The sequence below is a fragment of the Tympanuchus pallidicinctus genome, unplaced genomic scaffold (genome assembly GCF_026119805.1).
Source record: "Tympanuchus pallidicinctus isolate F22 unplaced genomic scaffold, pur_lepc_1.0 scaffold1, whole genome shotgun sequence".
Classification (NCBI taxonomy): domain Eukaryota; kingdom Metazoa; phylum Chordata; class Aves; order Galliformes; family Phasianidae; genus Tympanuchus; species Tympanuchus pallidicinctus.
The window spans coordinates 76,759,683-76,831,771 of record NW_026294618.1 but is presented as its reverse complement, the minus strand read 5'-3'; the positions used below and the strand labels follow the sequence as shown (position 1 = coordinate 76,831,771).

General features: G+C 36.9%; 1 long non-coding RNA gene across 1 annotated transcript; it reads right to left on the bottom strand.

Moving 5' to 3' along the window:
* Positions 1–12,383: 12,383 nt before the first annotated feature.
* Positions 12,384–19,834, bottom strand: LOC128088963 (uncharacterized). Its single transcript, XR_008210426.1, has 5 exons — positions 19,809–19,834; positions 17,682–17,732; positions 17,437–17,609; positions 15,702–15,811; positions 12,384–12,539 (listed from the first exon to the last, which is right to left on the bottom strand). It is a non-coding gene; the product is annotated as an uncharacterized LOC128088963 (long non-coding RNA).
* Positions 19,835–72,089: the final 52,255 nt, after the last annotated feature.

The following is a 72,089-nucleotide window of genomic DNA, read 5'->3' as shown; positions in this document are numbered from 1 at the left end:
AGGTTTTCTCCTTTACTGAAAATTTTTCACAAACAATTGTCATCTTGCAACTGTAGAGAAAGGGAAACTACTTCTACATGCGTTCTGTCTTTCATGGATGAGGTAATGTTTTTTATATGACCCAGGCTATGAGCAACCTGGTCTACTGGGAGGTGTCCCTGCTTAAAGCAGGGCTTTTGGAATCAGGTGATCTTCAAGGTTCCTTCCAACCAAAACCGTTTGAGATTCTATGATCTCTGTTACACCCAGACACTGCAGGAGATATTATAATTTGTTGCAAATTGATTTTTAATCTGCAATCATACCTTGAGGATGAGAATGACAAATTAGTATACATAACAATGCACCAGCTTGATTTGAGCCAGTATAGTGACAGTGTTAATGGTAATGTATATTGAAGACATCAATGGAAACACTCTATGTTTAGTTGTGTTCAGAAATGAAATATTGAGGAACCTGTTGACCTTCTGTTAAAGGGACATTGTGTCCAAGAATGGTGAATTAAAATGTCTTTAAGCCTTCTTGATACAACCTATCAAAAGCAAACCCAAGCTTGCTTTTCTATAAACAGTCATCCTGTTTTATGATGATTCTTCCATGTACTGTCAGAACAAATGTCAGAAGCATAAATTCTATTGTTGTCAGGAGTGTATATCTGGAGAAATCCAAATATCTACTGTGGATATTTGTTGGAAATAGTGGAAAAGCACAAAGCAAAATTAAGAGATTATTCACAATTTGGATAGTGGAAGAAATAATAAACTCTTGTCATAAACTACGTGTACAATCCTCCCTTAAGCCCTGTTTCAGAGTTTGTGTTTTTTATTGTGATTTTTAAATGTGTATGACCTACAGTCAGCAGATTCATTCTACCCTCAATAATCTAGGTGCAAGGACAGCCATTCCCATCTACCGAGAAAATAATTGTTTGTGGGAGACTTTCCAAGAACTATCAGTTGTTGAAAGCTTTTTGTTCTATTCAGTGTTATCAATTCTGTTCAAATCAGCATTTCTGATGGTTTTTCTCATCCACCTTACATGTCCTCCCCAAACTTTTTTTTTCCTGCAGCATTTAATGGTGGAAAATTGTTCCAAAGATCTTGCTAGACTCTGTGGACTCTATATGCATCTTATATCACAGGCGTTAGGCAATTTTTATTAGGAGGAAGACTGTAGATTTGGATATTTGAAAAAGTGTTACACTGTTAACTCTATGAAGCAAATTGTGGTTTTGCAGTTTGGAAACAAGTTCACAAGGAGTCACAACAATATGGACCCACTATGGATGCTTCTTCCTTTTAAATTTTTGGCCTTTTTAAATTTTTGGTAAATAACCTAAATCCTATTGTGATTTTTATTGCCATAAATATCCTATACTAAACTGCTGCCCTGTAAGTCACAGACTGTTGTTATTTCAGTGTAGTTCTGAACTTTGTTCTATCAGAAATTCACAAACAACAATAAGTAGACTTTTAAGCCTGAGTTCACAGAATCACAAAATAGTAGGGTTTGGAAGGGACCTCTAGAGATCATTGAGTCCAACCCCCCTGCCAAAGCAGGTTCCCTACAGCAGGTCGCACAGGTAGGCATCCAGGCAGGTCTTGAACATCTCCAGAGAAGGAGACTCCACCACCTCCCTGGGCAGCCTGTTCCAGTGCTCCGTCACCTCACTGTAAAGAAGTTCTTGCACACATTTGTGCGTAACTTCCTGTGCTGCAGTTTCCAGCCACTTCCCCTTGTCCTGTCTCCACTCACCACTGAAAAGAGTCTGGCCTCGCCATTCTGCCCCCCAAACCTTAGATATTTATAGACCTGGATCAGGTCCCCTCTCAGTCTCCTTTTCTCAAGGCTGAACAGACCCAGTTCACTCAGCCTTTCTTCATAGGAGAGATGCTCCAGGCCCTTCACCATCTTTGTGGCCCTCCGCTGGACTCTTTCCAAGAGATCCCTGTCTTTTTTGTACTGGGGAGCCCAGATCTGGACACAGTATACCAGATGAGGCCTTACCAGGGCAGAGTAGAGGGGGAGGATCACCTCCCTCGACCTGCTAGACGCACTCTTTTTAGTGCACCCCAGGATGCCATTGGCCCTCTTGGCCACAAGGGCACACTGCTGGCTCATGGCCAACCTGTCATCCACAAGGACACCCAGGTCCCTTTCCGCAGAGCTCCCCTCCACCAGGTCATCCCCCAACCTGTACTGGTGCATGCAATTATTCCTCCCCAGATGCAAGACTCTACACTTGCTTTTGTTAAACGTCATCCGTTTTTTTTCTGCCCAGCTCTCCAGCCTATGTCTTTGAGAGTTCTCTGGGTATCACTTCATTTTATTAAAGTTTTCAGAACAAGTACGCCCTTGTTTAAGTCAGCTAAAATCAGCAGCACTGCACCAGAGAGAACTTGGCTCAGTAGAATCAAGCAAAAGGTATTATTTAGTCCATATTGTATGTGGTACTGCAGAAAGCTTTTCAGTTTTTTCAACTATGTTTAAATCTTGCTTGGTAAACATCTTTGTCTTTTCATTCTGTCATAAATGTAGGCTTTTTTTTTTTTCTTGTGCTGATCAATTAAACTAAATTCCACCTATTGCTTAAACTATCCATAACATGAATAGTTAGAAATGCTAACAGCCCAAGATATTTACTTGGCATTTTATATCTCAGAATCAACCAAGGAATATATGATACAAGATTTAAGAAGATTGCTTACTCCTAGTTTTATTTGATCTCAAAAAAAGTCCAAAGCTTCAATTGATTGATAAATCAGAAGGTTTTCTATTGGTAATTAATATTTGTGCCTTTGTTCAGATTTTCCCAGGTATTTTCCATTTACCAAGTTTTGGTTTGCCTTGTGGAATAATCTGAGTGCAGAACTGCAGTTACCACAGAACAAGACTTCCCAAATCTGTGTAGTGCAGATATCAGGTCCTGATCACAAATTGTTTTAAGCTCTGGATTTGCTCTGAGTCCTCATGACCACTCAGTAATTCAATCAGGTTATTTACAGAGGCAGGGAAATCCTCATACCCAATTTTTAATGACCTTAAATCTTTCCATGTAAAGCATCGCTTAAAGAACAGTTTCCTACGATCTCTTGTATCTCACACGATCAGCAGGTGAAGTAAGAAGAATGTATCTGATGTATACCATCAAAATCATGAAAACACAAAGCTCCCTCTGTCATGATGCAGTGCTATAAAAGAGGCATTGTTTGAGCTCAGGGCTGGAAATGTTCATCTTCACAATATGAAATCTATTTTGCATTTGCCAGGTTGCCCTAACACCCTGGAGAAATATAGATTTACTCCTGCAAAGCAAGCCTTCTAATAATAGTATAACCAGCAGTGGATTTTCAGCTGTAACAAATCATCTTACCTTCTTCCATTTAAGTGAAGTTATGCACCTTTAGAGTACAGCAATGCACCTGCGTCACCATCCCTGACACCAGTCTGTCTCACCTGTTCCCTCATTTCTCCTGTGAGTTTCTGAACTGTCTCAATGGTCTTTCCCATAAGACCCCAATGTATCATGTTTCCACTGAAGATCCTTTGGTAGCATCCAGCCTTCCTGTCCAACCTCAGAAGCATTGCATCAGTACCTTTAATAGTCACAGAATACAGGCTGCCTACTCTCCAGCATGGGTGAGGATCAAACAGGTCATACACAAGCCTGGCTTATGGTGGGTGCTGCTGCAACCCAGAAGCAACCTATTGCTCCTGATGTAAGGCAGCAGGTATGAGTTTGTGAAATGCCTTTGAGAGTAAACTGTCTCTGCTGCTGGCAAACTGTTGGTGATTTTGTATCTAAGGTACAATGTTTTCAAAGGACACCTTTATGTAAGGTCAGTGCCTTAACATGTTTATCACAGGAATAGGATGGACCCTTGGATTCAGAAATGTTCCAACCTGGGACTTGGTTTTAATCAATGAAGGAAGCCTGCTATAAATTATAGAATGAATTGGTTTGGAAGGAACTTCAAAGATCATCTAGCTCCAACCCCTTTGCTGTGGGCAGGGCTGTCAGCCTCTAGGTCAAACTGAGTAGGAAATCTTCAAACCTGGCCTCCTTGAGTACCTCAAAAGATGGGATATCCGCAGCTCTTCTGGGCATGCTGTTCCAGTGCATCTCTGACAAAGACACAGGTAAAACATAAAGTTTGGGAAGCAGTTGCAGTATTTGGAATTGAATTCAACAAGAGTAAGAAATAACTACAAAAAAAGATGCTGCTTTTGCTTTCCAGAGCATGCTAATGTGTGTAATCTCAAAGACGGACAAGGAGATGAGGAAGGAAGAGAATATAGTAGACTGTCAAAGTGCGAATATTAATAATGTTCACTACATGAAGAGCAGGGGGAATGACAAACAATATTCGTTCATGATTTGGATTCTTTAAAAACACTGAATTTCTACAACCTGCTACTAATAATTCTTAAGTGATTCTTTAACGTTTCATTAGTAACACAACAGTGATTAACCTTTTACTGACCAGAAACTGGTATTTGAACAAAATGGGCTCTGGCTACGATCAGATATCTTTTCCCATAAGACAATAGCTGGGCCAAAATACAGATTTTTGGGGACTTTAAAATATTATCTAATCCTAATATTTTTGTAAAATCAGAACAAACTGATAGTAATAATTCTACATCTACTCTAAAAATAAAGTAACTACCAAATTCATTTGTGAAGAAAGGAGAAAATATTGGATATGATATATACAATAATGTCAGATAAGCAAAACAGTTAACAAATTGTGTTCCTCATAAGGTTTTCTTTGTTGTTCTCTTGTTAAATGTTTAAATGCTTGCGTCTATCTAAACATTCATGTTTCTCATTGTAGTACTCCCACAAAAAGTTATTCCTTCTGATGCTCCCTAAGGGCAGGTGTAGCAAAAATGCTAAGTCACAGACTGAAACAGTGATGATTGAGCACCTGGTGGGAAGGCAGGGCCAACCCACCCTTCCCAGACCTCATTTAAGGGCTGGCAGTGGAGGTGAGGGGTATCTTTCTGCAGATCCCTGCTTCCCAGAGGCCTTTCAAAGGTAAAGTGTTTTTGTTTTTTTTTTTCCTTTGTTTCTGTGCCCCTGGCTGCTGCACTTAGGCTTGTTCTCATTTGCTGCAGCCTGGGGTTGTGCCACCTTGCTACTATTGCTATACTTCCTATCACATTATGGCATTACATCAGGTTTATCTTAATTATTTATGTGAATTGTGTTTTGGTTGGTTTTGTAACTTTCAGAGGAAATGCACAAGCTTATTAGCTCAGGATGGGTTTCAAAATAATAAAATGTAAACTGTCTAAAATATAGAGATCTGGCCTGAATCAGTTATCCATATTCTCAAGCACAACAAGTTTCCCCACCAGTAGAAGTAGCCAAGATCCTAGAGATAGGTGAAATAATATTCCTTCTGGAAAAAGCTTTTCTCTCTCCATTGACTATAAAGTATGTCTAACTTAGTCAGGAAAATTAAAATGGTGAAGGTATATGAGATATATTGCACTTGAAAGATCAAAGAGAAATTGTGAGGCTCAATGACTGAAGCTTAATGTACTGTAGCTATTCCAATCCCAGAAGTTTGGTGTTTTGGGTTAAGAAAAAAATGCTTCTCTTAATATTCCTTCAAAATTAATATTAGGTAATGAAATCAGACACTTTGTGACTAAAAATGAAAGTGAGACGATGTAGTTTAAGAATAAAAGTATAATGAAATGCAGGTCAAATCTTTTATCAATTTGAATTTGGATAGTCTTTTATCACGTGCATCATTGATGCCCAAGTTTACATTGTGATATTCAACTTGTCTGCTTCCAGGCACTGTGGAATTCTGTTTAAGCTCCCATTGCATTCAATAAAAGAGAGGATTTCTGACAGCGATATTTTTGACTGGTTGGTAAGTGAATTCTGCTTCTTTCTCTCTCCAAAGACTTTATTTGCTTGTCTCATATCAGTTTTTATCTATTCTCCAACTGCAAAAGGAATTCTTTTTAAAACACCTATGTGGTCAAACTCAGTATTTAGTTGATATTCTAAGGCGCTAGTGAAAATGTTATCATTCTAGCACTGCAAGGTGTTCAAGCATTCATGTCACAAAGGGTCATAATTCTACCATCCAGTGTGCTGTCACTTATCATAAATATAAATTTATGATATTCTGGTCAGTGCTGTTTTTGTGTTAGTTGAAGATCAATAGGATTACACTGGACAATTTTCTGATCCATGCATATAAGCCAAGATCCTGATGTCGTCTTTGCCATTATATTCCTAAAGGTTGATGCAAACTCACAATTGCAACATGGTTGGGGATTGTTTTAGAGAAGCAGAAAAGAAAAAGTATCATTATTTCAGAAACTCCTAAAATTGTTTAGCTGTCATGAGATATTGAATTTTTTTTTCCCCACTCTTTGTCATATTCAGAGACCTATTGGTTTAATATATTTCTCTCTGTATATAGATTCTCTCCCTAGTAGGATGCAGCAATGTATTTGTATTAAATTTGGATAGTTAGTGGATGAAAATTTCCAGTAATTGCAGTGTTTAGATTTATTTGCTATGTTAACCAAAGCGTTTCACTTGATTGTATCTTGGCTTAGGAACCTAAAAAGTAAAAAAAAAAAAAAAAAAAAGTAAAAAAAAAAAAAAAAAAAAAAAAAAGCCCAAGCAGAAAGCAATGTTTCTTAGGTTTCATATGAATTATTTGTCAGAGTTATAATTATGTGCAAAAATTGAAGCTTAAGACAGTACTTACTTCAGCAATTTGTAATGCAGTGGAAAAGTTAATAATGGTACTAATGAAAGTCTACAATACTTACCTCACTGTTTGTGAAGCAACTTAAAAACACCAGGCAAAAAAGAAATAAGGAACTTCAGAATGCAAACAATAGATTTACATATGTAGAAGAAAACTACATTTTTCAACCCTTCCAAGTGTTTCTATCTGTTCATCTGTCTTCAGCTATACAGCATCAACTAACCCTTCTGAAATAGTTAGGAAGACTCTTAGAGAGTAGTTTTGGGAAACAAGGAGGAACAAACTCACCTAAAGACAGAAGTTAAATGAAGATTTTCAGAAGAACTATTTGCATACCTCAACTTAAGTAACATATGATTACCTTAAGTTTGAATTTGGAGTCTGGTTTAATGAATTGACTGCACAATAGCTAAGTATCTTTGAATACCCAGACTAATTTTTCCTACTTAAGCATAGGAAGACTGGATATATGAAAAATGTTGTTACATTATTGAGGCAGCTGGGTGACATAAGTAGATGCTTCCTGCCATGCTAACAGCCAGAGAGAATCAGATTTTTGAAGGATCATGGCCATCAAGGAAATTGTAATAAGTTCAATATTAAAACCACTTTAGGTTTACAATATTATTCTAAGTCTGCTCTGCAGTGCCTCAAGAATTCTAAAGACAAGAACTTTGAAGTACAGGGGTTATTTATTGAATGGATAGGATAGAAGCAGTTTGACTTTAAACTTTCTTTCTTTCACTCTGTGGCTGAATTAGCTGATTTTCATGGTCAAGCATCAGCGTCAACATCTCTATCTTAGGTGAAGCCACAGAAATAGTGAAATATAAACAATAACTGTTAATAAAATGAGGCCTCTACAGCTGACTTAAGAGTTGCTTTATTCACTTGATTCTCGTCAAAGTAGATAATGAGAGGGTTTGCTCCTTCTACAAGAAAGATACAAGACAAGAACAAACATCAAAGAGGAGGAACTCTGCAGAAATGTTCTGAAATAATGCATAAGATAACTGGTCAGGGAGCCACTGGTGGGATGTTGGGAATTATGTTTTATGGTGGGTCTTGTTTATGGCCAGTTAGACTAAAGGATATAGCAGGTGTTGCTGTAGGATCTGATGGGTGAACTATGCGATCTGTTCTACTATATGCAGTTACCTCAGGCAACTTAAACGAAGAATCTGTCATGGCCTTCTTTACTTCTGCTGTGCTCCCAACAGGAGAAAATTCTTAATTAAGCACTGGTAGCCACTACAAGAGAGCTCCTTGAGTTCAAGCTCTGTTTTGAGGATGATGTTTATTTTATAAATTCCTGACACCTACAGAAATGCTTATGACAATTAAGGGGTTTCATGATAAATTGTTTTTGAAAGAAAGTCAAAGCGAAAAAAGAAAACTGTGTTTTCTTGAAATATCATGGCTGCTAACTTTTTCTAGCTTTTCATTCTGACTGAAGTTCAGACTTCAAGTGTCGCCTTTGTGGATAAGCATACGCTATGCTTCATTTCACTTGAATTTCAGGCTGAGACCATAAAATAATATAAATCAAAACTCTTATCCTTGAGATGTTAGTTCACTTTATCAAAATGACATCATGTTTCCAGACCTAGTAATACAAGCTTCAGATTCTAGTATTTTTCTTCATGTTGACTTCATTTGTATTTTTTTTTTTTTTTTAATGTTGGAATCAAGGAAAATAAGACAGTAATTGACCTTGGTGACTGACCTTTGAGCCAGATATATCCAACTGCAGCAGAACTAATGTATTTCTTTGCCTCTTGACCTTTCTGAGAATGCCTTAATATGCATCATTCTGCCTGATGCACTTTCTATACCATCTATTTTCTATTTGGGCTTTTTAAATTCATTTGTTTGAGCTGGTTATTCCAGAAGCCCTACATTCTATTTTTTTTGTTTTGTTTTTCCATATCACCTACTCTATGACCACCTATGCACGCTCTCTGTGCAGATTTTGAAACAACTTTTGTTTCCATTAATTTCACCTCACTTCCTTCTGCTGCAACTAATTGTTTCTTCTAAACAGTGTGTTTCTATCACATTATCCTTTGGAGTTTCTATTAGAGATTAAGAGATTATTAGAGATGTCAGCAAAGTTTCTTGTTTTCCTTTGATTGCTTAATTTATATTCCATTTTGACTTTCAGTAGTGTTTCTAACCTAAACATAAAGTCTTTTCTGCTGCTACTGTACATTCCTTTTCCAGTTGCCTCCACGCTGTACAGCATATACACTCATTTCAATTTCTCTCCTTTTTGTTTTTGCATCATCACTGAACTTGCTCTTCCATCAGCATTTCACAAATTTAGTGGAAATACTTTAAGTATATCCCAATCTTAATGTATATTTATGTAAATGTGTGTACATCTTAGTATTAAAAAAGGAGAAGCCTTTAGACAGGAATAACTAAAAACATATTTAGATGTCAAAGCCCTTGCTTCTGTTTCTCCTAGTGTGTTTGTTGGGGAGTAGTATAAGAGACCAGTAAGACTTTCAAAATGGAACTTGTTGCCTGAAGCAGGAAACAACCCAGAGATCCCAACACCCATTACTGCCATGCATAATCTGGTCTAGAAGCACTGACACCTAGTGAAGCAGGTAGTATGAGAGGCCAACTGGTACTCAAAGTAGTCATCTGAGTAACCCTGGCTTATTTACTTTCACCATTACCCCCTCATTGTCTCGTGTTCCCTCATTACAGTTAAAGCTCACAACCCTTGGGATACGTTGTTTCATTGCTGCTTTTCTCCACAGTGCACAATGTACTGCAAGATCCAGACTGACACCTCCAGCATTTTACCCTGCTTGCCTCTGCCACCAGCTTTATTCTACCAGCTGCCCAGAACTGCAGGTGTTACTGCTGCTGAGATCTACTCCTGCCTAGAGCTGGACAGTTTTAAAGAAGGCACACAATAGTGGGGCATGCAGTGTGTTGCAGCATCACTCGGTTGGGTGACCCTTGCTGTACTGATAATCTGGATGTACAACTTCAGATCATTCTTTCTAGTTACAATCTCATTGAGCACAGAACAACAGGAAAAAGTCAGCAAGAGCAATGTGAGTTGTCACTCTTAAGCATCTCACAGCTACCTAGGAAAATCTTACACCGTCTTTCCAGAGAACACTGAACACAGAAAGCCTGTTAATGAAGTATTAATGCATGGGTATTACTGAGCTCCCTGTGACACACTCTGTAATACTCAAGGTGTCAGAGGTGATCTGGCTCCCTATTGCTTAACCAGTGCAACCAAGGAGAGAAGGCAGACTCTCACTGAAGATGCCCAACTCCTTCCCATAGCAGTATCTGCTTAAAACAAAAAAATTGTTAACCTTTAAATTCTCTAGAAAGTTTGTGAGTTTGTCAGGAGAAAAACAGGCTGGAAAATTATTACTGCTTCCTTACCACATTAGCTGCGTGCTAAGCTTCTGCATGCTCTGAAGGGGGATTAAAATAGAGTGAACATTGCTTGGTGGGTCTGTCCCAACACTGCTCCCACTGTTAATCTGGTGACAAGCACTATCTGTTTTCTATAAGCATCCAAGAAAAAATAAGCCCGACAAAAACCAAAAGCCATAAGGAGATGTGCCATTAACTTAAAGCGTCAGAAAATTCATAATTCAACCTGAACATACTCAAGAATCTGGGCTTAAAATATTGGTTGTGGTCCTTTTATTGTGCACTTTTTACTAAGGACTAATGCAAAGGATGTTACATAGTTAAGCTCATTTTACATGCTGGATACAAAAGATGCAGTGACATCTCACAGCTACATCACTACAGTTTCTCCTTTCTCTTTCAGGCCTTCACCAAGTGACTAGGAATACTCTAATTAACCTGTCTCCTACACTTACCACAAAACACTGTGCACTTTCCAGGTAACTTGGATCTCTCACAGCTATATCCAGTCCTTTGCATCCTGATGTCTTTGATGTCTTCCTCAGCACCTCTAACCATAACCAAGATGGAAGAATCCTGATCCCAGTATTATCATCTGCCTCCTCACCTTATGACTTCGGGCAAATTTCACATTTCTCAGTCTCCCATTACTTTTCTCCTAGTGTTTTTGGTTGATTTTACTCTACTCTCACCCAATAGTTTTCCTCAATAATATATACTTCCTATGGGGACTGATACAAATCACCTGCTGTGGTTCCAGCTTGTTATGACACTGGAGCTATTAGCACTGCTGGAGCATGTTCACATTGGTGTTCCTCACCAATCAACTTTTAAGTTTGCATGCACATGTGTTTCTCAGTAGTGTCTAATCAGGTATGTTAATAATTGTAACCTTCTTCATAGAGCAGTGTGTCTACCCCTCAGCATGAACCAAAACCAGAAAAATCAACAAGCAAAAGGGAGGGGAATAGGTGAGGGTGCTTCTCACACCAGTGGCAGTTTGCTTCTCAAGTTGAGCACCAGGGTCTGCAGCTGCAGGGCCATGCAGATCCTCAGCACTGTCATAAATGCATAGGAATGCAAGGAAGATCTGCTGACAAGGCTCTGGCACCACAGGTAACTCGAGTGAAAGATTGCAGAGCTGAAAACAGCTGACCTGTAGCATTACAGATGCTGAGGTCTGAAGGTATGTCAGGCACCATGTACCTTCCTTTGCTCTTTATCTTCTTTATATCACATATAATTTCATAGACCTCTGCACTACCACACTCCTCTCTATCTCTATTCAGTCAGAGAAGTCTAGTTACTCATTCATTGTGCAGTCTGTCCCGAATCGGCGATCATCCCTGTCATCCTCCTCTGTGCTACTTTCAATCCCACTACAATCTTCTGAGAGCATTGCACTGGAATTACATACAATTTTCAAGACACAGTGCATGAAAGTATTATAGAGTAGCTTGCTGTTGTTTTCTATTTTGTTTTTCTTCTCCTAAATAGTTCCTCACATTGTTTTTCCTTTTTCACTGCGAGTAATGCAGTGATCTTTTCAATTTTATAAACCCTGATTCTTGTTCATAGTGAGTCCAATCAATCCTCTAGTTGTGATATACTGTGAATCTTTACCTTTTCAAGGTTTTCTACATAAATTATACAAACTGCAACAGGATCACTGAAACAGAATACAGGCATTCTGAAAGTCACAAATCTGTACGCATGTAGACACACAAAAGGTCAAGCTGAAGAATGATCTTCCCCCCCCCAGATTATTTAAACATGGGATATTTCCACATGTCTTGGGAGATATATCAGTAATTTTGTAGTCAAAATTTCGCAAAGGACTTACTGTATTTTAGAATTACTTATATTCGTAGCTTTTTCTTAAGAAGTTTGGAAAGGTGCTGTTGCCATATTGTAAGCCAGCAGCCACCATGCAATTGACTTGGAGTCAATGACCAAAACCATTTTCAATGGAATATTCATTGTCAAGTCTTTTTGATGGGCTGCTGTGGAGCTAAGCAGAAGTACTAAGACAATGACACATTTTGTACAACACATGAATGCAAAGTCTGTTCATCACATCTGAGCAGTGTTGACTCAAGCTGCCATTGCTGATACAGCAGCTATAGATTTGTGGTAAATATTAACCCATTCCTGACAAGGGAGGGGAGGACCACAGCATTAGTAACATCAGCTGGGTGGTAAAGAATTTCACTTACCAAAAACCATTGAGGTCCTGCTCTAGAGGTCTGGCTCCCAGGCACTCCAGGAATTTGTATCTGCTTGTGATTGCAATGGAAAACACATCTGCATATAAATTCCCATTGTAGTAGAATGTTTTGTGCTTCTCATGCAACAGAGATGAAGTAGAATGGGTTACTGAGGAGAAAAGAAAATACTTTAATCTCTCAGAGACTTCGGGATGACCTCCATCACCTCCCCCTTTGCTTCGCTCACAAGCAGCCTCTTCAACACTAAAGTGCCCCTTTGCTTAGAGTGCAGTTTCTCATGACAGTGGGAACAGAACTCATGGACCTCAAAACCCTGTACCCTGACCCAGTGGGAAAATACCCTGTTTAACATTCCAACTGTTCACATATCTCAAGCAATGCTTTTCAACCAGCCAAAAAGATCACACACTAAAATATCATCACAGTCAATCATAACTCATCACTAACATTCACAGTCTTGATTGTTTTCAAAGGTAAGCAATTATCAGAGATTCAACTGATAGAGATAGAAACAGTAATATTATTAAAGAGAAATCCAAAAGAATCAGAGGGCAGTGTTATCACTGATAGAATTATACTAATATGTTCTCATTAACTTTCTTTTATATATATATATATATATATATATATATATATATATATATCTCATGTCTGTTCTTTCTGATTACTTTCTATTCTTAATCCTGAAAGATCTTCCTTCTTCACTCCAAAAAAATCTAGCTATCAAATACACATAGCCAAATTTGTATTGTGACACAAGGCTATTATAAATTTTTTAATTCACTGAAGTCTTGATTCAGTAAAATATTTTGAGCAGATACGTAAGCCCTAGTATGCCTCTTTTTATTTGACAAAATCCTTGAATATCTAGTTAAATATCAACCTATTGTCTTAAATTGACCTAAAATTTATTTACCCTTCTTCACAATGCAAAGCTGAGACAGGTAATTCACTTCTTATAACTGTAAAGTTCATCTCTAAATATATAAAATTGATGCAAGCAAGACATAAGCTTGAAGCCTTTTATTTGTTGAAAAACACAGGTCATAAATTTGTGAATTCAGGCAAATACAAAAAATACTTTTGTCAATATAAAAGTTTTGCTGCTTAAATAGGAATGTTTTGTTCAGAAACAAATCAGCCTGATATGTGGAAAAGCCTCCTAGCTAACAGAATAGACCATAAGATGCAATTAATATGGATGATCCATTTAAATTAACACAATTATTAATAAACTAAATCTTCAGAGATTTCTATATACAATTCAAATTATTGAAGAAAAAAAGAAAAGAACTCTGCTAGAAAAGCTACTATTCAATAGAATTATCTGATCAGACAGTCCTACAAGGTATTACAGAATCATAAATGAAATACTTGAATGAAGTTACAGATATAAGAAGTTTGATAGTTTTATAAAGTAGAGAATACTACAAAACCAAATGGTCTAGCAATTTGAAATTGTAGAAACTCACAACCAAGAAAAATCCATACTTCACTTAAATAACCAAGCCATACTGTGCTAAATTTTGTTACAGAAAGAACAGCTGTACTTCATAGAAACAATTTGGAATATTGATCTCTAGCAGGTAGATCACATCTTGCTCACGATTTAAAAAAAAAAAAAAAAAACTAACTAACAAACAGGGAGATGATACATTGCTTTCACAATTTGCAGAATCATTGACAAAGTAAATTTTTATGTATCATGTAAGGATGGTTACTAATCAAAGAAATACCTTTCATTCTGAGGGAACAGGAAAACATCACTAGATTCTCCCAGTTACATTCTCATAAATTGTTCATCTGCTGATTTTGTAAGTCATGTACAGGAACAGCTCATTTTTCTTACAATAAACTCTAAAGTGATGCAACTGTTTATAGCCTCCCAGTTACACATCAGTGTACCACTACACCAACACAAACCTTGAGTGTTTGCATGCATTCTCTTCAGTTTCAATTAGTTGGCCCTGATGTTCAAAAGTAAGGCTGAAATCTTAATTCATCCTCTTTTGAGTATTTACATGTCAATCTTAAAACTCACAGCAATGTATTTCTCAAAACATGAATAAATACATTTCCCAAAAACCCTGCCTCATTCCAGGTCTTAGATGTAATCATCTCCTGGGAAATGTTTTCTGCCTCTGATGATGTGAAATGAATGTAAATAGAACTCAAGGTATACTGCAAAGTATGTTAAGTCACATATAAAGAGTTCACTGACCCAGAAACTTTGTTGTTCAATTCATGTGTGAACTATGAGTTCACTGACACTAAAGACCATAGAAGTGAGAAAATGTCACCAGGAGAAAGTGAACCACTCACTATTGGATATCTTAATTTATCCGTAAAGACTTTGTATCCTTAGAATAATTTTTAAACTCTCTCAAAAAGAAAGTAACTACACCTGGTTTTCCAACAGATTGAGGTACAAAGCTTTAATCATAAAACAATGTAAATGTCTCCAAAATCTGAAGATTCACTTTCCGGTCTTGAAAAGACATCATTAAGTTTCTGATTTGACATGTTTAATGTCTTTTTACATGAACTTAGAAGCCTTTCTTCTTGTCCTTGCTTAATTGTAGATTTCATCCTTTCTACCTTAATTATAGACTGAGAGTCATGTTCTTGTCTAATGTACAAACATGGAAACAAATACCCAAGGGCAGAATTTGTAATAATATCGATTTAATTAAAATATCCAATTAGCACACACTTTTGGTAGAAGACTTTTATAGATTCTGACATGGAAAGATATATTAAAATTTTGCTGCAAAAATTAAAAGCAGCACTATCAGCTCTTCTCCAATTTGCAAAAATTAGATTTCAGCATTGAATCCAGGGAAAGGTAGATAAGTTGTAGAAGAACCTTCAACAAAACTTATTTTACAACAGTCATTCCTGATTTAGTCAGTATAGACTCTTGGCATATAATTACGTATCTCTTTTTACAGAATTTGAGTTACAGAGAAGCAACGCACCACAAACAAACTGAAAGTTCAGCCTTAATAAACTACAATTTTGTTTAGAATTAACAGCTCTTACAAATTGTACTGTTTCTGTTAATATATCAAGATATATCATAAATCTGCCATATTTCCTAACCAACATGGAAAATATCACCACTACTAGCACGCATTTTGACTGAGAAAGCAGAATACCCATAACAGCAGGTGTACTTCACTCTTAATGTGAGTAGGTGCTTCAAGTTCAGCAAAGCTGATGGGTTTAAGCATTCAAAACTAAACAGCACTGCTTACAAACTTGCTTCTTAAAAACTTGAGGCAGGACAAAGAGTAGCAGGAATACGTACCTAGGCCAGATGGAACTTCAAATATTCACATGCAAAGTGGTGTGGATGTCCATTTTGAACAAGACATTGAAGTGTCTAGGAAGTCACTGGATCTGACAGAAGTTCAGCTGCTATAGAAAATAAATCTTAGAGTGATTAAATACACCTGTTGGTGGCTGGTTTTATTGGAAGTGTCTGCCTTGAAATCAATAAAAGTTATTTCACTACAATCTGTATTCGATCAGATTTGTTTATACAAAATGCTCTTGAGATTTTCCTGGCCATAACATGACTTAACAAAAATAACCTGTTCCATCAAATACTAACTAATAAGTAATTAACATTTGAAAGAGATGCTTCCCCCCCCCCCCCCCCAAAAAAAAAAAAAAAAAAAAAAAGAAGAAACACAACAGCACAACAGTTTTAAAGAGAGACTATCAGAACCTTTACATGTATTGTTATATGATGATACTTTTTCATGTTATGATAACAGGTAGATTATCACCTTGATGCATGCAGAAAGTCATTTAAGTGTTCAGGACAAACTGACAAAGAAAGAAGCAGACTTCCTTCAAGCATACAAGTAATGGTTTGCTATATAGAATTATCACCTCATAAACACTGAAGTACAATTGTTTCTTGTGCCATGTTGTTCTACTCCTTAAAGCAAAATTAATTACAAAGATTTGTTTCAATATAGGTTCCACCATAGTGAGCTAATTGTAAATAGTATCATAAGGAGTATAGCTGTATATAGAGAATAAGTGTTCATAAAGAAAACCTGATGTTATAACATCCCTCACTTAGGTCAAATGATACATACACTTCTGATACGTAATTCTAAGATCACCCAGATTATGTTTTCAGTGTCAGAATAAGAGTAATCCTTATCCAATAGTTTGTATTAAAATTGTCATAAGACGTATAGACTTGGGACCTAAGGTATTAGCATAATAAGCAGAGATAATATAGTTTGCCATTTGCGTGCAAACAGTCTTAGGCTGTAAGATGAGAAAATTCAGCAATCCCTTCTAAGCATTAAGAATAATTCACATTTTAACTGCTAAATTAACAAAATAAGTCAACTTACTTACTTCACAGTGGGTTTCAAAGCACATAATGCACAAGGACTGATTAGAGAACAGACAGGACATGCACATCCTACATGAAATGTTTGTGGTCGTCTTGCAGCAGAGACATCTCAAAGACAGCAATACATTTCTCAGTGCATATCCTTCTCTGAAGAACATTATAGGATAAATTACTACATACATGTACCTTTTGCTTGGATTTCTGGGAAAACTGATTTTTCTCCTTATTGCTTACTGATAAAAATCTATACATAATTTGCTTTCACTAATCCCCTTCGTATTCCTATCTGCTATATCTAGAGCTGCTCATCTAGGGAAGCAAGAAACAAGAATGTCAGTAAATAACCTGAGATCCTTTAGGCCAAATTTTGAGACTTCTAAGAAACCTTTTTTCTTCAAATTTCATCTTGACAATACCCAGTAATACTCCTTGCAATCCTCCCCTAATAAGGGTGTCTAAAAAGTTTTGTACTTTACAAAGAAAACTGCCTTTCATTTAGACAGCTTTCCAGGTGTGCCCATTACTCAGGAAGCCAAGTCATATTTTCAAGAAATCTGTCTCTAAGTGCCTTTAGTCATGTCTGAAATGAAGATTTAGGTTTCTAACTCACTTAGGCATTTAAAAAAAAAAAAAATTATCTGTCGTCCATCTGAAACTAATTTACCTTCTGCTTTCAAATTCCATAGGAATTCATTCCAAGATGTCATCACTCTGTTGTTAGTTTTAAAATAGCTCTATGTGCAACTTTTCTGAGCTCTTTAAAAGTTTCCTTCCAGTTTTGAAATAAGTGATTTGTCAGTTCTTCTTTATACAGCCTCTTCCTTTCCATGGAGAAAACTTCAACAGGAAGAACAAAAGAGATTTAGGGTTTTTTTTTGTCTGTTTGCTTTTTAAATCACATATACTTACATTCTAAGAAATATTTCATGTTGTGTGGTTCAGATGCTTCTATTTTCCTGCCTAAAAGTAACAGTTACTGTGGTTTGAGAAGTGCAGTTCTTCTTCAGGATAAGAGAAAGGGATAAAGGGCCATGAACCTCCTTCCTGTGTGTTCCCCAAAAATTAATGCAAAGTCTGACAGTGCCAGCAGAAGCAATGGCATCATTAGTCCTCCCTTGAAGGGTGACACACTTTGAGAGAGAAATCTGTGCAAAGTAATTGATATAGATGCTGAATTTAGTTTGTCAGTAAGAATTGGGAGAGAACAACATGCTGCAGTCCATTCACTATGAGATTCAATTTCTGAAACATGTTGGCACCTCAGAAGGAGCAAGTAGAGGGGAGAAAGAAGAAAGAGCAAGCAGAACATAAGTGATGTATTGGAGGTGCGGCACTCATACCTAGCAGAGATCTGGTTTGGTCCATTAAAAGGCATTAATGATGCTCTGAGCTTTGTTTTTCAACAACCAACTGTAGCAAATTGGCCCATTCTCAGTCTTATCCAAATTATCTCCCCTGTTACTGAGGAAAAAAGGGCTCTTCAAGGTCTTTGCCTTGATTTACAAGTGCAAAATAATGGTTCAAAGGTCCCCACTTTACGGTTTACCGTATACTACTACTATACTAGTATTTAACCTAATACTTTATGAACTATCTACATCTTTCTCAAAATGTGCTAAGGCCATTGAGAACCAGACTTATGTCCATGCTCTAAAGTCAGATGGGATTAAATAATATGACTTAGTTCCTAAAGACCTACCAAGTAAATAAGAGAGCTGCAGTCTAAAGTTTACCTGAAGTTTTTCTCCAGTAGATAATAGTTCTTGCATGAATATCATGACCATGAAGATCACTGTTATTCAAAGCATTTTGAAACATAACAAACACACCAATAGATAAATTGCATGCAATTTTCATGTTCTAGAATAGTTTTACTGCACTTCAGCTTCATAGTCTTAGTGACACTTCGCTGCAGTTGCAAGTCACTCTGACAATTCCCAATTAATGGCCCTAACCTTAGCCTCAAGTACAAGGCTCCATTTCTTTTAAAGGAACAAAAATAAAGGTTCTCCACATACATCATAGAGATACTACAAATCACTGTGACTTTATGTTTTCACCCTTATCATCCAGTACACAGATGCTTTTCTATTTTTCATCTCTATCTTATCTCAAAAAGCACCTCAGGACATGCTGAAGAGCTGCCTGTCTCCTAGAAGCATTTTCATGGTTTGTAGAAGAAAGACTGAATGCAAAGTTTTGGGAATGAGCGGAGAAAATCATTTAAACACTGAATACTTATTCAAACCTAAACAACTATCTCCTTCTCATAAAGCATCTCTCCGAGAGCACAAAACATGAAATTCCACCCTTATATTTTTAGACAAATAATTATGGGTAAATAGGAAAATATAGCAATTTCATCTAACATCTCACTCTGTGTTCCACAAATAACTTTAATTATCACTAAGCTGCTCTGTAATTGCATTGCAAACATATAATAACTTTTGCAATTAAAACTACCACATTGTTATAATTTAGACTCCACATTCCTACAGATACATAAATTAATCTCATATTTTTGGAGATTAAGTGATAACACTTTGTGGTCAAATTTGAAAGTAGAAAGCTTAGAAATAGATGCTACAGGGAAAAAGACACTGGCCCCTGATTAGTCCACTTTAAAATTTACCTTAATTAATTGAACAGAAAACTAGAAGGTCTAATAAACAAGTTCATGGACAGCTTTAAACTGAGGGGAGCATTTAACTCCCCTGAGGGTAGAGAGGCCTATGGATGGTTCAAGCAAGGCGTTAGGAGAAGATTCTTCATCAGAGGATGCTAGAGCCCCTAAACAGATTTCCCACAGCAACAATAACAGCTCCAAGTTGCTGGAGATCAAGAAGCACTTGCACAATGCTTTTGTACATCAGATTTTAATTTTGGGTCATCCTGTGCAGAGCCAGAAGTTGGAATCTGTAACGCAATGGTAAGCACAACAAGGACAGCAAAACAGCAAGATCCCATGCCACAATGAGGGAGGATTCACTCAAACCAACAGCAGTAGGTACAGAAATAAGAAAATAAGCTGCTTACCTTCAGAAGACCTCAGGTATGCAAAGATCTCCAGAAAAATATCCTCCCCTTCCACTGCCAACCCTTAAATGAGGTCTGGGAAGGGGTGGAGCCAGGATCCACCCCCTCCATCACTCAGATGCATTGCATGCACCTGTGATCCCTTGAGTTGGCCCTGCCTTCTCACCAGGTGCTCGATTACTGCTTCAAGCCCCAGCTTAGTATTTCCACTATGGATTCTGTGATCCTTGTGGCTCCCTTCCAACTTAGGAAATTCTGCGATTTCATGATTCTATGATTCTGTGACACAGAAATGTGAATATCTTTAACAAAAATGACAAGTCTTTTCTCATCTGTTGAAAACTTATGTGCTGTACAGATATTGCCCCTGCCAGAATCACAATGAAAAATGAGTAAAATGTTAAGCTGCCTGTGGGCTGCACCATGCGTGTTGTGGTACCCTTGCACCTTGGTGACATCTCACCCCACCAGTGACAACAGACCTTTCCCTCTCTGACAAATGCTATTTATAAGCAGAGTATGGACTGACTTGTTCCTGTATTTCAGAGAGCACCTTTGCTTTTTTCAGATGTCAGCATAGGGAGGAAGGATTGAAGGCCAAGGATGTGCCTTGAAGAAGAAAGGATTCTGCTGCCTCAGCTGACCTACAGGGCTGTTGGGTGCTGAATGCCACAAACAGGCTGGATTCCTTCAACCCAGATTCCTGCATAACATCAGGCAGCTCTTGTATGTTTATTTCCAGTGACTGTTCTAAATCATTGACTCTTTCTAACTTTCTCTGTTTCCAAATGACTTTAATTATTCTAATTTCACTTTCTTTCAGCATTTTCTGTGAAGTTTTCTTCTATATCTTCATATCCTTTCTTCTACATAAGCACATCCCTATTTGCTTTTCTGCATCTCTTTTCTTGCCTTTTTCTCTTGTTTCCTCTTTGACATCTTTCCCACTTTCCTGTTTTCTGTTCTATTACATTTGAAGATATGGAACTTTGGATAGCTTATTTGAGTGGCCACTTTCTAGAGGAAAGATAAAATAAGATGCATAACTAAACAGCAGTGACCTCGTTCAGACTATGAAATCCCATAATACTGGAATTACTTTCTCTTTTGACACCAAGAGCCAAAGAACCAAATCATTTCAAGAACTACCTTCCCACATAAGTGATACATGTCTACATTCATCTCTTTTGTGAGAGTCATGTTAGAAAGTGATTGTTTGGTTAACATTAAAATAATGCATGAAACATTTGATGCGCTTATACATTTAACAGTTTATGGTAGTAATACAAGACATTGGTAATAAAATAGCATGCCACTTTGATGGAAATAATAACACATACTGCAACAGAGAGCAGTCCATAGAGAAGCCACATTTCATCATTAGCTGTTAAGATCATTCCTGCCCTGGCTTGCAACACAGTGACTATTCTTTTCACATGCTGTCAGTAATGTTTTACATGACCTAAGCTTTGTACACAACCATCCAAATTTGTCTACACCAAAAGCATCAGACTGCAAATCAGAGGCTTGCGTATGAACCTCCCCATCATCCTCATAGCAGCTCACATCAACATGCATGAAAGGGCAAAGGGGATGGTTGCAGCCCTGGTTAGCCAATGGTTGCCAGAAGCACCAGAGGCAGGTTGAGACTGGTGTCCCAGCTGTCCCTGTCCCAGACTTCGGGGTCTGCAGCTTTGAAACATGTCTACATCTGAGTAGAAGGTGCTCTACACCTCTCCCACAGTCAGGATCACTGAGTTTAGGTCCACATCTGCCCTAAACTGCACAAAATTCTGAGGACATTAACTGCGATTACATACACACAAAAGCAAGGTCATAAAAACATAGTTTACATTTAAACATCTCTCAACTTCTTTGGCAACTGAAGTAGCTGTCCTGGAAGAAGACATCAAACAGTCCCTACAGGCCACAGCTGCAGGACAGCCAGGTTGCTGCACTAAGGACAGGAGGATTGCAGGGGTTGAAATAGTTTCAACAAATCTGAAAAAAAGTCAAGGGAACCTTTTGCTGTTGCAGAGAAAGTAACTACTGTAATAATAGTAGCTTAAAAAGGAAGCCTAAATGAATTCCAAGAACAACTTTGTGGTAACCTATAGAAAAAAAAATCATACTGTGAAAAAACTGATGGAGAAACCTTCGAATAAAAATGTTTGAGCTGGGAACTGGCATAAATAGCTTGCTCTTAATTCTTTTGCTTTCCTTTTTGCTTGTTTATTTGCTTGTTTGCTGAGTGAACAACCAGCTCTTAAGATCCACCAATGAAAATTTTCCCAACCCATCTTAGAAATCACACAATAAACAAACTGTAGAGTGGTTGTAAATGGCTCAGTGTGTGGATGGAGATCAGTGACAAGTGGTGACCCCCATGGGTCAGTGCTGGGACCAATACTCTTTAATATCTTTATCAATGACATTGACAGTGGAGTTGAGTGCACTTTCAGCGAGTTTGCTGATGACACCAAGCTGTGGGGTGCAGTGAACACACCAGAGGAACAGGATGCCATCCAGAGGGACCTAGACAGGCTGACCAGTGGGACTAGATGAACTTCATGAAGTTCAACAAATCGAAATGCAAGATCTTACATCTGAATTGAGGCAACCCTCATTACCAATACAAACTGGGGGATGAAAGGATTGAGCGCAGCCCTGCCAGAAAAAGACTTGGGTGTGCTGGTGGATGGTAAGCCAGATATGAGCCAGCAGTGTGCCCTTGCAGCCCAGAAAGTCAACTGTATCCTGGGCTGGATCAATAGAAGCATGGGCAGCAGGTTGAGGGAGATGATGCTGCCCCTCTGCTCAGTGCTCATGAGGCCTCACTCTGCATCCAGATGTGGAGTCCTCAGTACAGGGGAGACATAGACCTGCTGGAACATGTCCAGAGGAGAGCCACAAAAGTTATCCATGGAATGGAACACTTCTCCTACAACTTGAGAGAGCTGGGGCTGTTCAGCCTGGAGAAGAGAAGGCTCCAAGGTGACCTAATAGCAGCCTTTCAGTATCTAAAGAGGAGATATAGGAAAGAACAGGACAGTCTTTAGCAGAGTCTGTGGTGACAGAACAAGGGGTTTCAAGCTCCAAGAGGGTAGATTTAGGTTAGATATAAGGAAAAAGTTTTTTACAGTGAGGGTGGTGAGGCACTGGAACAGGTTGCCCGGTGATATGGTTCATGCCCAGTCCCTGGAGACTTTCAAGGAGAGACTGGATCAGGCCCTCAGCTAACTGATCTAGCTGTCCCCAGGGAAGTTGGACTTGATGGCCGTCAGAGGTCCCTTCCAACTCTAAGGATTCTATGATTCTGTCATTTCTCTAATTATACGTGTTTTACACTTCAGAGCAAAATTAACATAATTCTACTCATTATGGAAATAAGCCTTTTTTTTTTTCCTACCATGTGAAATATCAAAAAATATTTGATGGATAGTGGAATGAAGCACTGGAAATCAATTATTCAGTCCAGAGGTCACTAGTTTTATCTATACACTAAAAAAAAACTAGGGACAGTTCATAATTTATTTTAGCATTTAAAAAACCAGCATTTTCCTAAAGGTGCCATAGATCTAATTAATCTTTGATAGTCTTAAAAAAATTATAGGAAGATCTGTAAATGTTTCAGTGCTTCAAACGCTAACACATTCACTCAGACCATGAGATCTTTAAAACTCACTGCAAGATTAATATCATATTTTAACATAAGATAGCTCTAAAGAAAGTCTTCCACCATCATTTCATGTCAAGGCTGGCAGCTGTGCCAGGCTTTGCCTTTTAAACCCAGCTGTGTATACTCTGAACTGTCTTAATGTAAGTTCTGTTCAAAGAGATATTAATCAGGCTGGTTCAACTGCTGGGACTTAATGTTTCCACTACACACTTTTTTAATCTAGCCTTATAAACTTTATATTGAGATATAAATTAAGACTTCAAGAGCTCCTATTTGCTTCTCCAACTCTTTGCCTCAGGCTCCCTTTAATTCTAAGCTGTCTGTTGAGCTATACAAATGATGCATGTGAGAATGCCATCAGCTTTGATATGATGTTTATTTCTTCTTGTTAATGAAAAGATTTCCATTTATTTTATGCATGTTCTGGTGATCTAAGAAAATGCCATCTATGCATTGCTTTAAAGTTCACTATGATTAAATTGCTTTTTATTAAAACAATATTTTTCTCTAGTCTCAAGATTGGCACTTGCATCCTCTAATTCTGACACTTTACATTATTTCCCTGCATAATAGAATTGAAGCAGTGGAAGATTAAGAGGAGGCAATCTAATTTAATGGTTGCAATTATAGTTGGTGAAAGAATGTGTTAATCGGGAAAAATACAACTCTGATGACTTCCAATTTGGAAAAAAAAAAAAAAAAGAAAAAAGCAAAAAAAGAAGGAAAAAAACAGAGATGGGAAATTTGTGCTCAGTGACCTTTTCTGTGTATACACTTTTGTTCTAGAATCACATCTTAATATGGATATTCTGGCACAAAATTACATCCTAAAGTACATAGGCAGTGTCAGCCTGATTGCTCAGACAGTAGAAAATACTGAGGAGTTACTCAAACTTTTTCACTAACATCTGGTCAGTTACTGATGGAAGAATACTTAACTTACCAAATCATCCACTTCAGACTTCAGCAGGCCTCACGCCTGAGTACTGGATGTGATCTGTGGGACCACTTTTCAGCATCACTTTCCCCCTCAGTACAAGTACATATACAGCACGATGACAAAACTGTACCAGAATATAGTTGATCATTATTTTCTACATAAACAGAAACTGCCATCTGCTAGATGCTCTAATACATAACGTAGCATGTGGCCAGGTACAGCAACCTCAGACAGCAGACGTCCTGCTGGTGCCTCAGTGAACCACTGCCTGGTGGACCAGCAGCTCCCAGCCTTGTGTGAGACAGCTGCCCTTGTCTCTTGTGGCTGAGCCTGTGAATATGAGGTGATTCTCAACTGTAAAACATTGCTGCATTAGATCAGCCCCCCTTATACCAGGCACAAAAAAAAAAAAAAAAAAAAAAAAAAAAGCTCATTGCATAGTGAGATATATTTATACGAAATCAATCTGGCCAAAAAATTGCATTTCTTTCTCAAGGGAAATTTCAGAGAGTGACTGACATAAGAAAAAGAGAAACACATACTATACTCAAAATGAACAACTAACTCACATAAATATTTGCTATAGAACTGCATATTTTTGAGAATTGATTTTCAGACTACAAAAACTTTTTTCCATGTGGTACGTATGCTCTGCTGCACATTTTCAGTGAAGTATAACTCTACAGAGCTCTTCCACTGGCTAATAGCCCACAGCCCTTGCAAGCAGGACAAGCATTCCTGCCCAGCTTCTCTCCAAGCTTAAGAGGCAATGCTGTGTAGACTTTGAGTCCCCCTAGTTGCCAATCAGTGGACTGGAAGGAGGAGCAGTGACATGCAGGGAGCACAAAAGCATCATAATCTCTTCCCACCAGCCATGCGGAGCAGTGAGTCAGTAGGATTGCTGAAGATAAGGGTTCCAGAAGGAGAACATAGTCTTAGGGCATTGTAGTGGTGAAGAAATTATTAATTCCAACTTTCTTTAGCACCTTATCTTGGAAATAACACTATCTCCAGGAGGCAGGAGAGGCCTAAAGATCAGAATTCGCCTTTACCATAGCTCTGTGCCAAGGACTGAACCTCTTTTTGGCAAAATCCAGGAAAAGTCTCCTTAAGATGATATTACCGTTCAAAGGACATGAGAGTACTGCTGCCAACACTGTGAACAACCACTAATTTTAGAAGGGTAATCTATGATGCAAAATTTCAACTGTTTATCACTTGCTCTGCTACAGAAATGTTTCTGTCAAATGGTGAAGCTTAACAAGGATTTATGTTTCAAGTGACCAATCACCTATTGCAAACAGACAAGCTGCAGTGAAATGCTCACAGACTGAAGATTTTTATTCAGTGATTTAGTCATTATTTAGTGAATAGTTCTGAATAGCAACTACCTTTATATGCTTCATGCTCAGTTCACAAACAAACAAGTTAAATACACAGGATAAAGTATTCATAACAAGTAACTCCTGCAACTGCTATGTTACCTGTTTTAAAACCTGATCATATTACCATATCATAGAAGGGAAGCACTTGAATACAAACAAGGCTTCAGAAGCTGTGAACCTGCATTAACAACAGTATCTGGCATTTTCTTCCAATTTGCAGCACTTCAATTCTCCCAGAAGAGAACTACAACCCTGGCCCAATTTTCTGAACTGGAACATTTTTGGAAATAAGTTATCTCAATTCTTTCAGAGTACAGCTAATTTCTGAACCAAGAAGAGGAGAAATAGATGATAATTTCCAAACAGGCATAGAAATAAATATACAATAAAGTAGAATCTGAGGCAACATTTTCTCTGGCCTTTGGGTTGTGAAATATCTATAATCATTAGTCTTTTCACACAGATGGAACACTTATGTACGATTTATTATCACCGGTGGGGAATCCATTATCCTCCTATCTGTCCTACTCCTTTGAGGTTCTCTAATTTTGAAATCTCCCAACACTGTTTTGTGTGCTTGGCTCACAAACTTCAGCATTTGGTTAACATTTTTTTCTGAGTTTGAATCTTAATTGCTAGAATCCATTCTTAGAGCAGTTCTTGCTATGGATCCTTCGAGTCTGGAATATTTGTTGTACTTTCAGGACATCTCATTGAAAAGCAGACTTTGCAAAGCCATTGTAATGTAGTACACATTTTCCCCTGTTCTCCTAGGAAGGCTGTCACATTCTATTCCATTTGGGCTGGAAAAGAATCTCTCAGTATTAATTTATTAGAAGAACTGATCTGTATTCATTCAAGATACAGAATAAACATTGAAAAAAATCATTCAAAAATGAATTTTTATAACAAGATCAGGCTGGAAGATGACATTTAAGAAAAGATGGACTGAGTGTATCTGGTTGGTTTTTTTTTCTAGAACAGAATACGTTTTTCTTAAATCTGTACAAGTCTAAGTCGAGATTGCTACGCTGTGAGCAATTTTGTGTTTGGGAATTCTTGATTTTTTATAAGTAAAAGGACAAAAAAGATTCTTTTCTGGAAAAAAGAAAAAAGATAGCAAATTGATTGCAGAAGTCAAAATGTGTGTTCAAAAGTTTTCAGTTACATAGAGGGAAAAAAAAATAAGGGATGTAACATATTACATGAAAGATAGTGGCACATCCTAATATGAATAATGACATGAAAAAAAGAAAGAAAAGAAATGGAAATGAAAGAAATGAACAGAGGATATAAATGTAAAGAGCCATTTGGAACTTTAAAATGAGCTCACTGGAAACAGAAATGGAAAAATCATTGGACTGGAACATTAAATGACAGGGATGGAAGACGAAAGTGTGGAGGAAACCCTCCCTCCGTGCACACACAATTGAAGTGGATTTAGAAACACTTAAGCAGGAGGATATTAGCTGGCTCAACTCAGAAATTATTTTGAGGTACTAAGGAGAACAGAAGAGATGATTGTGAAATGGTCCAGCTTTGTGATATTTAAAAGGTTTCCAGTATTGTAATACACAGCAGGAAAATCTACTGCTATTATGCTAAATAGATTTACATCTACTCAGTGCATAATAAGAGGAAATTTCTCAACAGCCAATGTGGATGGCAAGGAAAGGATCTTGGGGTGGGTACAAAAGCTTGTTCAGGAAGATTTGAGTATTTTACCAAGATGTTAGTAGTGCATTTAGAATTGAATAAAGAACAATACAGCTCTTCAAACATGTTTTGAGGAATGGATTGGAGAGGGAGATGTAAGGGACAAAACAAAGACAAAATGAAAGGAAGAAGGAAGAGAAAGTAGAGCTATACCCAAAATAGCTTATTTGAGAAGCAGAATCTTTTCTATCTCAGAAGTTTCTGACAGAGTTGTTACTGCTTTCTGACTTACCCTTGGTGGAGGTACCCTGGCTACAGATTCATCTCTGTAAAAGCAGAGATGGGTAGGACATTTCCTACTTGGTTTCCCCTTCCTCTGCTCACACCTTCTCTCCTCACCCTGACTGGCTGCAGCCCCGGTCCTTCTGTGCTGGCAGAGCAAGCCAAAGGTCAGGAAAGCTCTAGGAAACAAAAATAAGTAACTGGTAACTTTGGCTGAAACAAATCCAGTTGTATTTCAAGGTTTTTCTGAGATTCTATAGGAGGAAAAATAAGGAAGACACAGAACTGAACTTTTCTGTTTAGATACCATTTCACTGGCAGAAATTTACTGAGTAAAACTAGAAAGGCCATACCTTAAAATAAAGACATTTTATGTCATGTTTGCAGTTATAATTTCAGGCAATTTAATCTCCTATCCATATTCTAAAATTTCTAGGCAGTAAGTCAAGCAATACTAATTTCATAAAGAAGGGAGGAAATGAAGAGAGGGGTACCTGAAGCACAGAGGACCTTACTTATGACTGATCGTAAAGCAGGCAGAGCTGTGCATGCTTTAAGATGCCCGAGCAGGACCTACAGCATGACATGAGCTGACATAATCTAGCTGGAATCCTGCTCCCACTGTGCCAGCTGCCATCCTTGGGCTAGAATTGTTCTGAGAAAAACATGAGGTTCTGAAATAGCTCTTTCTGACTAACTTCCTCAGGGACTTTTTTGATCACTTCATGAGAAAATGGAGAGTCCCTTCAGGAAGAACTGGAAAGTGAAGAAAGATTAATGATCTTTGCAATTCTGGGTATCTGCAAGAAACATCTCTAAAATTACCTTGCCTTATCTTTAAATGCTGTGTTAGTAATGTTCACGTCAGTAGAGATCAAAAGCAATTTCATTCCTAGACTTCATTACTGATGATCAGATGCAGCCGAAATGGCATCCCAGAAAAGAGAAAATGCACTGATGGCATCTGAGCACCAAGATCTGTACCTCTTCTGCAGCACAGTGTCTCACTTTACTTGGTTCCACCTTCACCTCCCTCTGCTGACCACTGGGACATGGGAACCACAGAACCTGTGCCTCTCTCTGTGGTGGGAACAGTCTTTCCTATTGCCCTTACTGGAGGTGATGATCCTCCTTCCCAAAGCCCTGCTCAGCACTGTGCTGAGATAGCCTCTGGAAAGGCCAGATCTCCGGGACAAATGAGGTCAAATCATCTTGTCAAATAAGGGATAGGAGAGTATTATCCCAGCCACATCACAAACCTGTTTCATCTCATGAAACTTGATGTTCCTGTGATATCTTTTTTGTTTGTTTGTTTTGTTTTGGTAGTAAGCATTAAGAAAAATTGAATTGTTGATGCTGATCACTGCTCAGGCTTTGTTACTAGTTTTCTGCTTCTTTCTTTTGTGCATAGTTTTTGTTTGGAAAATTCTTAATAATCTATTTATTTGCTATTAAAAATAAAATGGGGGGAGCTATCCAGTTGAATTAGTACAGCCAATTAGAATGAACATTTTACAAGAACTGGCAATCTCATACATTTCAGAAAAAAATTATTTTCTATTTGTTTTTCTGGTTATCTTTTAAACTTTGTATTTTACTAAATAGAGTTTAAACCATATTTTCAGGGCCCTGAAAATGCTTTCATTTAAAAATCTCAAATACCGACTAACTTATTCTCTAAGCTGAAGAGGAAAAAAACCTCTTAGATAAGTTCAATTAAACAATTTTTAACATTCAAATGTAATTATTTATATGTTAGAAATATTATTTTCAATATAGCAACATTCAATATAATAAAGCATTTACAGAGTTTGACTAATGCTTCCTAATGCAATGGAAAAATATACAGGCCCTTGAGATAAGATATAACAAGTATCCAAACAAATCCTGAAGATTTTGATACATTTCAAGTATCAACTCAGTCCACATGGTCCCTTACAAAACTTATAACTTACTTACTAGTTTGTATGTAAAGGAAAAGCTAAGAAAGGATAATCTAAACCTTACAGATGTTTCTCACAGCTCTTGGATCTACAGAACTATTGAATACTATCATATTATGTTCACAACTGTATTTCTGTATTTCTGTTAAGCACCCAGACCAAGGCCTTTATAAGATTATGTGAAATGATGAAGAAATTAATAGTAAAACTGTAATAGACTATTTTCATATTTGAAAAAAAAAAAAAAAAAAGGTTTTTGATTTTTATTAAATTTTAAGTGAGTTCAGTCTGTTAAATGTTTAAATTCTTGCAATTCTCCAGTTGTTACCAGAAGAGTTAAATGGGAAAATTGGAAGGGCTCTTTTTTCAGACTCAGGTTTTTACTCAAAGTGTGCCATTTTTTCATTTATGCATTATGATTGCATAAATCTTGCCTCTATCAAACCAACTAGAGAGGAGATATTTAAACGTCTTCAGTATTGGCCTATCTAGAGAATACAATGGAAGAATTTTCCAATAACTTCAATGCCTGCAGATCTGGGTCAATGCCAAGCACTTTAGAAATTCCTACATTCACAGTTTTTCCTTCTAATATTTAATGTTTGTGACATTGGTGCATATATCACTCTATGAAAACCAGCTTTTCTTCTGCATATTCAACACAATAACGTATTTAAATACATTTAAATTTATAGTTTATTTCAAGTTTCTGCATTTTCAAGTGTCTGTGTCTCTGGATCTCATGGGATTTATTTCCTACATAAACCATTCAGTGCCATGACATCCACAGACTTGAAAACATTCTCCAGTCTCTTAAATATAATTAAATGCTACCACCAGTAGGCAAGAAGTCTGTCATATACTATCCAGAGCAATAGATCACATAAATCAGTCAGCTCCTGAGAACTCATATGAGTTCATACAGATGCTCAGAAATTTTACTCTTGTCTAAAAAGAAAACATAAATATGCTTTTCATACACTATGGAAAGTGTGGAAAAGTGGAAAGAAATGGAAAGAAAAGTGTATGGAACACCACTTTTCTGCACAACAGCATTCCAAAGCCCTCAACTGAGATTTGGTCCCTCCATACAGCTGAATACCAGGCTGATGATGATGATGATGATTATTATTATTATTATTATTATTATTTTAAGAAAATGAAGCATTCAGTGAAATATTTTATCTTTTCTTTCAAAACCGAATGCCCAAAGTCAAAATGTTTATATTTTCTTTCTGCAACACTAACATTTTTTCAATGGAGAGATGGATTCAAAGACTAACAGAATCATTTAATCATTGAATCACAGAATCATATAATAATTAAGGTTGGAAAAAAACACTAAGATCATCTTGTCCAATCGTCAACACATTAGCACCATGACCACTAAATGATGACTTTCTGTGCCACATCTATCCCTTTCTTGAAGATATTTCTTCTTAACACTTCACGGCAAGAAAGTTTTTAGTTGCTAATGAACTTTCTCTTAAATTTCTCCCAGAAATCAAATCTCCCAGAAATCATCAAATCACAATCCAAAACAATGAGAAGCTTTCCAATGTCATATCCAGGCTTTATCTTTGTTCCAGAGTCCTGAACCCTGTTAGTGTTTCTCAAAGCAATGTGAAGTAAAATATGTAAAACAAACAAATCTCATAAATCTATAGCAAAAGATGTTTGGTTCTTCAAGACAAGTCATGGAAGATGCCAAACATTTTTCATACCCTTGTTTTACACATTCATTTATCAGCTGTGTTTCCAGCTGGCTATAAGAGCATTTCTTATACCACACTGAGCCGTTGAAAGAACAATTGTAATGACCTTTTGACTCCAGAGATTATTTGTTTTTCATATTAATATAAAAAGCCTGAAATCCTTTTTTTTTTTTTTTTTTTTTTTTAATGATCAGATAAACAACAGTATTTGAGAAATTAGAAAACTGTAAGAAGTTTACAAACATAAGTGATATGAAAAGTGAAACATATTTTTTCTAGACATATTTTTTCTTTCTATCTATCTTTCTACTAAACAGCAGGAAAAAAATGATGGACAAACCCTTAATGTGCTATGTATGTTTGTCTACATTTAGTTTTGTTCTATAAAGACTGATAGTATCTTCTTGTAAGTCATTGCAAGACAACTCTGTTTTTATTTTTTCAGTTGTTATTGATAATTCTGGACATGTTTCCAAGAGTAACTCGTTTAGCAAAGCTTTCTTACTATAACTAACCAGGACATCCATGGTATAGTATATCCATGGTATGGTATATCCTTCTTGTTTAATATGGCAAATACATTTTATGCTAAAGACAAGGAAGATAAATGCCTGTAAATCTATTATCTAGTCCTCAAGTAGGGACTAATATATTTAACATATTATGATAATTGAAAATACTGGAAAAACATGTATAATCCAGGAAAATGGCTTTTAAAAGACTAGCTGATACATCTATTTCGTTATCTTTGTTTGTGCTTAACTCCTATTAAAGTTACTTGCAAAGTGGGAGATGAGGTTATACTCCTGAAGGATCACTGCATATTATATGACTTCTCTTTCATAAGCTTTTGACTTTTCTTATTAAAATTCTGAAACGATACCCAAATACAATTAATGTTCTATTTCATACATTTTCTTCATAAATTAAAGCTTTAAATTCATTTCTTCCCCTTTTTGGGGGCCACTCTTCTTTGAGCAAAATGTGGCTTTCACTGAAACAGAATTGATGAAAGCCAAGTTCTCATTAACATTGAGAAAAATCCTGTGAATTAATGAAATACCACTTTTATAAGAAGTAGAGAAGGATTTTGCATATTTTTCAGTGTTTGGGAGGCTTGTCTGGATCACAAGTCAACTGTGGTTAGAAAAGGGGTGATAAGCTTAATCTAATGGAGGAAGAAGAAAATAAAATGAGTCTGTTATTTAAGAAGATTCATAGCATATGGACAAATTAAACTGGATATGTGGCAAAAAATCATAATAACATGTGCAGAACATTGAAAAGATTATTCTAAGTTTTTAGAAAAGTTGGAATGTAAGAAAGAATCTGCCTGTTTGAGAAATGGTCCTTCTGATATTACGATTTATGATGTTTATTCCATGGTAAACTACTATTGTATTACAAGCTTTAATGTGTGTCTTGCATTCTTTGTCACTTGTTGACTTCTTCCAACAAGCACCTCAAACTTCTTAGATACTACAATGAGCTGTTACATGTATAGAAGTTCATAATTCATCAAATCTCCATCTTCCTTCCTTTGTTCATCCATGATAACGTATGTAAAAACTTCATTTCTGTGTGAACCAAGCTCATTCTTTCTTAGAATTTACCATACACATTTCCTCATTTGTGCTTGCATTCCAAAGAAGTATGTCTTCCCTTCACTCATACTGTTCAGAACTACTTGCATCAAAAATAACACCCAATCTAACAGCAAAACTGAGGTCACAACATTTCTATTTTACTCTAGTGAGGTATTTTCAACCATTCATTTATAGGCCTCTGGACAAGTTTCTGTACTGCTTAGTGATTTGTGAAAGATAATAAAAGCAAACAAACATCCTTAGACAGTAGATTTCAACTCCCTAGAGGATCTACAAGGAGTGTTTTAGGGTTTGAAGTTTTTTACCCTAAGGTAGTATATCTGCAACTTTAAATTTCCAGTGTGAACATTTCAGTGTGACTTCCACTAGATTTTAACACCTCACAGCATCTCATAACTCAACAGGAGTGGGAAACAAGAGCCCAAATGCTTTTCTGAAACCTGACTGCGTGCTTTGCTCACTGAAACTTTGAAGAACACAAAAGCAACAAGGGTTACAGATCTGCTAAGTATTAGAAATGGATACATTCCGGGGCAACAGAGTGATTTTGAAGAAATAAGTAACTACCATAACAGTTCTTGAGGGGGAAAAAAAATATTCCTTGTTTGAAACATTATTCTTAAAATGCATTACCACCTCAGAGTCACAACTAAGAATTAAGTATGCCAATTAGAATGCTCCCCGTTCTTAAGAGATTTTGATTGCAGTTCTGAGTAAAGTCATGAGGAAATCAAGTTGATTCTCATAAGAGGTTCAAAAAGCTTTTAAAATAATTCTTCAGATGCATAAAGTATAATCTAATTGGAGCTGTGTTGTTATATCAGGCTTTATTCCTGAAATGTATTAAGCCATATTCCTCATGGCATTAGTCTGTGGAGTTATAAAGGATGCAGAGAAGTTTGTTTAACAGGTGGTACCAAACAACAACAAAATACATTCATTCTTTCTACAAAGCAAACATCAAACATCTAAAATCTATTTTTACCTTTCAGCAGGCATGAGGATGGCTCATTCCATGGAGAACTGATCCAAAAAGCAGTTCTGGAAGTGGCAGTTAGCAGGACCATCAGTCTGCACTGATCTGGACTTCAAGGCACTTGATGGTATTTCTTTTTCCCCTCAAAGCATACGCTATTTCCTAGGATTCTGCATTATGGGAAAAAAATGCACGCAGCTTATGTACAAGGCGTAAGGAATATTGCATGGAAAAGATCATAATAATTTGTCTACCAGTATTACCCTGAAGTAGTTGGGCAATCTCAGAGCACACTGTTATTTCTTCCTAGCACTTGGGAATAAAATTCACCACTGTGAATAGAATACCTGAAAGTGGGTACAGAATTATAGTACAATATAAAAGTCACAAGTGCCATAAAGATGGTATGAATTCTATGCTGACGTGGTAATAGACGGAGGTCATAAAGTCCTTAGAAGACTGTTCCCATGTCTCACACTTTCTCCTTTGAATTACAAAAAGTATCACAGTAATAAAACACACACACACACACACCTACCCTCTTTACAGACTGTATGAAAATCATTTGCTGTTCACTACTTCTCACAACAATGAATAACTCCACTTGTCCTAGCAGTCTCACTGACACCTTGCTCCTCTCTGTTGCTTCCTCGCTCCCTGCATCTCCTCAGCCTTATGGCCCACTGCACTGAAGGTGGGTAAGACCATGGTGAGGGATCTTGAATTTTCACTTATTCTTAGACAGTGTCTTCAGAAAGTTCTTATCATTTATACCAAAATCAATATGAAAAGTATATCAGCAAGCATTATACATGCCTTTCTTTGGAATGCCCAGGTTTCTGAATTGACATAGTAGTACTGAAAAACACAACACGTTATTCTCTGTAGGAGATGCAGGATTTTTCCCAGTGAAATTGTAACTGACAATTAGGCTGTTATGGTCTTCTGAAAGATTTCTGGAGTAATTTTATTATCGCCTGCAAATATTTTGTTGATAATTGCCTAATTTTTCTTTAAATTAAACTGTCTCTGAAGATTACAGATGAAACTAAACTATATTACATTGGTCCCACATGGAGGAGGCAGAGAAGATAGGAGATGCTGTCTTGTGTTGAGGATAAGTTTGTGGAATGAAAGAGCAGATATTTCATCCCAGAATGATAAAAAAGACAGCAAAACAAATGGGAGCATGCTACAGCCCAAACACATGCCCCTGTTCAAATCTAGGTTGTGCTAGGTTTTTCAACACAAAAAAAGATCTATTAAAATAAGAGAGCAGAAAACCATCTGACACTCAGTGTGGGAAAAGGAGCCTCAAACTGTCTGCAAAGTCTTAAAAAAAAACACTTCCTAGAATCTTGTCATATGTTTTCCATCTGTTTAGTATAAACTGATTTGTGCATATACCTTGACATTATTAAATGTATTTTAAATAATTGTTAGAACTAAACACAAGCATATATTTAAACTGATCAAGTAATGTAGTTAATGAATATCTGATATTAGGTGTGCATTACAAGAACCTGAAGAGATATCTTCCCACCTGTGGTAAAAACATTTCCTTGTGAATATGTAATTATGCTTTACTCATGCTACACATTTTTTCCTGTTACAGAGAAAGATATATTCTGCTTCTATCGTAAATATTTTGTTCCAGTTAAAAATACACTGTTCTTTTATTTGTCTTTGCCACAGCCTCTGAAGTGATGTTTCTGTACACTCATCAACTTTCAGATAATCTTTGTGAAGATCTCACAAAGGATATGAACTTTCTGGCTTTTCTCTCACTGCCTACATTTAATTACAAATGTAGTTTTACCTGGACTTTGCATTTTTGGTAGCAGTTCTAATCATTTTCAAGTGTATTCTGATGTGATAGGCTTTCCATAATTCTAATCAACAGCATTTTACTTCGAGATCACTCCTTCACAAAAGAAATAAGATCTGTGCCTCTGTCTCCTTCCCCAGTTTGTTTGAGTGGTATCTCAGTAAATTTATGATTTGTTAAAGGTGACCATTCTGCCCTGTTAAGGTTTCTGTGGGTGATTGACCACATGATGGGGTGCATACAGAATTTATTATGGCACGGAAAGAAAGACCAGTTGACAAATACGTTTCTTGTACCACGTTCACCTAATGGAAAAAGTCAAGACTATTTTTTATCTCTTGTGAGATCCAACACTGCATGCCAACTTCTGGGAATTTTACCTCCTCACAGTAACTCAGTTTCAGTGTCCTGGTGGAATGTAACAGCACCCACAAATGAGGTTGTCAGAAGAGCATATCACCTCCTGCATAGGTGATTCACTAAGAACACGTAGAACTTATTTTCTCCACTTCGCTGTTTCATACACAGACTGAATGGCTGTCCTGAAAATTAATTCCAGTGCAACAGTTTGCCTGAACAAATCTGTATCTATTAGGACCAGGACATGACTTTTTGCATCCTAGTATTGAATGAAACTGTTTATAGACTTACCTAAGAGTGAAGTATGGATAGAGATAATAAGCCTGTTCACATACTTACCTGAAAAGTTTACTTTCAATCCAAAGTTTATTCAAAACAGAACCTGCCAGACAGTCTGCTTTCATGATTTCCAGTTAATTATCTGAATATTTCCAGTGGTTCTTGGTCCTGTCCAGGAAACACTGCAAGAACTGCTTCTCACAAGACTGAAGTGTCTCATATGTGTGTACTGCTCATGTTTCCTTTGTAACCGGAAAAGTGCTGAACTACAGCTTTGTCACAGCTTTGTCTTCTTAAGCCTGGGAAAAAAAAAAAAAAGTCTGAAGGATACTGAACACAAAAATGTATTCTCTGAGATGTGCTAATTTGTCTGTAACATAGAATGTTGTGAATTCCATTTAGTAATTTTTAGTAATCGGGTAGATTTACGAACTCATTTCATCTTGTGAGAAAATGTATTTTTTTTATTGGTAAGTAAACCCTGAATAGTACAGAAAAATAACGTCACAGCACAGGATTAGAAAACAACTTTTGAATTTTGGTCATATAAGATATGCAAGTCTGGTGGTTTTCAGCACCCTGAAGCATTTGTAAATGATTCAGATGCAGAGATACCAGTGTGTAAACAATTTCTATGCTAAACTCTACTTACTACTTTAAATAAAATAGCTTTTTTTTTTTTTTTTTTTTTTTTTTTATGTCTTACCTGTGAACTAATATGTATAGCAACAAATCCAAAATAATTGAATCATCTCCAGTTTCTCGAATGAGAAATACATTGAGATGTTAATTATGAATAAGGGTTAAGGGAATGTTCGCATAATGTACATTGTTTGAGCCTTTCCAAATGAGGAAATTTATTTCCAGTGCAATTAATGACTTTTTTCTTTTGAAGATTGCAGTAGTTGATAACTAAAAACAACAAAAAGCGTCACTGCAAGAATGCTGTGGCATTATTTCATTCTTAGTTCAACAGCAGTATAGTACACATGTTCAGACAACAGCAACACATTAATAAAACCCATTAATTCCTTTCTCCCTGAGGTCTTTGCTGACTGTTTGACTGACGAAGTTCTGTTTTTATTAGTTATGACAAAACAGGTTTTGGATTTCATTTCTCTAGGGAAACGTCATGCTGTTATTTTAAGGTGAATTGCTCAGTTCAAGTAACAGAACTGCCTCAAGCTCTCAAGACAGTTAACAGAGGACAGCTTTTCCAGTCAAATAGTTTCACATTTTCTCTGTCACTAGGAACATATCGATTATGAAGGAAGCAGAATAGGAATGATGGAATGGACAAGGATCCTCCCAGTGTTTCAGTCCAAAAGGGCTGGTACAGATGTGGGAGTGTGCTGTGTCCCTGATCTCCAAAACCCTCTCAGATCAAGTTAATCACTTTGTTTTATTCTCTCCCTTTAGCTTTGTTTTTCTTAGTTTTAACACTATTTATCTGCTCTTGCTTAGGCATCAAGCTGCTACAGTGCAGATCAACAAACTAGGGCAGTCCTCAAAGCTTGTGATGCTTCAGTCCTGGCTTTGATTCTTCCTTGACTTACGTGTACACCTACAAGCACACCCAAAAAGCAAACCCAGAACATAAGAGTTGGAGAATTTAAAAAAAAAAAAAAAAAATCATTCAATTGTGGTTTTCCGAATCTCCAGGTAAATAATCATGCTTGAAATTTGGAAAGCAGTGATTACCAAAACCTGCTGCTGCAAAATCTGCTGCTGGACAGTTTGTTTATCACATGCTAAAGAGAAAGAGATGGAAATAAGATTGCTTCAGAGACATATAGACTTGTATAATGGCACACTTCCTTCTCATTTTCTGTCCCGCACTTAACTTTCCATCTGCTGCTGGATTGCTTCTGCAATGAGCAAGGGTACCACTGAGATCTCCACAACAACAACCACAATTCATACAGTTAAACTGGGAGGCAATGAAATGCGTGAATAACTCAAATTTCTCTACTGTTGTATATGATAATGGATATACATCAACACTGAATCAGAACTGGAAATTTTTTTGTCTCTTCCTTTTTAATGTGATTAAATTTCAGTCCTCTCTAGCACTGAGTATTTGAAGTAATTTTGTGTTCCAGGAAAATTTTAGTATCTCCAGCTCACTACTGTTTCAGTTCACTACTGTAACAACTAAAGTAATAGATATACAGTCTACTTATCTATAATTTATGTTTAAAAACATATTAAACTGCTGATCCAGTAGAACACATTGCCACACTGTATCATTATTAAAAGTGGACAGGACATATGTCCTTTCATAACTGAGACAATTTCCAGGCACATTTCTCATCATGGGATCACTTCATAGAGTCTTTTGATGAACTTTGTCATTGGCTTTAATTCTTAATTTGCATAAGCATTTATCCTACTAGCACCTATTACTTTCATATGCTCAAAAAATTACAATAGATTAGAAATGGGTGGTTTTATTTTAAATAAACAATTTTGCTTTAACTCTGAAGTAACACATTATCTCTACAAGTTCAATCATTCTGTTTTTAAAGATCAATTTTATTGCTGAGATAAGCCTTAGTGCTCTGCAGTTATCAGGAGCAACAGCTCCATTTGTTCAAAACACACATATAATGCTTTTAATGTCTTCCATTTGAGGAGGTGAGATGATTTCAATACTGATACACATGATAAGAAAACACTGGTGTAGTTTGTTTATGGGACAACAGAAACAAAGGTGGCAAGCATTCTGAGAGCACTGATTTGGAATTATCAGCAGGAGCATGATGCTGCTCTGTATCAGTGGTGATCACAACAGATTCCAGTCCACTGAGCTCCTCATGGCTCATCTCTGCATGAATTATTTCAGAAGTTCACTAAAATGTTAATTACATTTTTATAAAACTTCAGCTGCCTCCTGAATCATGAAAGTATTTCAAAGTGATCGTTAACAGGAACAACATCTTGGGGAAACACAATCCAAGCCAGGAATAATAAAAAAGATGTTTAAGCACTGTGAATCCTCAAAATTACTCACTCTTCTTCAAAAGTACAACTAAACGTGAAAATTCATCATTAGAAACTCTTTGCAAAATCACAACTAATTCATACTAGTACTGAATCAAGCTGGCGTCTGTCCTGTGCTGACATAGTCCATATTGGTCATCTTTGCTGTATTTTCCTACTCTAGGACATGCTGTCAGCAGTGTCACAAAGCTTACACAAAAGTATCTGTATTTTTATGCACAATGCCTAAAAAAAGACTTTCTCAGAAGCACGTGCTGTCTAAAGGTACAAGGTATCTCTACTCAAATGGGCCAGATGTAGGTCCTGAAGGTGAGTTTTCCTCCTATACCCTCAAAGTTCACAACTAGCTCCCCTTGTGAGCAACCAGAGCTGCCAGAATTCAGGACTCACATCTTAGTCCACAAATAAAGGCTGCTAAGGGCAGGAGCTAGAAGATCTGCACTGCCTTCCTCAAGCACAAGTAAAGTGCAGCCACAGCACCTATTAAACCTGAATCTTCTCAGCAGAGGTAATAATGGCAGTGGCTCTGCACAGCTGTGCGCCAGGGACATGCTCTGATACACATGGGACACTGAAGGATCTGGTCCTCCAAGTTATGCTCCTCTGACTGGTCCCACACAATGAAAATATTACTGTCATCACTATGCTCAGTGCCATTGTTAGCTCCTACTGTTCACTTAGACTGATATGTCAGATTTCACATGGGTTCTGCCCCATTTAAAACAAGGTGAGACCCAAACAAATTAATAGGGCTCAAGGAATTCACCATTGGGAATGTGAGAGTAATGTGCTGCATCAGGACTTGCTGTGGAGCTCAGACTGCAGTACATCTGAGAGCAGAAAAATCCCATTCTTGCATGACTGAGGAAAATGTAATCAGCAGCAGCACTGGAAAAAATCTTCCCTAATTACATATTTACACAATAGAGAGAAATGGCATTGGAGCTGTTCCAGGCTTTTGGTTACATAATGCATGTTTAACAAAACTGACTAATTATAACTGCACATATTTACTCAAGAGAGAAAAGGCTTCAGAGGAAATTTTCCAACCTCCTGGAAAGTCTTTTTTTTTTCCAAAACAAGTTGAGTCATACTCAACTATAACCCAAAAATCTATGACCTTACACTTATAAATATATAAACAGAATATTATTTAATATCTAGCTTGATATAGAGTTCTTCAAATCACTTAAGTTTCTTTTTTCAACCAATAAAATCTCAGAATTCAAGGTGACATTCCTCCTAGAAAAGATAAAAATAAATCACAAAAAGAAAAAAAGATAAATGCCTTGTTTCCTTTCTCAAAGGACAACAGTGTCAAATGCAATCTGACCTTTTGAAGCATCAGAATACTTGCACATGTTAAGAGCTAGAGGAAAAAAAAAAAAAAAAAAAGGAAGTACAAAACAAATTACACAAGCTACTACATCTAGAGCAGGGATAAATGTACCCCAGCTTTGAGGACCGGACACACCAACATGGGCAGCAGGTGCCCATGAGGTAAGACTGATGCTGTCTCCCCACTGGGAAATCAGTAAGCATGGGGACACAAGGGCTACCAGGCATCTTGTATTTTGGACAAGTTGCCCCTATAAAACTCAAAATGACCAACAAACCTCTCCAGAATGTCTCATGTCCATGGAACCAGGGTTTTCTGATTTGAGAGCTGCCCTGTCAGTGATTCCTCTTTTTTTCTAATCATCTCTAACTCTGTAGGCTCTGTAGCAGCATCACATCCTCACTGTATCAAGCCCCAAGAGAAAGAGACTCCACTGACTCATGAGATGCAATGCAAAATATCACAGCATAGCTGTAGAAAAAAGCCAAGAGAACAAAGGACTCTCCTGCTTACATCTTCTGCCCTGACAGGCTTTTAGACAACCAGCAACTTAGTTACTGCAAAAACATTCTGCAGCTACCAGGATTTCTACCAAAATGGCTGGACTACACCTTAAATAAAAATCCTTCTTCTCCATGAATGTGCACTATAAAACTAATGTCATCAAATATAGTGATGATGAAAGCAGTACCCAGGCCTGGGACAACACATCCCGAGTGCCAAGGACTCACCATAGACCAGAGGGAAGCTGTGCTCAAAACGTAAGAAAACTCCCTCCTGCAGAAGCTGCTAGCAAATCCAGTTTTTATTTTTATATGCACATTTCACAGCCAATTATCTTTATTTTTTACACTCCGTTTAAATGAGTTAAATATCCAAATACGTTATCAGACAAGAATACTACACAAATGCTGATTTTTAATCTGACAAATATATTATGTATAATAGTTTATCTTTAATATTTCATAATAATCTTCAGTTAATAATTGGTCTGAACCTAATTTGTAATGCTTATTAATGCTATGAACTGAAAATGTTTCATCTCAGACTGGAGTTCCAACACAGCAAAGCCCAGAGCTGCAGTTGATACTGTGCTCATCAGGAGCTGGATCCCAGAGAGTGGCACTGGTGTGGGACAAGAAGCATCCCCAGTCTGGGAATGCTGAAGGATGGAAATTACTTCTGCCAAGCAATACTCTGACGTATGCTGAGTGCGGTCAGCAAAGTGAAGGGCATGTCTTGTGCTATCTATTCAACTGTGCTGTCACTGCCAGCTCAAGCATGTCTCTCACTGCATTGACATGCATGACAAATTGCAGAAGCAGCTCTGACTGCTAATGTCTTCCTTCTGCTCCCCAGCTTTTGGTGATGGTACAGTACAGTTAACCGTGATGAAAGGTTGCATTCATAAAAGCCTGTTAGATAAGCAATGTTCTCACTGTGTGTGTACACATATGATCTGTAATGAAATAACTGTGCTCCTAATTTTGGGTCTTGCAAGTGGAGTTTTATGTATTCAAGCTGTAATCTTTACCATTTAAGAAATAAAAGGATATTTTCCTTGCATTTTAATATTATGACATCAACAAAATATTAGTGCCTGTGAGGGTCTATGGTCTGAACTGTGCTCAACTATAATTCATTTTTTCTTATTGCAACATGTTTCTGTAGCACAAAATAGGCTACATTATTTGGATTGTGGCAGAAAAGTGTTCGGAGGCAGCAACTGAATTATCCAGGGGTTCACAGACAGAAAAACCCAAATACATCCAGAATTACTCAGATAAAACGTAAATACTGGTAGATTTATTTCAGCATAAAGAAACTGAAACAAAACATGTGGAAAACATTTTTTTTAATGTCTGTAAAATCCCATTCTCCCAGGAGAAGCATGAACCCTTCCAGCTCTCAGGATATGTTAACAGATTTTTTGTCATTATAGCTTCTATCTCTTATGCTAGGTTTAAGGCAGAATGATTTAGTTTAGTGAAATAGTAAGCCCTTAGCTGTATTGATTGGTGATTATTGATTGGGCTGAAAGAGTCTATCAAGATGATCTTATTAATTATCTTTGTTATATTTCCTAAATGAGGGTATGAGTCTAAATCATAAAAGCTAAGTAGCAAGACATTTGTGCAGCAGATATCTTAAGCTGATTTCTTCATGGCTATAGCTATAGTCTTGATATTCTATGTGCTTAGATGTTTGCTTGATGTACTTATTAAGAAGAAAGTAAGAAGTTAAAGTGGGGGAAAGAGGTTAGTTGCCCAGTGATGGTGAATGAATTTTCTACTGGCTGGTTGCCCAACTCAAGTTAGGATGAAGAGTTTAGCCACTAGGAGTAGAAATAAGATTTAGGAAAGGAGGTGTAATTTTATTGCCTGTTGCCTGATTTATGTAAGAAGGGGTTAAGGAATAAGATCAGTATGGAGGCGGCTAGTTCTAGGACTCCTTCAAGCTGGGTATTACACATATATGCATGACAAATTCATGAAAATGAAGAGGGAGAATACTCATTTTTTTCAGCGCCAAAAATGAACCATAAGGATCAGCAGTGCTTAATCCAAGCAGTTCTGGCAGTACTTGCTTCTTTCAAGGATAAGTCATATTTTCCCACAAGAATTTCCCTTTTCTATGTTGACAATTCATTTTCCTTTGGTCTTAATGTCCCTGTCTGGAAATTGTATTCTTCACAGATAATACACTAAGTAAATTCTTGCTGTGATTCAGATTGTCCTACAGTGTCATCAGAACTGTCCTAAGCCAGAAATGAAACCAGTTCATTCCTCCTGTCAACAGCCCATAAACCCCTGGGAACAGCTAAGTAACATGTTAACTGGGATTTAAATGCCACCAATGACAGGGGTGTTTCAGGAGGTTTCCAAAATGTTCTGAATCTAAGAACTGGGTACCTGACTGACTGAATCTTTTTATCAAGCACATTCTTGACCTGGAACCTGTGTGAGGATCGCTAACGTAAAACTCAGAAAGAGAACAAACTCCTGTGCTGAATATATATGAAACCCACTTTTTCTGAGTGCAGCTCATAGGATTTCCAGATGGCTTTGATACATGCTTAATGTTTATTATGTTTTCTAAAATAATTAGATTGAGTATAACTAATTTTTACTCACTATCTAAAAGGAGAGATGAAGCAAAACAAACACACAACCCAAATATTTTGAAAAGCTAAGTAACAGGTTGTAATTGCTATTCAGGGATATTTTTTTTTCTCCTACAGTATATTTTTATTGTGTGCTCTCCAATGGGTATTTTGGAAAGCAGCACCCAGAATAAGGTGTTCCTATTTAATGTTTGAACACTTGGCAAAATAAGAAATAGGAGGAGGCAAACAAAGCTCAACATCCTCCCATAATGAATGCACTCAAGCTAGTTTATAAAGTTGATCATTTCCCAATGAGAATGTTTGTTTATTCTTGAGATCTGCTTGTTGATATTTGCAAAACATCTCCAAGGCACCTAAGTACTCTATTCAGAACATTTCCTGTTATGCCTAGCTGCTATGGCATCATGTTGACTTCAGAAGGAGGCAGCAGCTGTCAGCCCTGAGGGGCAGAAAGTCTTGGTTATTTTATTATTTCTGCATTTATTACTATGACTCCACACAGTCGTTGTCCCTTTGAAGGTAAATGTGTAAAAGATAGCTTGAATACTGCATTAAATAACTTGGAAGTTTGAACATCAGTGCAATCCATGGGAAAGCTGGGGTTTGTAAGGTTGGATAAACTGTATTCTCACATCTTAGCGTCCAACATTAACATCTAACTTCTGTGAATTTCAGTAGAAGTTAGACATGAAAGTTTTTCTGAGTTTGAATTCTTGCAGAATTTACAAATCTGATTTTAAATGTCTAATTCACCCAAGAATAAACAACGTCTAAGGTTTAAAAAATCTTAGTCCTACCCATGATCACAAAATGTTGTCATAGTCTGTGAAATTACAATAGCTTGTGAAACAAGCTATCGGTTCATGATATGATATGAAAGGTAGCTGACAGTGTGTAAGCTAGAGCTTACTCAAGAAGAAAATTACTCATCTGATTAAAAGCAAACAAACAAACAAACATACAAACAAAAAACAAAAAACAAAAAACAAACAAAAAAAAAAAACCAAAAACTTTTCTTTAAAATATGAAGCAGAAAACATGAAGCAGAAAACAGTTATTTTCTGACTGCAAAAACAAGCATCCAAACATCTCTAAGTTTTAAATCAAATTTCTTTCGGCACCTCTCATACTGCGCTTAATATTTGAGGTGATTTTTCCCTTTATTTCTTCTACAAAAGCAAAAAGACTATTCAAGAGACTTACCTTTGCAGATTTCTCCATTAAATTTCCATGATCTTAACAAACAGTAGGTCTCTCAAGGACTCAGTCAGTGCACCTCATTTTTCGCAATTATGAGTTGGAAACGTTGGCCTTGAAGCATGCTTCCACAGTGATAAAGTAGCCATCACCAGATCTGAGTGCCCATAAAGAAATCACAGAGAAAAGACTGCAGTTGCATATAGATGAATATGGGCAGGGTAAGAATGCTGAGGCAACAAATAAGGGTTGTAGTCTGGAATAATAGGCTGTGTCAGAAGACCCCTTTGGGAAGCTCATCGCATAGGTTAGAGAAGCTTTCAGAAATGTATCTAACAGTATTTCACACAGCCAGGAGGAAAAGCAAGGCAGAGGAGTTAATTTTAAGCAGGCCCCTCTGAGCTATGCTATACAGCCAAGAGCTGCCAATAATCTCAGCTACTGTATTTAGCTGAGATCATTAATTATTTGTTCTTGATTTCACCTCCACACCTGAATGTTTTCATAAATTCCAGCACAGAGAAAAGATTTGTTTACAATTCACCCTATAGCAAATATTTTATTGCTGCTAATTCTGTGTATAGGAGGAAATGGTTACATGATTGTTATTGCACAAGTTGCATTTTCCTTCCTGTTAGATAGCCCTCAGGGCTGTGCAAACACAGTAGCAAAAACTGAAATGCTGTAGATAGTTAGCAACTCCCCCTCAGAATTCTACCACAGAAACCAAATGTTCCCAACTCATCAGTCATTCTGGATGTTCCTACTGCATTAAAAAATAAAAAAATAAAAAAAATCAGAAGAAAGAAGAAGTTGATGACGATCTTTTTTAATAGAATCAGAAGTAAAATTCTCTATTTCTTGAGTAATTTCAATGAATCAGTGCCAAATGCAAGTGAAGGGACCCAAGGAAGAGAAATTGTCCCATTTATTCAGCTCCCCCCTACTAATATCTATCCTTGCAATACAGTTTAAGATGCACTGAAAAAGCTTTTCATTTTGAGTCATAATTTAGATCAAAGCAACGTACAGGGCAATTAGCGTTTCTCACATGTCAGTTATTTCATATAACTTCCATTGCATGATGACTTCCTTTATGTTACTCTGTTTCTACCTTATAAATGGTTGTAATTTATCAAGGTCTTTCAACATGAAAATTGACCTGTATGCTTAAATTCTCTGTTTCCCCAGTATGTTGGAGAATAGATCAATGCTTAAAGGAAATGGATCTAAGTAGACATTGAAAATTAAGTTTGCTCTACAGTGTTTCACTGAATCAAGATCTACACTTGACCCATCCCTCTATCTTAAAGCCATTGGGAAGTAAGCCTCCAATCATTTTTTTTCAAATAGGTTACATCAGAAATCTGATTTACTGCCTTTTAAAGGATTTTGCCTAAGATTTTTCTCTTTCCTCTAGTTTCTACAGTCTTTCCTATGTGATGGGACCAAAAGGTCACGATTTATTCCACATACTAACTCACCAGTGCTATGAAAGCTACACTATTTCCTTCCATATTCTACAAATGATCCAGCACATCTGTCTTCTATTTAGAGTGTGGTGTTGGTTTTTTTTTTGTTTGTTTGTTTTTTGTTATCATCACCAGCTGTTTCCTGGCCTTGTTGATTTCAGGATAGCCATACTATCAAAATTAGGAGATGGCTATTTCTTTCCTCCTCAGTATTTTTCACAACTATATGTCATGTTCTTGCATTCTGCTGTTGTGACCTTTTTAAGTCTCTTTGTAGTGTAACTTACTTCTGCTAGTTTGCTGATACTTCTTGTTTGATGTAACTGCCAAATTCAATCAGTGTCAAATGTAATCATTCTTTTAAAATAATCATGAGAGCTTAAATACTAGGGGTCATAATACTGCTCTATACATTAACCTCAGCTCTCCGTCAAAGAGTTTCTAATCCACTATGTGATACTGGATGCTTTGATTCTGCTACAGATCAATAATACAACACTACATAGCATTCATTATTGAATTTCCTATGTAAGGAAATTCACCTCTAATATTTATTTATTTATTTTTTTAACTGTATCTATCAGAGTACATTATATTTTTGACATGCAATAAAAACATGTTTTTTTTATTTCAGTATGATCATATTATATGTATTCATACAGGAAACGCTCCAAATCAGTACATGAGCTGACTCACATGGGTTGTTATGAGTGTATGTGAGTATATGTTATCATACTAGTGTTTTTCTCATATGTTCAGGCATACGAGCTAACCCTTGGCTGTGTCTCTGCATAATATTAGATGGAAATACCTGGGCAAGTTTCTTCAAGCAATATCAACTAAAAGTAGGTATGTTAGTGCAGTACTTGAGTTAACTCAGTCAAAAAAAAGGTATATGTAAGGACACGGTCACACACCCACATATCCAAAAGCTCTTTGACAATACCTTTGACAAGTATTAGTGACCCTGTTTTCCTTTGCACAGAGGCAGACTGGAATCACTCCCACAATCACATGCTCCATTTCATTTGGTAATGTCACAGCTGGGTCTAAAGTGCCTGTGCTTTTAGCTTATGTGGAACACCAGGAAGTTTTAGGTACGTAAGTGACTTGAAAAGATCTTGTTCAGCTAGTGTGACAATGCACAAGGCCAAAAGTCTGTATCTACTGCAATCAATATCTCCATGCAGTTTTGTCTTCTGACATCAGCTGCTGTATTGCAAGTAGTTGCCATACAACTCCAGACGTGCATAACTTCTGAGAGTTGAAGGGTTAAGGGGGAGCAAGCTATCCAGACTCCAGTACTCTTCCTAAGAGAAAATTCAAAATTTCCTTTTGGACAAGTCTTGCTCTTAAAAATTACTTCTTTTTGCTAAAACCAGAATGATCATGGAATAAACAGAAATGAAGTTCATTTAAAATACCTTATTTATACTTCCGAAGCACAAACTCAGACAAGAGCTTGTTAATTCAGGTAAACTAGTGATCTCCTAACACCACCAAAAATAATCATCTGAATGTCAGCAGAAGCTGGCTTCTGTACTCATCCATGCCTCTCTTGGCCTTTCAAGTATCTGATAATTGCATTAATCCATCAAAATGAACTTTCCACACCATTTCCACAATAGTATAGGCATTACTACCATTTGTGGTCTAAGCCATATCGTTACTATCTTCTTACCACTGTGAGTCCTTCTACCCTCATGTATTTAGACTGCAGTTATTTTCCTTCAGCATTCACAGAGCCTTGCCACTATATCTTACTCTCCATCCCCAGAAGGTGCAAATCCTTGTCAAAATAATGAGGTAAATAATTAGCTCATGCAGTGTTTCTATTGCAAATTATTTATAATTTTTGTTAGCTTTAAGGAAAGTGCTATTAGATCACTGTGCTATTAAATGTTTTGCAGTTTTCCATTTGAGACAAGATGAGATTTGTGTGTGGTAAAATCAGTACATTTAAATATAATTATACATGGAGGAAGTTTGGACCATGATACTGAGTTTTATTCACTTGAAATTTCCTTACTGAACATTCAAATATAAGAGTATATATTTTGGAAGTTATCCTGGGTAGCCTGCTGGGTGGTCATGTTTGAGCAGGAGTTTGGACCAGATGACTTCCAGAGGTCCTTTCCAATCTAAACCACTCTGTGAGTCTGTAAAAATTATATAACAATTTCATTTTTAAAATTTTTCATGGAGAGAATAATGTCCTTATTAGGGGCACCTCAAGTTTGCCCTTCTTTATCTAATTCACAAGCAATTCCTTATTCAGCATTTCTTAAACAATGTAGGATAAACTGTATTTTCTATTGCAAAGCTCAAGGTCTGGGGCAGGACACTGCCACAGAAAGGTTGCCAGAAAAAGGAGGAGTGAAGCCAAGAGGAATGAGTGAAAAACCCTGCTGCCAAGGATATCAGAGATCCGGAGACATTGTCTTTAATGTCTCTCATACATAGCACAGCCCCTAGGGATAGACTTGAAATGGTGATCTAGAGGTTAGAAGAACTCTAATGAATTGAGTCTCTGAGCTCTTCCAGTCTAATGTAATTGACTTCACTGCAGCCTCACTCGTTATCATCAAATAGCTCTAGCTTACACAATGTCAGCTACCCTTCATGTGAACTGATAGCTCGCAGTGTAATTGCTTAGAAGATAATAATTTTCAGAACTCAGCACTTTTACAGTGTAAGGAAAAGTCAGGCACAGCATGGTAAAGAAATAAGATTTTTTACAGCAAGTACATTGTTTTCCATCCGTACAAATACAGAAGATGGGGAGGGGTGCAAAGGACAGAGAGAAACATGCTTCTGCTCAGCAATCTCTCCAGCCACAAGACAGAATGCAAATGGGAGAGCATAGAAAGCTACACCACCACTTCCACGGACTGCAGTCAAAGTAGGGACATTGGGCAGTATGGGAAAGGTTGAATAATTTTCTTTAACTTGTTTAAAATAGAAAATGTGTGCTGCAGCAAATTTCTCTCTCAAGTTCCACAACAGGAGCTATGAAAATGAAGAGACAGAGTCCTTTAAAAACTCAGGGTTTTCAGCTCTCCCTGCATCCCTCAGGAATCAGATGGGAGGTGGCATTGTATGACTTTACCCGAGTTAACACCTTGATTTGGGAGTAAAAATATTCACCACACAAAATCTAGAGCAGTTCACACTCTGCTTCACATTGAATCACAGACTGGTTTCAATTGAAAAGGACTTTAAAGAAGTAGTTCCAAGCCTCCTTTCACAGACAAGGATGTCCTCCACTTGGGATAGGTGTAATTAGCTTTTATTTTTAATTTTTATTAGCTTTAATTACATTTTTTACTTCATACACTTACCTTAAACGAGGGATTTGAGGAAGGAATTTCCTTAAGGTCTGGTTCACCCTTTCAAATACTGGAAGTTCTAATAGGAAGATGTTTCTAATAGAAGGAAAAGATCCATTGCACTACATAAGTTATCTTGAGAACAAATCTAAGATGGGCTAAATGAAGGCTAGAAATTAGAAAAAACACATCCCTTATAGTCTCTTTTTTTTTTTTTCCTATGTGCCAAAAAATGAATTTTTTCCTGTCTCATCTGTTTCTCAGATATCTATGTGCTATTGTTATGCAACTACATAAAGCTTTCAGCACAACTTGTCAAAAGCTGTTCTCTGAAGGACTGCAAAAATATGGGTAAGTATAAAAGAAACAACTGGAATAAATGTGACATAGAATTATGCTGCAGTTGAAGTTGGAAGGGACCTTGAAAGACCATCAAGTCCAAACATACTAGAGACATACTTGTGGGTATTGAAAATGCAAATTTGGATTAAACAGGGCAATAAGAAGTAGAACTGGACAAAACCAAATAATTACTGGTCAGGCAGGTCACAGGCCTGTAAACTGTCTTCCAAAGAAGACACTTAAGTTCAGTAGCAGAAAATGGAAACAGAAGAGAAACACACAACAAACATGTCATTTTTTCCCTCATTAATGAAAAGTATATTGTCTTAGGCAGTGTCTAGTACTTTCTATGAACAAGGAAGAGTTTTGAAGGACACAAATGTTCTGAGAAGAAAGTCTGATTTCGATTTAACTGAGGAATGCCAGCTCATGTTGGGAATAGCCAGTTTGACTAGAAGGAAGGAACCTGAATAACAAAGTAACTGGAATCAACAAAAAATACTTCCTGTGAAAAAATATTTTAAGTTTTTGACTCACATAGCTTAATAAAATTCCAATTTTACACAGAAATTGAGAACCATGTTCTCACTTCTAAAATGTTAGTGGATGAAAACAAGTTCTTTCTCTTATGTATCTCAATTTATGCAGTAACTTTTTTTTTCTTCACACATTGTTATATGCAGTACACATTCACTGAACGTGCATGAAATATCCAGGGTATTCTTTCTTCACACTCTATATTTCCTTAAAGGTTCCCATAACTGTATATGAGCTTTAAATAGGTACACAGCAAAACTTGCCTTTTTTATAACAAAATATTTTTTATGTTCCTAGAAAATAATCATTATTTAAGAGTTTCCAAGACATTGAATAAAATGTGTCTTATGGACTAGTAAATTTTATGCTGCTGTATTATATTAGAGAAGACTTTGAGCAAAAGAAGAAATGCCACAAAAACGGGATAACTTTGAAGCTATGTCTAAATCAGTCAAAAACACAAAAAGAAGGCCACTCTTCCAGGAAGATTAACAGATTAAGTTTGGATTTTGTAACATACATGCAGGAACTATCAAGTGATGATGAATCATCTAAAATGCTTCTTAGGCATCTTTCCTCTTTCTGTCATGGTACTCAATTATGTGTAAGAGTAATCTCACAAAGATTCAGCATTTAATTTTTACTCATTTCTCCAAAACTATCTGCATCTTTGAGAAATAATCAAGTAGCTGCAAAGTTTATAAACCCAGCCAAAAAATGTGTGGATTGTGTGTCTCTGATACACTCTTTATGTCAGTCAGTGGAAAGTTTCTTAGACCCCTTAGGTGATAGCGAATCACAGACTGTAGAACTCCAGTGTGCCCTTAAGACAATACAGGATATAATGAAAATCAGTGAAGCAAGCAGAATTTGTCAAATGAGCTACACAATTTAAACTCATCTAGTAGAAAATCTGATTGAAGTTTTATGATTGTCTTGCATTTTACAATATGACATATTTGCACTTTTAATAAGAATTAGCAGGTAAAAAATCAGCATTGACAAATTTTTTGCCTACTAATGAATTAAAATTTAAATGTAGATACTGCTCTAAGTATGTATTTACCAGAGAAATAGACCACTTCACAGGCTTCTAGGATATTTAATAACCCAAGGCTTTTCTAAATTCAAAACAATTATAGCCAAGGTTCTCAAGATCTTAAGCTCTTTCTTTCTATTCCGTTCTCACGTGCAATTCAGGCTCCCCAACATGGCAAGCACCTTAACATCCTAAATCCTCAGTTTTCTCTACTATCAAGCAAGAAGAGTTTAAAAGGAAATGAGCTATTAACACAGACTACAGCATCGTTTGATCTTGGCTGTGGCTCATGAAACATCACGTGCTAATATAGTAATATTACTTGTAACAACATTACTTATAATACAGATAACTTATCTGCCAACAAGAACTATAAAGTAAGTTACTGACCCAAAAGCAGAAAGTAGTCCTCTGAGACTACCTAGTACCAGAGCAAGTATCAAGAATGCCTACATGTCTGCTCTTATTTTTTGCCTTTGTAAAGAAAAATAAGCAAAGTTTCACACAATTCACAGTAAAAAAGAACTGCATCCAACCATCATCCTGTAATATGTACAAGTGACACACAGTGCATACCTAAAGATGATTCCAGATTTCAATTAAACTTCTCTCAGTTCAAGAAAAGCTCTTGGCTTTTAATGTCAGATTTTATACTATATATGTGACCTTAAATATTCATTGAGTTTGTAGAAATTTCATCTCCCTTTACATTTATCAAGAATTATTCATAATATGGCAGTTTCTGTCACAATTCAGACACATTCGTCCAAAAACAGGAAAAAAAATGCTAAAAGACAAAATGACAGCTAGAGTGATGGAATGGGGATAAGAGATAGCTTTAAAGAAAATAACCGTATATCCATAATTTTCCCTTTTAACACCTTATCTTTAAGCCATACATCATTTTATGTGTTGTTGCAGCTCGATGTGAGGTACATAATTTACTGAATGCTGACATTATGTGAAAGATTTATTTTATTGTTTTGCAAGTCAAGTACAGTCTTGCAACTCTATGGCTTACTTCTAAAATAATAAACTTTGTGTTCACTGGAGCAGCGATCAAAACATGAACATTAAATGCTGCATTGAGTTTAAAATATAAATATGAATATCCAATTTACGTAAAATCAAATCACTCATCCAGAAGACACAACATCAAGAAGTTTTGATTAGATACGACAAGGTACCACAAGGCATTTGATAGGACAGTCAGCATAGGAATATAAAATTGCTTTGCATACTGTGTGTGCTTCCTGATTAATATCTCTACATTATTTTATGAGGTGATAGAGGTAGAGAAAAGGATATTACAAAGATCAAGTTGGAACTTGTACATTTACATTTGTCAGTTCAATTTGTAGTTGTTACCTGCATTATATAAAGATGGAGAAAGTTACGTGTTTCTTATTTTCAGAATTCAGTTCCCATAAGTCACTACAAAACCAATGACTATAAATGTTTTTATATTGATACTGTGATTAAGAAATAATTGAAAAGGGTAAGTTTTGTGACTGTTTTATGACATTCATCAAATTAAATGATGAAAGAGAATTAACAGACAACACTGTAAACCTCAAAATAAAGGTTCAAAAATTGCAATATCCTGTGTACCAAAGATCTAGACAGATGAGCTTATTTTATAAGTTTGTATTTTTTGTACATTTAATAATTGTATAATTTATTATATAATAATTTAATAATTTTGTACATTTAATAATGACAGACTTTACACTTTCAGACTGTAATACTTTCATTCAAGGAAATTTTTGAAAAAGCAATTGCTTTAATATCCAAAACATCACAGTAAAATAAGCTTTGTCAGTGCCACTCTAAGCAACGGTAATATGAAGAATTGGCAAAACTTTTGTATAGGAAACAGTGTTACTGTTGAAAATTGTATATGCTTAGAGTCACAACAACATATTTCTGTGTATGCTTCTCACTCTTCCAGATCTGTATGCAAAGATATCTACATACTACATCTATCTCAACTGAAGGACTCATGACTTACAGTTCTCCCTTCTAACACTATGCTTCTTCCTTCTGACAACATCAAATGCTTGCTCTACGCACAGCACTTGTTACCTATTGGATGCATTGTGATTATTTCTTTGTGATGTCATCACAAGAAGTTTCTTTTTAAGGTAAAGAAAAAAAATAGATATTAGATAATTGGTTTGAAAATAGTAGATGTTAGATAATCAGTTGGAACGATTTTTGTGAAAAGCAAACACAAAAACTTTGTTAAAATCATTCAACACCAGTAATTATAACAGGAAGCAGTAGGGCTTTTTTTTTGTTTTCTTATCTGTTTTCCTAAAGATACCTCTTGATCAACTGATTGTACAATCATCACAGTTTTTCAGTTAACAATTGTGATCTCCTTTAGGTAGTGGCTTAATGGTTTACTGGCTTACAAACTATCCCCCTTACCCAGAGTGAAATGGTCAAGGCATCAATAGCATTTCAGTATCTTATTCTAAATATAAAAAAGAAAAAAGTAATAAAGTAAAATAGGTAAAAAGAAAAAGAAGCTATCTTGAGTCACTGTCTCACTAATCTGAGTATTTTACTTGTTAGATTAATTGAAAGATCTACAGAATGCTAAACAGCTAAAAACTAAGAGGGCTTTCCTCATACAGAAATTATGACAGACAGAGTCTAATAATATTAACACTAGTATTTCTTCAAATAGAAGCTGGATGACTATCATCTAATGGCACTGTCTACCTTAATCTTGTATATTTAATTTCAGATCTTAACATTTCCTGAATTTCCAAATGTTCCTAAGCAGCTTTGCTCAGAAAACCTTTCATTGCTAAGACACATTAAAATCAGGCAACCAAAACTGAGTTAGTAAAGAAGTTGTGATTAGCTTTGACATATCAGCTTACATAATGAATAATAAGATTTCTGTAATGATAGATATACCAAGGATTACACATTATTTGTTCATTTAAAATTTAATAAATAAATTTAATTAACTGTGGTACATATGTGGTACATTGGAAAGAAAAAAAAGTAAAAAGGAAAACCAAATCTAGAAACCTCAGTTACTGGGATTATCCTCAGGTGAGTTTCAGAGAACAAATTAAAACTAATATTCTTTATTTTGGCTTCTCTTCTTCTTAGGCAAAGGTCATGCTTTCCTAGGGAGTGATTGTGTCATTAAATACAGCATTGCAAACAAAATTTGGATCAAATAATTCGATCAGCTTCATCTGAGCATTTTGCATACTGTATTTTAAATAAAAATATTTCAAGATGAATTAGCAAATAGCATTAAGGAAAAAAAAAAAAGTTTTCTGTAGGAGACAATGAACATCTAAGCAACGTCATATTCTACTCCAATTCATTAATGAGGTATAATTAATTGAATCCATATCATTCCTCAGAATGGGCATTAACAGTGGTCTGCTGAGCTGCACTTATTAATATTAGATCATAGGCTATGAAGAAATGAGCTGAAGAGGTACTTTTTACAAGCAATAAAGTAAAAAAAAAAAAAAGTTTCATGAACTTTTTACAAGCAATAATTAAGATACTGTGTGCTAAGCAGGAGATATTAAAGAATTTGTTCTTAAACATTCAGAGGCCTTTCTTTGCTTGCTCCACCTATTTACTATTTTTTAACCAACTAACGTGGGTTCCCTATTACAGAGTCATGTTCCACATAAGAATTTTGGAGGAGGTAGGATGCCTTTGATCATTTAGGAGCAGAAAAACATGTTCATTTCTTCAATAAAGAAAAGCACAAAAGACACTGTTAACATAAGTGAGCAACTTAGGGGATTTCATGAACTCGGTATATTATGCCAAATAAAGTTTTCAGCTTGAAATGCAAGTACTGCTTTGCAATGACATGCTACCACAAAGCAGCTACAGTGCGGAGAAGCTGAGAAACATTTGGACAGGTTTTGCCAGCTTTGCTTTTTTCACTTAGTGCCAGGCTGCTTCACTGCTAGATGAAATCAAAGGGATTATACACATAACCAAGTTTTAGTGGCAAAAGCATTTTGATGTTTTTCAAGAAAAGAAATTCTGAATGATGAAGTATTAGCAAATAATCTCAGAATCTTTAAATTATCCTATGAAGCTTTTGTCTTTGGACAAATGCTTTAGTATATCACTTCTGATATTTCATATTTTTCTAATGCCATCAACATAATATTGTATGAAGTATATATGAATCATCTGATGGGCATAATGTACTGAGCAGATGTAGTAAAACCAGCCATCTTTGAGGACATTGGCTTGTTTTAGCATAAATCGATTTGTACCGAACTTGAAATGAATGTTGCTCCCCATTGTGCTGCCACATCACTTAGGGGCCTCCTATAATGTTTCTGCAAGTGAATGTATGCATCATCAGAATAAAATCTGTTAGCATTTTAAAGGACATTTCTAAGATGATGAATGAGAATTTCCCTGTGGTGGAAAAAAAAAAAATAGTGACAAAGGAAGGATTATCATTGGCTTTATGTGCCTGAATAAGGTAATGACATGAAAGATTTATGCTTCTCATGTTTGGTAATACTGTTCAGAAGATCATGTTTTTTTGTTACACTTAAACATCAGGCAATGTCACATATTTAAACATACTCAATCTGGCAAATTGTAAGAGTATTAAAACATAGCCATTCTAAAAACTCCTAGTTCTATTTCCAATGAGAGCTTGAAGTCCTTAGTACTGCTGAGAACACAGTCATTTTGACCCAGGTGGATGGACAAACTCTTTGTCCTACTTTTCATTTTCAACTATTTGTACCATGTTTGTGGTCCCATTTGGGAGCTGATATTTTTGACACATTTGCTGTATTGAAAATAGGCGAGTTCCAGTAGGGAGACAAAAGTACAAACACAGTAATGGATGGCACCTCTGTACAGGAAAATAGGGATGGAATGTGATGCATGCTTTCCTAGTGCACAGAATAATAGGAGGAAATCAGGCTTGCCAAAGAAAAGGATCAGATGTAGAAAATGAGCCTGTTTGGGCTGTGTTAGAGAGAATAAATAACTTTGAGCAGCCAGAAAATTATTAAAGGGCAACCCGAATGTTCAGAGCTCATTGAAGCTAATGCCCACCTATAAGCAGCAGCAGGAAGTAGCCAGCATAACAGTCCAGGCAGATAGGAACAGAATATATAGTATATTGCTGCTTACAATGTTGCTTAATCAGTAGAGAGAGTCCTATTTTACACTGAACTCCTACAGTGTACTTGGAAGAAATTCTCACCACATTTGTTAGATCAGTTTTTGCCAATAGCATATCACTAGAAGATATTTTCAGATGCAGAGAAACAGTTGAGATAAGATGGTCTGACAGGTACCTGCTTCCTTAAAAAAATGATGACCAACTGCAGATGAGTTTGCACTCAGTTTTTATGCCTAAACTTGTGACTGTGCTTAGCTTCTCTAAGGCAAGTGGTTTGAATCCATTTCCTCCAATGCTCAGAACAGACGTAAAAAACCAACACATTCTGCTGCACAGCTGTTTTCCTACCTATGAAGACAGATGACCCACTCTAGATTAAACCAGAGAGCACCAGAAGTTGATAAGTGGATTAAATTATCCTAGATCCAAGCATAAGTTCACTACCTGAGCTTACACATCAGCGTAGATTCTGCCTGTCTTTTGACAAAGTCTGTGGGGAGGACTTAGGCAGATGTGAAGAGCTGCAGCAGCAATTTTAGAAAGAGCTCATTTGAACTGTACTTTGCCACTAAATCCATAATTGAAGTACAGAAGAAATATGCTAGGGCTGAAAAAGAATAGTTGGCAGAGAGTGTAAAGTGGCAAGCTCAGTATGCATTTGCACAGCTCCAAAACACTCCATTTACTCTGCAAACAAGCAGCAAATGTAAGGTGTCACTGATCAACAGCCAAGGTATAAATCACTACTGATGCATGTGCCTACCGATTAAATTTATGAAATTCACTGTTAAAGCACATCTCATTCCACAGAAGAAGCTGACTATTTGCCAAGTTTGCAAAGCACACATAAAGCTTCCTGGATTGGAAATATCATCACTAGAAGATACACATACACATAGATACATAGCTAAAGTTGTAAGCAGGTATCATGTAAGAAGGGATATTATATTTTACTACACTTACTCCATATCTAGGATAAAACTCTAAAAACCTCCCCTTGCCATTTACATTTCAGAATTTCATACTAACTTACACTTTTTCTATAGTGAGATTACAGACATTTTCTTGCTGAAATTTATGAAAAAAAACCTTCATATGTTGTCATTAATAATACACTTTTCCAACAATTCTTACTCCTCTAGCAAATATCCCACATCCATAAGCTGCTGCACACCTCCTTGTCAGAAAACAAAGCCTTGAGGTTACAAACACTCAGCATAGGTTTCTCTAAGTGCCTTCAGACAAGGCTGATCTTTTGTGGTGTTTTAACAACTTAACGTTACTTAGGGGAGTGACACTGCAGCCTTCTATGTGAAAAATGGTATCTGGAATAAGTTTACAGCAATTTCAACATCAGCTACATTAGCAGCATTTCTGGTGCATAGTTCAGAACTGTGGTTGCATTTCTTTTGCACGCACACAAGTCCCAGAGGAGCTATACAGCATTATCAAAAATGTCACTACCTTGCATCAGCTTAAATAGCCAGTGTGGTTTATGCTTGTGTATGATGATTATATCTTACATTTTTCATTTCAGTTATTGAAGTAAAGATTACTGGGGGAAAAATACTTTGGATTATTCTGCTCTAGTATGTGAGAACCATGAGAAAACCATGATTGATGATATGGCTCCAAGGAATAAGCCTCAATGACATCTGCAGCACAGCTATGAAGTTACTAATAACCACAACCTGTGAATTGAGAAACAGGCCCTTAAAATGACTGCTGACAAATACAATGAAAGAGATTTATGGATTGTCTACTTCAAGGTACCCATCCTGCATGAAGCAAATGGCTTCTCTCATTCATTATTTTCTGTGATTTCTGTAACATGAAAATGGTATTTTGCTTTTTTGTTCTGTTTTGTTTTGTTTAGGTCAACACTGACTGAATATCAGAGAGTCCCAGGGAAAATCATAAACATGACTCATATAGCCACAGAACATTTAGAGAGTTTTAGCCATCCTTAATGTTTCAGAAAAACAAGATGTTTTTAGATCCTACCAAAAGGGATATCATCTTATCAACGGCAGATTTTAGCAAGACTATTACATGGCTATAAAGCCAAAGCCACATCTAAATCAAATTATTTGTATTTTTACTGCCTTTATTCCTGCCAAGCTTTATACTACATCACTGAGTTGGTATATCTAGTGTTAAATATACTCAAATGCTACTCACTTTACAGTGGCCAGGGTCCTCTCTCAAGTAAGTGTTATAAAATGCAATCAGGAATAAACTACAAGACCCCAGACTGCACACAGACAAGTACAGAAGGATAGCGCCTGTGCCACACAAACAAACAAATAAATAAACAAATAAATAAATAAATTTTAAGGATAGAAAATGTGAAGTGTGTCAAATATTTTAAAAGGAAGTATTCCAGTTCATAGACAAGTGTTATCCTCAGAACCACACTGGCCATGCAATTGGGAGGCCTATACTGACAGAGCATCTTGCAGTCATCCCACTGATCTATTCTGATGGATAACCATATTGTTGCAAAAGCTAAAACTGGAAATAAATAAGCTTCTTACACAAGTCAGGGCTTCTCCAGTAGTATCTCTTTATGCAGAGAAAATAATAGAAAGACAATTGCTAAATCTGCGTAACTAGCAGTTGCAAAGAGATCTTCAGCTGATACCAAATGGAAGGGACCTTGTCTGCCTCTGAAGATCTTTTGTATCTATAGTCTTAGGCCAACACAGAAGCTATATGGAGAGAATAAGGACACAGAAATACTCCATTCCTATTTTATGTCAATCTAGCACCCTTCAAATTTATAGAAACAGTACAGATTTCAAGTGGCTAAGTGATACATTGTAAGTCTCAGTTAATAAGTTACTCTGTCAAGTCAGTCCAGCTACCTACCCAGAGATTTTATACTACCATTAATCTGCATCATAGTGTGTACCTACACTGCTTTATATGCTATAAATAACACATGTGTTATATACATATATACAGCTATACAGAAAGAGACCCGAGGATGCTGGCCAACTCAACATGAGCCATCAGCATGCTCTGGCAGCAAAGAGGCTAAAGTGCGTTTGAGAATGCATTAAACACAGCACAGCCAGCCAGTCAAGAGAGGCGATTCTTCCACAATATTTAACACTGATGCAGCCTCATCTTGAATACTGTCTGAATTTCTGGTTCCCACGATGTTAAAAAGATGTTAAAGTCCTTCTAAGTGTTTAGAAGAGGGCAACAAAGCTGGTTACAGAGTTGGAAGGGATATCCTGTGGGTGGCTACTTGTCTAGTCTGAAGAAAAGAAGCTGAGAGGTGGCCTGATTCCTCCCTCCTGAACTTGGAAAATGGAGAGGACTCTGCTCCTAATAACTGACAACAGAACATACAGGAATGGCAAAAGCCAACTGCGGGAGGTTCAGACAAGGCATTAGGAAAATATTATTTACCATGACTATGATATATTTTCTGGTTCCAGAACACTGGAACAGAATTCCTAGCAAGGTGGTTGATGTGTTATGCCTTTCAGTGTTCAGAAGTTCTTTGCAGAATGTCTTCAATAATATGCTTTAAGTTTTCCTTATCCCTGAAGTGGTCAGGTATTTTGACTTGATGATCTTTGTAGGTCGTTTCCAATAGAACTATTCTAATTCAGTCCAGTCTATATGTGCATATAACATACAAATCTATATAACATTAACAGCAGTACAACCTTATGCTGCTGAAAAGATTGTTTCAGCAGAGTCTACTAGACCAGAATACAATAAGGAAACATCTTGATATGTATCTCTAAGCTAGAATATTTTATTCAGATTCATTTGCAAATATTAGTATCCTATGAATTCTTCATGTAGTTCCTGATAATTTGAGCATTTCTTCTTTCTAAAGATCATTATGAGAGCTTTTGTAGGTCAGATACACAGGGCGTTTAGTGGCTAATAATCAAAGAGATAGCAAAGAGTTACAAATATGTATCTAAACTGGTTGCAGGAAAAGAAATCCCAACCCGCAAGTAATCAATGATGGAATGAAATAAAATTGTGTACAAAAAATGTGACAAAAGAATAAAAAATAAACTGGCAAGTAGCTGAAAGATGATGATCTTCACTGTGGAAAGATTAGAAAATTATTATTGCTGGTGTATCCTGTGAAAAGATGAGTCCCACCTAACGCTTTGTTTTCAGAGCCTTCTTGCAGACTGATTTTGGTTCATACTGGAGTTCTGTTCTAGTGCCAAAGTCAATTAAGTGTGTCTGTCTGTACTTAAAGTGATGAATGGGTGCTATTGATAGTATACATTACTCAGCAAATCTGTGATTTTATTCACTGAGTGGGCCAGTATGAGTCATTCCAGCTCCAAGTATTTTCATAAGAAATACGTATTGTCTTCATCAGCATCTACATAGCAGCCATTCTAGTGTAATTTCATAAACATTCAGTACAAAATATAGTAATGGTATAGAATATTAAAGAGAAAAGACTATTTAATCTGCTAACCAAGTTTACACCACAAACTGATAGCTCAGATATAAAGCAAAAGTAAATGAGCAACAGAACAGCCTGAAACACAGATTCACTGTGTACTGCTTTACATGTTATTATGTCAATATATGCCTGGTGTAGAATTCAAAAGCTACGATGCACTTCCCTTCCTGTACTCATGAACCAATGTCTTCCATGAATTTAGCAGTGCTAGCTGAAAAATCACCACTTCTGCATTGCTCATTGCCACACAAAAGTGGGAGATTTCTAGGTCCACAGCTCTGTGGAGGAGCCTTGCACATCTTATTCCTCTACAGATAAAGTCAGATGAGTTGATATTAACCACCTTTGTGGACTTTTTAAACTCGTGATGCAGATTCTGCAGGTAACTGCTGAAGGGAAGTAACAAGAAGAGAGACTGGAGAAAGGAGATAACTTCAGTAGACACTTCACTTTGTGTAGGAAACATCTGCTCACAGAAAGTGACTATTCCAACTCTGTCACTAATGTTTGCATCTCTATATTCTCATATCTTCTTAGAAATTGATTTATTCCTAAAACAATATAAGCATTTTATGCACTTTCAGGTGACAGCTGATCAACATCCACAGTATCTATTGAAGTTAAAAGATCATGAGTCTACAATAAAGTTAGCACTTATTGTATCAAGTTCAGAAGGAGCTGCTGTGATTGCCTAAAGTCTTTATTTACTGAAACAGAAATCGTGTTCATTTTAAAAATCACCCTAATATGCATAAACTGAAGTCATTACAGCCAGGGAAGCAATAGTAATGCTAATAGTAATAGTAACAGTAATAGCAATAATTACTGTAATAGCACAAGCTGTAGTAATAGCAACAGCTATAGCTATTTCTGTAATTGTTATTGTTGTTAGTCAGAGTTACAGTAATAGCCTATCAAAAAAATGTAAAGTTAGAAAAGATACGCATAGTACAGGGTATGGTTTTTTTGTTCTGTTTTGTGATTTCATTTTATTTTGGATTTTGCTTGCAAATGTCTATGTAATATCTATTCTCATCTTGATAGAAAAGAAAGTGTCAGATTCCTGAAGCATATTTCTCTGCTAAAACCAAATAGAACTCCTAAAATAAATAAATAAATAAATAAATAAACAAATTAAATTGCTACCATTCAACACTGCTTTTCATACAAATTCCCAGTAGTAATGTTGCAACTTTCTCCTCTTCACCAGCCAGCATTAGCTTATTCACAGAGAGAAACAGAGATCATTTTTTCGGTTGGATAATTACATAATACTGTTCATTTCCATCCATTTTCATCAACAGAATGCAAAAGGGCTCAGAGGAAAAGTAAGTCTCCTGAGTTGCCATTCAGTCTTCTGGCAGACCATACTCCCATCTAAAAGCTAAATTATTTTAATTTTAAACAAGGCAATAAAGAAAGGGAAATTAAAACGGTTCAAATGCCTGATTTTAATATATTTATTTTTTTAATAAAGAGAAATTGCTGTTACCAGGCCTAGTAAGACGAGTCTATCATACACTAGCTGCAAATTTACTTGAGGTGCTGGCAAACTCTTCATCCTGTTAACCACATCCAGCACAGCTAATCCTACTTATGTGATCTTTGAGTGGACTCCATTCATGAGTACATGATCTTTTTTAAAGAATACAGGCTCAGAAGGATCTCAGGAGGTCTCCAGTTCAGCCCCTTTCTGAAAACATGCTTAGATCTGGGGCCAGAACTGGGTGTGTTGCACTTGGGTTGAGGTAATCCCAGATACAGACTGGGAGAACTCACTGACAGCAGCTCTGCCAAGAAGGGCATGGGGGTTCTGCTGGAAAGAAAGTTGGATATGAGCCAGTTCTCTTGCAGCCTGGAAGGTCAATGGTATCCTAGATACCACAGTATCCTGCATCAAAAGAGGGAAGGCCAGCGGGGATAGAGATGTGACTCTCCCCAACTGCTCTGCCCTTGTGAGGCCTCATCTGGAGTACTGTGTAGAGTACTACAGGAGGGATTTGGAGCTGTTGGTGTCCAGAGGAGGGCTGTGAAAATTATCAGGAGATGCTGGAGTATCTCTCTGTGAAGAAAGGTTGAGAGCGTTGAGTTTATTGAGCTTGGAGAAGAGAAGGCTCCAGGGACACCCCATTGTGGCTTTCCAGTACTTGAAAAGAGCTTACAAGCAAAACATGATCCAGTAATGATAGGACAAGGGGGAATGGCTTTAAACTAAAAGAGTAGAGATCTACGTTAGGTGTAAGGAAGACATTCAAAGTGCCACTCTGAGGGTGATAAAGTACTGGAACAGGTTTCCCAGAGGGGCTATGGATGTCCCAGCTATGGAAGCATTCAAGGCCAGGTTGGATACTATCCTGGGCAGCCTGATCTATTGGTTGGCAACCCTGCTCATGGCAGGGGAGTTGGAACTAGATGATCTTTAAAGTTTCCTCCAATCTATGCCATTCTATGTATGATTCTGTGGTCACTGGTTTATGAAGCTCTCCAAGGAATGAGATGAAACAACCTCGCCTGGCAGCTGTTTCCCACTTCATAAATGTCCACAGGATGAAAAAGCTTTTCTTTACATCCATTTGAACCTCTCCTGTTTCAGCTTATGCCCATTAATCTTAGTTCTCCTGCCACATACCACTGTGAAGAGCCTGACTCTACTTCCTCCATAACCTCCCTCACAGGGACTAGATGGCTGCCATCAGCACTCCCACCAAAGCTTTCTCTTCTGGAGGAAGATCAAGATCAGCTTCCCTAATCTCTCTTCACAAGCTAAGCACTCCAGCCCCAGCCACCTTGGCACTCCTTTTGGTGAGCTCCCCACTCAGCATGCTGCTGGCCATCTTTGCCTCAGGGATGTGTTCTTTTTGCAGGCCATGGGGAGTTCCACCCACTAACTGTTCTGCAGCACATTGTGAAGGCCCATGCTTACTTCTGGCCATCCAGCACAGCTCTTCTGAAGAGCAGAGCACCATGTGATCTAGTTGTTGTTGTCACAAAAGTTGCTAAGAATCAGAAGAAAATTGCTAAGAATAGATCTCTGAGTTGCTGTAGTTGGATGATTTCTAGTACTTGCAATGGCTTGCTTAGAGTTAATTGGACGGTATAGGATGAGATAATGGCAGTGTGGTCACCTCCCTTTGTGAGGAAAAAGAGATAGGCGTAAATGTCAGAGCTGGAGTTGTGACAGTCTGTAGCCACTCAACAGCAGGCTTAAAACAGATGCTAGAGATCTTTGTGTTAAAAATATAAAAGCTCTGGAATCAAACTTAACTATCTACTTGACTTTTTGAACATCTGTGCTTTCAACAACATGCTTGAGTATTACCCACTGCAAGACAGGGGCACTCTCACATTTGAATCACAGTACCTTGCACAACATACATCACAGAGAGACAGATGTACATGTTGGCTTCTTCTTGACACCACAAATGAGAGCTAAGTTTCTGATGGTAGTATCTTTTTGTCCTTCGTAAAAAAACCTCATTTTTCCTGAATAACAAATATCTTTTATTTTCTCAAAAATATATACAAAAACCTGTAAGAAGTACAAATACTGTATATGTGTCGGGTTGAAGTGTAAAAAAGGCAGTTAAATTTTCTAAGAATGTTTTAAGAAAGTATTACTGCAAAACAGTTCCATATAAAAAGTTGGATGGGACAGAAAGATTCTCTTGCCAGTAAACATGCAGAGCAGATTCTCAAACACCTCTCTGATATGCATTGCATTTTATTCAAAAGGATACATGACAGGCACTGCCTGTGTTATTATCCTGCAGGTGTGCTGGTGTGTATGGAACATTATTGTTAAATCATTTAGTTCTTGCATAGACTGGGCAATTTTGATTTTAGCACTGTAAGTTCTCCTCTAAGATGTTTACATATACAAAGAACTCTCAATCTGGATCAGAGAAGTCAGTTTAGGCTGATATTCCATTTCTGACCATGTCTATTAATAAATATTTAGTAGAATTATGAGGGTGGCTCTGAAAGTAATGCCTCTTATTTTGTTACGTTGGCCCATGAAGTCAAAGGTGGATAATGGTGGTATGGCAGCAGAGGTAGTACCTTCCCACCAATACTCTTTTACATTTTGCTGCCCTGTGAAGGCAACAGAGGGGCAGTTTGACAAAAAGGCATCTTACATGGAAGCATGTCTTTAGCAAAGGTGTAGGATTTTACCCCCCCTACAGTAAAAAATGGCACTCACTAACATTCATCAACACTTGCTGAACATTTATGGAGACCTAACAATGGATGTGAGCACAGTGAAGCAATGGGTCGTTTTTCAGCATTGACAACGGTACCATGGAAGACAAACCATATTCCAGACTGCCAGGAAGATTTTTATGAGCATACTATTCGGGCTCTTGTTCACTTCTGGAGAAAATGCATAGCTAACAGTGGTAACTATGTTGAAAAATAGCGATTTATAGCTGAGAATTTGCTCTATCAAAGTGTTATTGTGCTCTTTGTATCTGTTCCAGTTCCCCTGGAAATAATTAGGAGACATTACTTTCAGAGAAAGATACTCGTAAAGACAGATTCCTTCCTGGAAAGACACTCCAACCTTCAGGTGCTCTGAATGGATGCTGTCTACAAACTATCACATTTAATTATTGCAGAGTTGTATCTCAAAGCCTAGGTAAAACATGTAATCCCACGATGGGTTTTAACTCTTCCTCTCTCTTATCCTTCTTTGCCTTGTCCAGTACTTTACAAGCATTAGAACTGATGCTGTTTTCATTTTAATTTTGGTTTTGTTTATTTTCTTACATAATAAATGACTAAAAAATTTGGTGAATGAAAAAAATGCTTAAATGTGCCCTCGTTTTGGGGGTAAATCTATAGCAGTAAAATGCTACTGTAGCAAATCACTTCCCAACTTAGAGAGTATAGCAAAGTCCTGTCTCCTACATTCTGCCTGCAGCAGCCCCTGTCTGTTCCTTCAGACATACCCTTTAGAACCAGAATTTGATGCTAAGTAATTAGTGTACCAGATGTAAAGAACATTATTTTTTCCAAAAGATTCAAAAGAGCTTTTCTTTTCTTTGGAATCTCATCAAAATTGGTTTTGCCAACTTTAGATGGTCTCCACCCCATCCTGTTTAAAGTTGAGTCTGATAATTTTTGTCTCAGTAAATAAAGCAAAATCATCAATCATTCCATTAGGTCATTCCGGACAGCAAAGTCTAAGGTGATAAGCAGCCAATCACCTGATCTGCTGCTATATGAATACATCTGTTAACAGGAAGTTGGAAAAAGCTTCCTCACAAAGTCATATTCCCAGGCTTTGTGGCTCTGTCTTGTATAATACACAAATCAGGATGGAGTCACATAATATGAAGCTGTTTTAATGGGCTGCCCTGTCAAGGCAGTGCTTGAACTGCTGGTGTTATATGCAATGCAATATGTAGAACTACAGACAATTACTCAGCAAACTAAATGTGGTATCCATTGTGTTGCTGATTGCTAGCAGAACTAAGCTCTTTCCATAATGCTTCAAATTAGCATGAACTATAGCCATAAGCAAGGAACAGCAAACTAGGTGACATGAAGTATGTTTCATCAAGGTAATCTCATGGAAATTAGAGTCATATTACAAAGATAAAGAAGTCATTCAGGATTTCATGAAAGAACTATCCCAGAGGTGTTCAAGCTCCAAGGTCTCTCAGCCATAATATCTAGTCCACCTTCTGAGGAAGGAGTAGCCAGCTCAAGTAATTGGGCATACAGAGTGTCTTCTGGCCATATTCTAAGACTAGATATGCATCATGTCATGAGAAACCTACAGTCATTGTATCTACACATCCTGAAAAGAGGAACAGAGATGCTACTGAGCCCCCTGAACTTAACACTATGGATCTAAATGTACAGAAATGCAGCTCACAGGGCAAAAGGGGGTACATGGAAATAGTGAGTACTGTAAAGGGTATGATGGTAGTTCTTGGCTACTCAATCAATACCAACCACACTGTCCCGGTAAATAACGAGAAAGCACAAACATCATTACTTCTTTGCTCATTCTCTCTCCCATCAGAGAACATGCCTGCAGGAGCTGCCACAAGGCATAGCCTTGACAATATTCTTTCCATATGCTGATCTGTGCAACAGACAGCACACAGGAAGTATGGAGAGCTGGGTGGGTCTCCAGAATGGCCACAGTCATTCTTACCACAAGACTGGGTTTGCTCAGCTTCCTCAACCTTCTTCCTTGGCTGCCCCACAGCAACAGTAACTAGCCCTAAGTGCATTCCTGCAGGGTCATTAACTTTCAAATTTATGACAGCCTCTCACCAACCCTATGTCTCCTTGTCCGGGTTTAACCTGGATCTCTATTCACAACGAACTGCAATAACATTAATTCTACCTCACATCTCAGACTGGCAAGACGATCTGGCACAGGTTTGTTTCTCTGTGAAAACAGTCCCCAGCAATTATGATCCACTCTTTCTGCCCATCTTCTTCCCTCTTGACCACTTTCACATACCAAGCAAAATATCTTACAGCTTTCCCAACAGTTTCTAGCTTGCAAATCATTGATCTTGCTTGCTTGTAAGCCAAGTATTCCAGTACTTTTGTATTATCTCTGTGTCACTGTGCACAATTTTTGACAATCTCAAGCTTATCATGGAAAGATTCATCCCTCAAAACAGTAGAGTTCTTTCTCACAGAAAAGGTCATTTGTTCTGTGTAGTCTTATTCTCTTACTCCTTGCTCCGCATTTTACTGAAGAAAGCATAGTATATCACCTTGAGTTTTGAAACTATAAATATGCAATCCCAGTGATCAAATTAAGGAAGACAGACAATGGAGGCTGAGTCCTTACCACAGTCTTATTGATGGACACTTTACAAATGTATAGATCTTCTTCAGTTGCACAGTAGCAACCCCTCTACATCGCTTTTTTTGAAAGTAAATGGTTTGCAGAGCAGAGATTCACTTTTGTTATCCCTACTGGTAATCAAGGACTATATTGGCTATCTTTGTCACAGCATTTTTAATGAGATGGAGAAAGGAGAAGGCTAATAATCACAACCATCTTCCTAAAATGATACTTCATTGTGAAGAAGGCTTAAGTGCTTATCTTTGTTTTTACATTAGTTAAAACCTGATCCAAAAGGGAAGTACTTTTTCCTATTTCCATATTGTCTTTTCACTTAAATCCATGAAAAAACTTTATTGTGAAACACCTCACCAGCCCAAGTTGTTTGGTTAGTATGCCAGGACATTGCTAAAATGTCCCACTCATAAAGTGACACATAGCAGTCAACAGGTTATCTAGCAGTCCAAATTGTATAATCCTTTCACAAAAAGGTCAAGGTCCGAAAAGTGTCCAGCACTATGAGCTTACAGGCAGGTTGGTCAGTTTCATTTCAGCAGAAATTATTTCATGCTGCTGCAGTCTGCCACCAGAAAATGGCCTCCACAGAGGCAGTATCCGGCAGACAACTGATACAGAATGGGCACTGATGATCTTGTGTGTTATCATTCATGTTATCATTGTTACATAGAAGATGTTTTTCTCCATTCTCACTGCTGTAACTTGCAAAACAACCAGGGTGACATTTTGAATCCTTTGCTTTGTTGATAAAATGCAAACTGTTTCCCTTTCTTGTGTACGTACATGTGGCTATTTATTACTGCTTCTTGTGCCCATCAGCAACAAAATTCTTTCTTTTTCATCAGTAAGAAAGCCTAAAACAATTTCTAGATCATACTCTCATCTACGAGAAAAATGTGAATTGTGAACAGAGCCTGCAGCTACTTGCATCAGTTAGCTTTTTTCCAAACAGTCTCTGGGATGGTTATCTTTACTTTCATTACCCCAGGATGACATTAATGCCATTCAGCGCTGACTGGTCTGCCTGATAAAGCTAAGTATAAATCCAGGCTGATGTAGAATCTGACTGGCAGATTTCTGAAGAATAGCAAAAGCAAGGAGCATGCCACCTCCTTAGAAAGCTTTTTGCTGCCAGTAAAATAAATGAATTTTAAAATGGTTATGTTTGATATGCTGCATAGAATTTTACATCATCTTATTATAGCCTGTATCACTTTCTCATGTTCCTGAACATCTGCAACAGTGATCTGTCAAATCACAGGAGCTAGAGTTCTTTTGCAAAGTATAAATAGCACACTGACAGTGAGTAGCAAGCAGTGCTTCAAAGGAAAGTGCCTTCATAAGGGAAGGAAGAAAGGGCAGGACAGAGAATGAGAGTGCTACTTCAAAATGAATTCTCAGGATACCTGATAACAGCTGTTCCCCCATTATACTCTGTGTTTTGCAAGAAGCAGAATTCTGAAGAAAAAATGCTCTTTTTTGTTGCATTAAGTGTGAAAAACACAAATACAAGGAGTAGATCTGTGTTGTAAGGAGAATTTGAAGAATGGTACTTCCATTTGCCCACACTTCTTTTCATTATTGTTTGCCAAAGATTTGTGTTTTGATAGATTCCATCCCATTCTAGACATCACTGTGAAAACCGAGGTTTCTGGGGCCAGTTACAGCTGAGGCTTTTGACACTAAAGTCAAGTAACAATTTCAGTAAATGTACAAACAAACAAAATAATTTTTTGGACCACAAAATCAGAGGAAATCAGTGGCTTGGACAACTCAAATAGGTAAGATTATCTGAAACAAGAGAAAAACATACACTGGTAGAAATGATTCACTTCAAAATTGCCATAGAATTTTTACATACTGAAAATTAAAGTAGCTTTTTTACTCTCTGAATTGACAGACAGCTTTTTGTAAAGGAGCTTGGGAAGATCAAAAGTGATTCAAAACAAAATGAAATATTTTCTTTCCAGTCCCAATTTGAAAGTTTTACATTCTTTCTTTTTCTGTAAGTTTCTAATAATCCTAAAAAAACTTGCCTTTCCCTTTTATCTCTTTTTCAAAGTCACCAAATTCTTCATCGGATTAATTCCTTGTCCACTTCAACTTGGCACCATAAAGATATATAAGATCATAGAATATTGGTCTAAAATGTTGGTGATGATAAAAATGAAATGCTTATGATACACCAGCATTATCTTAAATTTGGACAGGAGATGAAGGGCCATTCACTCAGAACCATTGTTATAAACTGTCTGCCAATTCCAGCTATTGTACTGTATGGTCTATGTACTTCCCCAATACAGTTTGTTTAGATAATTTGAAGTCCTGTGATCCTTTACTATTCCATTTCTCCTTTCCATTACTTGATGTGTTCATTTTCCTGAGCAGCCACACAATGCTGCACATGGACTGCCAATGTGCACTGAACTTGTTTCCTTTTTCTTTCTTTTTCCTTTTACATAATTTTTGCTCTTGTTTGAAAGCAAATAGTTTTCATCTAAACCTCTTTATTTCTTCCCAACGTTTCCTTATGCCTAACCTTTTATTTTCTTATTCTCTATTTTTCTTCTTGTTTTGCTTCATATTAAAATTCCCTGATCTGTCTTTCTTGCAAACAAAAAAGGTAGATTTGCTAGTCTTGGGTTGTGCTTCCCTTAATGGCGGATAATTCTCTTACCTGCATTGTGCCATCTGTGGCTGCTTATTTGCAAGCAAAATTAAAATAGCACTCTAGCTACATTATCATGGACAGATCACTGAAGACAGCTACCCAGCGTGCAGTTTGGTCAGAAAAGCAAATGAGATATGAGTCTGCAGTAGGGAGGGAGTAGAAAATAATGCTGCCTTGATTTTTGGAGATGCTGAGCATTTATTGCTCCCACTGAATTTTGACAGGTGAAGAAGGGCTTCTGTATCTCTGCAAATAAACCAGCACCGTTCCATGGACCCTAAGTTCCAGCTGTGGCCTATCCTTCCTGCATATCCATGCATACAGGGGACCCACGTGTCCCTGAGGGTAAATTCACCACTCCAAGTCTCTAAGCATTGGGGATGTGCAATGGTTGCTTTAGGTGACAATTTTATAAACAAAAGAGCAACAAAGAAATGTCCATAGCAGGATGAGGAAAAAAAAATTTTGTTCCCACAGTGTCTAAGTGGGCAGCTCACCCAGGAGAGAGGAACCAGTGGCTACTCTGGATAAATCTCATATCTAAACTGAAGTCTCCTAATGTCATAAAAGCAGTTACAATACTCGTCATAACATTTTTCCCATAGCAGTATTATACATATTTCAGTTTTCTAGAAATATTTATTCAGCCTCACATACCTGAGTCGTCTTCCAAGTTCAGATCTCATGCACTTCATCTCTTCTGTCCTTCTTCCTGGAGTCTGGAAGCTATTCCCTAAAGCCAAATTTCAACAAGAGCTGTCAGCACACGTCAAGACACGCTAACTTAAAATGGGACAAACTTCTCCTAAGGTTTAATTCACCTGGTTGGCATGTGTCAAGGGAAGCATGTCATGTTTACACATGGCTTTTTGTTATGAAGTATTACTTGTCATGTGATATGGTCATAACTTAACTCCTAGCCTAACAGGAGCCCAAAGTGAGGTAACAATTCCAAAAGAAGGTAGTTTAAAATTCACACAAAGGAAAGGAACAAGAATCTGCCTAGTCTTAAAAACATACTATTTTCATATTTCTCACTGTTCACTGGAACAGATACTCCACTATTTAAGGTAACAGGAGTGATAAAAAAATGCAGGATACATTAGTATCATGTAGTATTGGCCCTTGA